Source organism: Sinohyriopsis cumingii, chromosome 1 (genome assembly GCF_028554795.1).
Source record: "Sinohyriopsis cumingii isolate HCF-2022 chromosome 1, ASM2855479v2, whole genome shotgun sequence".
In the NCBI taxonomy this organism is placed as follows: Eukaryota; Metazoa; Mollusca; class Bivalvia; order Unionida; family Unionidae; genus Sinohyriopsis; species Sinohyriopsis cumingii.
Window position 1 is genome coordinate 137,013,024 of NC_142961.1, and position 72,089 is coordinate 137,085,112.

General features: G+C 33.2%; 1 protein-coding gene across 1 annotated transcript; it reads left to right on the forward strand.

Moving 5' to 3' along the window:
- The first annotated feature begins 25,919 nt into the window (after positions 1 to 25,919).
- Positions 25,920 to 32,166, forward strand: LOC149807925 (doublesex- and mab-3-related transcription factor A2-like). Its single transcript, XM_089972082.1, has 2 exons — positions 25,920 to 26,681; positions 30,263 to 32,166. Exons 1-2 carry the CDS (start codon positions 26,255 to 26,257, stop codon positions 31,003 to 31,005), a joined length of 1,170 nt encoding a protein of 389 aa, XP_089828208.1. The 5' UTR covers positions 25,920 to 26,254; the 3' UTR covers positions 31,006 to 32,166.
- The last annotated feature ends 39,923 nt before the right edge of the window (positions 32,167 to 72,089 follow it).

Sequence of the window (72,089 nt, forward strand, 5' to 3'; positions counted from 1 at the left end):
ACCTTTGGAATAGATTAATCTATTTGCAATTTATCATATTTGTCTTTTAAATCCTGACACTTTCTTCCCGTGAGTGTTAACATTAATATCTTTATCGTAAGCACATTGCAACATTATGTTTCCAAACAAAAGCCCATTTGTATCGTTCTTTTCTTCAAATTAGATAGAATTATGTGACGAAACTTGACTGGATCAAAAAGAAATATATCTTCCCTATCGGAGGTCGATGACTTCTGTTTTAAATTTATCTGATACGTTCTGGAACTTTATATACATTTAATTGATGCATCCACACAAACTATATGTCACGGAATTGTATAAATCCCTTTGTTATTTTTGAAATACATGTAGTCGGGTTTCGTTTTTGTGTACAACGATACACGAAGGTGATTTATAAATATTGTACAATATTTCCAAACAGTGAGATCGGTTCATCATATGCCGCACGTGCAAATTGTTTTCGATGGGAAGAGCCGATATTCATCAAGCGCACAGACGATGTAGGGCTACATTGTCTGTGTATAAATGTCTCACCATAGGACGAAAACTTTATAATAGGGAACGTCTTGTCAGTGAGCAATCTGCTTCATGGCTTGCATCTTCAGCTCTAAAGGTATATGAGTTATTTACTGCTTGATTGACCAGTGTGACTGGAAGCCAGGTATGCGAGTGCGGTGCGTTTTTTGTAGCTCATACATGTAATCTTTAAGCCGTGGTCTAAATTTCGGGTTTGTTATACCCATGTTTTGGGACTGTAAAGATATTTTGCGTGGTATCTTTCCCATCGTTCCATCATTTTACTATTTGAGTAAAGTACCTCATTTTTCACTCTCTGAGTGAATACATCATTTTACCATATGAGTAATGTACATTTTTACTATGAGTAAAATACATTATTCTTTTCGTCATGTGAAATTAGAGTAAAACTTTTCAATAAAGTAATATACATAGATACTTATAGCTAGCTGTACATCGTGATTTGTCACGTGTCATTTTCATGGAGCTTTCCCAGATCTCAGGTCAATATTCATATTGTGTTCATATTAGCGTAGTCGAGCCCTACTTTTTAAGTAGGAAATCCCTTTCCACTTCATAGTTTGGCATAACGTCAGAGTTGGTATGACGTCATAGTTTGGGAGGCTTTAAATGCAACCGATTTTCATCCTCATTAGATCGAGCAAAAACCCAACGTTTAAACTTTTTCGACATTTCGAATCAAACAGAAAAAGAAGCAAAGCAAAATTTTAAAATTGAACTCAGTATATCCACTTTAATATTTGTCGCTCATTTATACACATATAGCATCTGAATTATTCAAAGCCATTACCGTTTAAATATTATTGTAAAAATTATTCCTACATTTCAGAAATCTTAAATAGTTCAAAAAAGGTATCGATTTCCTCAGATCAATAACGAGTCGTTATTGATTGAATAGTGCTGAATTTTCATCTGATTTGATAAATAAAGGACTTGTTTAGAACAGCTCACAAAGGAACAGCGGTAAACAAACTGTTTCTCATCAAAATACCCCTCCCCTCCCCCCCCCCCCAAAAAAAAGGCAAATTTCGTACGTACCTGGTTTCTTTCTAAACTTGATTCTTTGAGTTATGATAAATATAATCATCTACAATTATATCAGTGTTAGGCAAAGTCATTTTGTAAAAATCTGTACCACGATTACTAACATATATCTTCTAATACAAGTACTTAAGGAAAGGAAGGGTGGGTGTGCACAGGATAGCCATTCAAACATTACCGTTAAAGCATGGATACCCTACACTCAATGTCAGAAAAGTATGGATTGTATGAATAGTAATCAGTATGGATTGTATGAATATGAATCAGTATGGATTGTATGAATAGTAATCAATAAGGATAGTATGAATAGTAATCAGTATGGATTGTATGAATATTACTCAATATGGATTTTATGAATAGTAATCAATATGGATTGTATGAATATTAATCAATATGGATTGTACGAATATTAATCAGTACGGATTGTATGAATAGTAATCAGTATGCATTGTATGAATAGTAATCAGTATGGATTGTATGAATAGTAATCAGTATGGATTGTATGAATATTAATCAGTATCGATTGTATGAATATTACTCAATATGGATTGTATGAATAGTAATCAACATGGATTGCATGAATAGAAATCAGTATGGATTGTACGAATATTAATCAGTACGGATTGTATGAATGGTAATCAGTGTGGATTGTATGAATATTAATCAGTATGGATTGTATGAATAGTAATCAATAAGGATAGTATGAATAGTAATCAGTATGGATTGTATGAATATTACTCAATATGGATTTTATGAATAGTAATCAATATGGATTGTATGAATATTAATCAATATGGATTGTACGAATATTAATCAGTACGGATTGTATGAATAGTAATCAGTATGCATTGTATGAATAGTAATCAATATGGATTGTATGAATAGTAATCAGTATGGATTGTATGAATATTAATCAGTACGATTGTATGAATATTACTCAATATGGATTGTATGAATAGTAATCAACATGGATTGCATGAATAGAAATCAGTATGGATTGTACGAATATTAATCAGTACGGATTGTATGAATAGTAATCAGTATGGAGTGTATGAATAGAATCAGTATGGATTGTACGAATAGTAACCAGTATGGATCGTATGAATAGTAATCAGCATGGATTGCATGAAATATTATGGACATTTTCCACAGACAAACCAATCAGTTGTAAACATTTATTGCTATATATATTTAAGATACTTAAGATGCACATACAACAGACAGACAGACTACATACTGCTTGATGGGAGGGAGCCTCGTTTCCTTTGAAAGAAAAATGTATTTATTTCGTGGTATATCATTGATAAAATGTATATATGTATATATAGCATGCATATACAGACATGAGTCGGTGCAATATATCATTTGGACCTATGCGAATATATATCTATATATATCTATATATATATATATATATATATATATATATATATATATATATATATATATATATATATATATATATATATATATATATATATATATATATATATATATATGTCGACATTGGCAAATTGTACTCTTACACATACTGATTATATATATTATATATATATATATATATATATATATATATATATATATATATATATATATATATATATATATATATATATATATATATATATATATATATATATATATATATATATATATATATATATATATATTACAAGTCGATTCAGTAAGACTTACAGGTTGTAAATTAATTACGAATATAGTTATATCAATTTGACAAAATGTGAAGCAAATTAAACGATAAAATTAAAACCTGGAAATAATGGTATGAACTGTAACTACCCTATTACGTGAACGGCATAACCAAACACTTAAGTGTCACACATTGTAATCCGTATAATTTATACATTCAATTAAAAACGTCCTATGCCCATTGTCGCGTTTTTCAGACTAAGTTAAACGAAATAAAAATTTCACAGGGTGGCTGTACATCATTGTATACAGACGATTCGAAAAATGGGTCCTTCTGTATCACTGCATACAGACGATTCGAAAAACGGGCCCGGCTGTCAACCTTTTCTGATTTCTCCATACAGTAGCTATAGGCATTACATTATGTGAATACTGTATGTTTATGTGAATACTGTACGTTTATGTGAACACTGTATGCTTATGTGAATACTGTATGCATATGTGAATACTTTATGTTTATGTGAATATTGTATGTTTATGCGAATACTGTATGCTTATGTGAATACTGTATGTTTATGTGAATATTGTATGTTTATGTGAATACTGTATGCGTATGTGAATACTGTATGTTTATGTGAATATTGTATGCTTATGTGAATACTGTATGTTTATGTGAAAACTGATTGTTTATGAGAATACCGTATGCTATGTGAATACTGTGTGTTTATGTGAATACTGTATGTTTATGTGAATACTGTATGTTTATGCGAATACTGTATGCTTCTGTGAATACTGTACGTTTATGCGAATACTGTATGTTTATGTGAATACTGTATGTTTATGTGAATATTGTATGTTTATGTGAATACTGTATGCGTATGTGAATACTGTATGTTTATGTGAATATTGTATGCTTATGTGAATACTGTATGTTTATGTGAAAACTGTATGCTTATGTGAATACTGTATGCTATGTGAATACTGTATATTTATGTGAATACTGTATGTTTATGCGAATACTTCATCCTTATGTGAATATTGTATGCTTATGTGAATACTGTATGTTTATGTGAATACTGTATGTTTATGTGAATACTGTATGTTTATGCGAATACTGTATGCTTATGTGAATATTGTATGTTTATGTGAATACTGTGTGTTTATGTGAATACTGTGTGTTTATGTGAATACTGTAGGCTTATGTGATTACTGTATTTTTATGTGAATACTGTATGTTTATGCGAATACTGTATGTTTATGTGAATACTGTATGTTATGCGAATACTGTATGCTTATGTGAATACTGTATTTTTATATGAATACTGTATGCTTATGTGAATACTGTATGTTCAATAATAAAATCTGCGTGAAAACTGCACCAGCAGATGTGATGAGATCGAGATTGCAATCCTCTATATATAACAAAAAGGAGAGACGAGATGACATTTTGTCGCTGGAGTATATGGTAATACCTATCTTGTATTTACTTAGTTGTATAAACATTGATCAGACTAAATAAATTACTAGTGTATACTAACAATTGTATACATTATTGCTACGTGCATTGACGTCCACACTTTGAGACAAATTAATTCTAATGTAAACTCGATGAAGAACTTTTTCGATGGTGTGTTATCCAAAACAATCTTTGGTTTTCTTAAAAGTGCCATTTGATATCAAAATTTAAAAGATTTTATTTTCTTTCTACCTACATGTTTCAATTTTTACACCGTATAAAGGATGGTTGCCATACTACACTTTGTCTTTAATCTTTCAGTCTTACCTTATTCGAAAGGATTTATTTTCCTAAAGATTGTATTATTTTTCTGTTAACCTTAGAAGTGTTACAATCTGATATTTTTACTCGGAACCATACGGCTATAATTGCTCTGATAATCGTTAAACCAAAACCTTACATACATACATACACACACGCACGCACACACACGCATACATACATACATACATACATACATACATACATACATACATACATACATAACTACATACATACATACATACATACATACATACATACATACATACATACATACATGCATACATGCATACATATACTGTTTTCGGCAGAAAACTTACCCTACATTTAGTATTTTCGCGCGCTTTTTCCTTTTCAGTTGCATACTGCACTGGTTGACCATTTTACTTGAAATGTTAATATCCTCTCTTTACCTGCACCTGGTGACGTTTCATATTAATTAGGAATGTCGTGCTTTACATTTTTTGTATGCAAAATACGAATTTTAGGCAATATAGAGTCTATGTCATAATAAACCAGATGATGACCTCAGTGATATTAACATCCTAAAGATGGAATACCCCATTAATCAATCCCTGCATACATTATAACGTTAAACGCCGTCTTTGTGCCAAAAATCCTCTCTTGATGGGAAAAAAGACAGAGGCTTTGAATAAAGCATTAGTGCATCACTACGATCATGTTGTATTTGCTTTGCTGAACAATTCTAAAAATAAATAAACAGAGCATTTTAAATTTTTTTAAAAATGGTCGTTTTAGTTCAAACTAGAGTGGTTACCTCTTGCTCTATCCGCAAAAACAATTTGATGGATCTATATTTTAATCTTCAAACCAAACTATCATACTGGCTTCATGGAGCCGTAAAAAGATTGTACAAAAATTACATCATTATTTTTTCAAAAAAATCATAGCATATTTCGTGTGTATCCTAATGAGCAAATTTAAAAGAGGTCATAATTGAAACGTTACTTGCCTATTTTGCGTTTCTTGAGTAATGAATAGGGTTGAAAAGTATACGTTATTATGGAAAGCGACATGCAAAGGTTACAAGTTTTAGTTACAGCGAAAAAAGACATATCGATCATAGCATTATTAGTTGGTTAGATATTGTTGTTGTTGTCTGTACCTTGTATCACGGATAGAATACACTGACGACCTATCACGCGAATGTAAATAGAAACAGAGACGTAAAGAATGGTGTGAAAATTACAGTTATAGAAAACAAACTAGTTGCATATGATCAAATGGCCCATCTTTGTTAGCATATTTTCCAATATTATAACCCTATTTACACCTTAATTTTTCTCTTTTTTATCTAAATTTACTCTAATTCTGTTGCAAAGATTTTGCACTGATGATGCAAACCATTGATGAAATAGTAAAACGGTACAGTCAATAATACATTTATAACTTACGCAAAGAGAAGCGGTCTAACACGGGGGGGGGGGAGGGTAATCGGTTTTTATCGCACGCAACTTTTTATCAGAGACAACGGAGTGTATCCTTAACCATGTCTCTTATTTCCCTTCCGATTAATGAACTGCAGCTGTTTCTTTATTGTTATTATCGATGCAACTTTGTTATAAGTGATGGAGGTGTACAATTATTAACTCTAGCTATTCTATTTTAAAGCTTGTGTAAAATACTTGGACTGTTATGTGTTTAGGCTCTCATAAACAGTAACAAAACAAAAGTTAAGACTATAAACTTTGTAAAAGTTAACAAATAATTTATTTCCCTAGAATAGCGACGTAAAATGGGGAAAACAACTTACGGTTTTAAGAATCAAATCCAAAAATAGTCCAAGAGTAATCCAAGAATTAAAAATTAAAAGTCCAGGTAAAATAATTTTCTAAAGAATCTGAGTTCGAGTCCCGACGAAAATCGGAAATGAAAGGCACTGACGTATACTGTAGCAAGTATAGTATTGACGTGTCAACAGCTCTTTGTTGTACCACATAAAAAATACTCCAGTGTTTGAATTTCGAATAAAATTTCAATAAATGTCTTCGTCAAAAATTCTGTATGAGCCCTTAAATCAGTGCTGTCCAACCTTTTTGACACCATGAAGCACTGAAAAATGGTTTTCTTGAAGCCGAGGGCCGCAGCTGAAAACTGAAAAGCAACGACTATATAGCTGATCGAGTTCTGGTGGGCCATTTAAAGTCAGCCCGCGGGACGCATGCGGGTTGGACAGCACTGCCTTAAATATTCCCAGGGAAAATAAATAATCTCATAGAATCCAAATAATCTGATCAAGTGTCGAATGTTAGATGTATAATTGTTTTGGCCAGTTATGTTTGAATTTGGCATCCATCAATTCAAGTCAAAAGTGAAATCATGGTTTGACAGAACTACAATATAGAGAACTTTTGAGTCTGGTAGTAGGCTTCTGTCTCTCTTGCTCATTCATCATAATCTCTTCAGATTAAGTATTACGACCCTTAAGAAGTTAAGAAGAAAACGAATGAGTTATATTATAATGTTAGTAGACCCGGGATCTAAGTAATTTAACGGACTAACAGTATATTAAGAGAGATCGCCATATTAAATATGCGATTAAATTAGTCGTACATGTCCCACTCACTGAAGATTTTAGTAAAGGAATAACATCGGATTCTACTGGCTTTGGAGCAACAAATGTTTGAAATTCTGGACCAGAAACTTTCACATTTGCAACAACAAGAAAGTATTGAACTTGAACAGTTATTATTTGAATATGAGCACTTTTTTCCATATGTTCCTACAAGAACAAACACAATTTTCGATGACGTTGACATTGTAAATTCCCCACCTGTGAGACAGCATCCATACAGGATGAACCCTCTCAAACAGGAATATTTGAAATTTTTTTCACTATTTACTGGAAAAAGATTTCATAGAGCCCAGCACAAGTGACTGGAGTTCACAATGTATACTCGTTCCGAAACCAAATAAAAATTTCCGTATGTGTATCGATTAGAGGAAGGTGAACAGTGTGACCAAAACAGATTTTGTTCCATTACCAAGAATATATGACTGCATTGATAAATACAAAAATGCCAAGTATGTCAACAAACGTGACCTTCTGAAAAGATTTTGGCAAATTCCACTGACGGAAAAAGCAAAGGAAATTTCGGCTTTCGTGACTTTAAATGGAAGGGTTCACCAAGTACTTTTCAACGTCTAATAAACATGACCACCTCTGGTCTAGATAACTGTGGTGCCTACATCGATGATGTCATCATCGACAACGACATCTAAAAAAAAAACATTTTGCAAAAATTTGAAAATTCTTTGACAGACTCACTGATGCAAGTTTGACAATTAATTTGTCTAAAAGTGACTTGTGTCGTGCTTGTGTAACATATCCAGGACACATCAAGAGACATAGACAAGTCAAACCTATATATGCCAAGGTCAAGGCTAAATCTGAGTTCCCTGTGCCTATCAGTAACAAGCAACTGATGATTGTGATGCCTATATCGATGATGTCATCATCGACAACGACAACTGGAAAAAACATTTAGATACAATTCCGAAATATATTGACATACTCATTGATGCAATTTTGACAATTAATTTATCCAAAAGTGAGTTCTGTCGTGCTTGTGTAACATTTCTAGGACATATCGTGGGACACGAACACGTTAAACCTGTTTATGTTAAGACCAAGGCTATCTCTGAATTCCCTGGGCCTATATGTAAAAATCAACTGATGCGATTTTTAGGTATGGCTGTATACTATCAAAAATTTTGTTCCAGTTTTTCTATAAAGAAAAACAAGTTTCATTGGACTGAACAATGTAGGAGGCTTTTGACCATAAAGGCCATACTTAAGCGTGTACTAGTTCTTACAGCTCCAAATTTCCGTCAATCATTTGAACTGTTTGTTGATCCAAGTGGTGTTGTCGTTGGAGCAGTATTGATGCAAGAAGATGAAATAGCTGTTGATCATCCAGTATGCTATCTTTCTAATAACTTAAAAAAGTACCAAAGAAATTATTCAACAATCGAGAAGAAATATTTGGCTTTAATACTGGCATGGTAACATTTTGAAGTTTATATTAGTTCAATCCCTTTTTTGATTATTGTGTTTAGTGATCACAACAACCTTACTTTCATCGGCAAGATAAAAGAATAAACATTAAAGACTACTACTTTTTGTTGTTACAGGAATATAATATCGACATCAGGTACATCAAGGGAAATACAATTTAATAGCAGATGCACTTTCCCGTGTATAGAAATATTATTTTATGTACACTTTGCGTAATTTTCAGAGTTTTGCTCCTGTTATTTTTAAACCTTTTAAATCTTTATTTTTCTTTTAGGGGTGGTGGTGTTATGTATATTTGATTTAACATAATTGCTTGTTTGTTAGTTTTAATTTTTTATTCCATTGCATGCTATTGTAATGTAACTTTATTTACTGGAATAGAGTACAGTTCTGACTGATTTTTTCCCCATATATTTCGAAGTAAACAACTAATAATAGAAACTGTGTATCTAAAGCTGATCTAGTTCCTGACCTTGATTCAGAACCAGTAGGAGTTTTAGGAAACAACTTTTTATGTTTTTTTTTTATATTCCTTATCAGAGTAAGAGTCATTAAGTGGTTTCGAGGCCATACTTGGAGTACGTGAAATATCACATGTAGCAATTGTTACAAAGTTTGGTTTTCCCGGAGGATTGGCCCGAATCCAGGTATCTGTTTTGCGTTGTAGTTAGATTTATTGCTGATATTTTGAGAAATAATAGTTATTCCTGCCTTAACACTTGAGAAGTTAAAGTGCTTTATGTTTTGACCAGGTTTTGGCTAATTATTTTGTTTTTTCCAACTTAATTGGATTTCAAGTTTGTTTTCCCTGGAAATACCAGTTCTCTAAATTAATTCATGGACAAAGACATTTATCGAAATTTATACAGAATTAAAAATTGGAATATTATTTTCTGTGATTCATAAAAGAACTGTTGACACATCAGTACGACGCTGACCACAATGTATGTCATTGCGTTCCATTTTGGATTTCATCGAGACTCGAACTCAGTTTTATTAGGACATTTTAGTACTAGGATATATCTTTTTTGTTTAACTGTTGTATTATTTTTTGATTTTATTCGTAAAACCGTAGGTTCTTTTTCTCACTTTTGTCTTGTTTGTCTAGAAAAATAAATTATTTGTTAAATTTTACAAAGCTTTTTGTGTTCACTTTGTTCTTGTTACGTTTGTAAGAGCCTAAACACGTAACACATTGTTACAGACGATACACAGCATTAATACAGTCGCTACACATTATTGTTAAGACTTAATTTGCGGTAAATCGCGATGGCTATTTCGTTTGACAGAAAGCAGGGCAAATGTCACACAATACAATCAGTTCATTTTTTAGAATGATGCAATAATAATGTTCCATTTTCACTTTTGTTGCTTTTCATGGGGACAAAAGGTTAAAAGAATGTGTGATACATTGATCCACTGTTTCTTCTGTGCATTTTATGTCCTGCTTGAATGGCCAGGAAAATGAAGTTTCGAAACTTGAAGATGTAGCAAATTCATGTCAAAATAATAGGTAGCATTTTCTTCTCTTTATTAAAGCTGTTAATCCGTTTAATTCAAGAGCAAATAATGGAGATTATTTTGTTGCACTGTCATGTAATAAGCGACCAACGCTATGAAAAGTAATTAATAAATAATAGTACTAAACCAACATTAAACTTTGATTAAATGTTTACGGTCTTTTTCAAATTCATTCAGTATGTTAGGTTCAGGAAGATGACGATACCTACGAAGGGATGTCTTACATCACTGGGGTTGAAGCTGAGTTTAATTTTGCAAGTTTGGAGGTAGGTGTACACTCACTAAATATTAACGACATATAGTTGTTTCTCCTTAGAACACTTAACCATACATAGAGACAACTAAATTGGTTTGAATTGTTAGCTCGGAAACACTAACTAATCATTTTTACATTAACTATATTGTAAAATACAGCACACTGACTTAACTTCGGCATCGCTTTTGAATAAAACATTACGAACGTTAAACGGCTTCACTTTGTCGTTTCCTTTGCAGCATGAAGAGACGGACTATGACGTCACCAGCAGCCATATTTATGGTATGCTGGCAGATTACCTCTGAGTTTATATATGGTGCTTGGAAGTTGCAAAATATTCACTGAATCTCATGATACTGTTACAATAAATAAATAAATCAGGCTTTCTGTTTGTATATATATTTATAATTTATAAGTTATTTTTGTTTCAGTGTACCTTAATCAAAATGGTCAATTTTGGCGGTCGCATATAGGAGAACATGTCAGGTTGCCCATCGTCCAGGTAAAATGGGCAAAATATCGTCTGTTAATGACCTTATCGCGAAGCATCTATTTCAGTCAATTAGAGGGGTAAAATGTTTCTGAGTGAATGTTGTTTCCTTATTGAAAGAAAATGTCTCAATTTGAGACACAATGAAACCAACAATCATAGAAACATGATCTTCTTGAACTTGAGTTGATCCGGCAAAGCCATACCCTAACTTGAGTTGATCCGGCATAGCCATACCCTAACTTGAGTTGATCCGGCAAAGCCATACCCTAACTTGAGTTGATCCGGCAAAGCCATACCCTCAATTCATGTTTTAATTACAAAGTTTTGGTTAGAAGTCCTTTTCTCAACAGCAATCAAACTCATATAATTTATTATTTCCTCAATATAGGCAAAATTCGTGTTATATTTTGATTATCATTTATCGTACATATTTTGAACAGCCAGTCACTGTAAGTTATTATTCAACGATAACGAACAATAATTTAAACCATGCAGTGAAACGTGTGTTTGACACACAACGTAAAACGCTTGCAGTACAAGTTATCAGTAAAATGATTAGAAGTAATTTTGCTGGAAATGTCTGCCATTTCATCAAGGTAAAAACAAATTTTATTCCTTTGAATTAACATCATAAACCACATATGTTATTAATTAATTAGGAAAGTGATTCACAGATTAAATCATTGATAAATAGAACATTTATTGCATTATCATTGAATCTATGTAACCTCTTTAAGTTGCGATATACTTTAAATTGAAATATGTATCGTTAAACTGTTTGAATCGGCACAAAGAGATCGCCAGGCCTAATGAAGGTAACCCTAGATATTTACTCTCTAACTGACAATGTTAAAATTATAATTATCATCTGCCTCCCACTGGCACTAGAAACGTTTGCATTACGTTTTGAGAAGGAATTGGACATGGGTATGTATTAGCATATAGAGGTGATACAGGGGGAGAAAAACAAAACCTGCCGTTGAATGTATCTATGGAGTTTAGTTTAATTATTATAATATTTGTTTCATGTGCGGAATTGCATGCCATTGGCTTCAGTCGGTGTTTGGGGGTATCTAATATACATACATACATACATACATACATACATACATACATACATACATAAGTTGCGAAATTGAGATAAACTAAAGCATACATGAATGTTCAACACTCAATTTGTCATAAGCATTTATAACCAAATTAGGACATGGTGTAACTCATTTATGATCTGATATTTAACCAAGACCTCACGCTCTATCTCATGTACTACATTTAGTTATGAATTCACCTTCTATCTCATGCACAACATTTAGTTATGAATTCATGTTCTATATAATTTACTACATTTAGTAATGAATTCACTCTCTATCTCATATACTATATTTAGTTATGAATTCACAGTCTATTTTATATACTACATTTAGTTATTAATTAAGACTTTATCACATGTACTATATTTAGTTATGAATTCACAGTCTATTTTATATACTACATTTAGTTATTAATTAAGACTTTATCACATGTACTATATTTAGTTATGAATTCACAGTCTATTTTATATACTACATTTAGTTATTAATTAAGACTTTATCACATGTACTATATTTAGTTATGAATTCACAGTCTATTTTATATACTACATTTAGTTATTAATTAAGACTTTATCACATGTACTATATTTAGTTATGAATTCACAGTCTATTTTATATACTACATTTAGTTATTAATTAAGACTTTATCACATGTATTACATTTATTATGAATTCACGTTCTATCTCATATGCTATATTTATTAATGAAATCACACTCTATCTCATATAAAACATTTAGTTATGAATTCACACTCTACTTGATATACTAAATTTAGTTATGAATTCACACTCTATCTCATGTAATACATTTAGTTATAAATTAACACTATATAACATGTGCTATATTTGGTTATGAATTAATACTCTATCTCATAAACTACATTTAGTTACGAATTTACACTCTTTTTAATATACTACATTTCGTTATGAATTAACACTCTATCACATTTACTTCATTTGGTTATGAATTCACACTCTATCTCATATACTGTATTAAGTTATGAATTCACAGTCTGTTTAATATATTACATGTAGTTATGAATTCATGTTCTATCTAATATGTTACATTTAGTAATGAATTCACACTCTGTCTCATGTACTACATTTAGTTATAAATTTACACTCTATTTAATATACTCCATTTAGCTATGAATTCACACTCTATTTAATATACTATATTTAGTTATGAATTCACACACTATCTCGTGCACTACATTTAGTTGGGAATTCACACTCTATCTCATGTACTACATTTAGTTATGAATTTACACTCTATCAAATGTACTACATTTAGTTCTGAAATAACACTATATCACATGTAGTATATTTAGTTATCAAATAACACTCTATTTAATATACTATATTTAGTTATGAATTCACACACTATCTCATGTACTACATTTAGTTATGAATTCACACACTATCTCGTGTACTACATTTAGTTTTGAATTCATGTTCTATCTAATATACTACATTTAGTTATGAATTTACACTCTATCAAATGTACTACATTTAGTTATGAAATAACACTATATCACATGTAGCATATTTAGTTATCAAATAACACTCTATCACATATACTAGATTTAGTTATGAATTCACACTCTATCTCGTGTACTACCTCTGGTTATGAATTCACATTATATCTCATGTATTACATTTAGTTATGAATTCACATTCTATTTAATATACTGTTTTTAATTATGAATCCACACTCTATCTCATGTACTACATTTGGTTATGAATTTACACTCCATTTAATATTCTACAGTTAGTAATGAATTCACACTCTATCTCATGTACTACACTTGGTTATGAATTCACACTATATCTCATATACTACATTTAGTTATGAATTCACACTCTATTTAATACACTACATTTAGTTATGAATTCATGTTCTATCTAATATACTACATTTAGTAATGAATTGAACACTCTATCTCATGTAGTACAATTGGTTGGGAATTCACACTCTAGTTAATATGCTACATTTAGTTATGAATTAAGACTATATCACATGTATTACATTTAGTAATGAATTCACACTCTATCTCATGTACTACATTTAGTTATGAATTCACGTTCTATCTCATGTACAACATTTGGTTATGAATTCACACTCTATCTCATGTACTACATTTGGTTATGAATTCACACTCTATCTCATGTACTACATTTGGTTATGAATTCACACTCTATCTCATGTACTACATTTGGTTATGAATTCACACTCTATTTAATATACTATTTTTAGTTATGAATTCACACTCTGTCTCATGTACTATATTTGGTTATGAATTCACACTGCATCTTATATACTAAATTTAGTTATGAATTTACACTCCATTTAATATTCTACAGTTAGTGATGAATTCATACTCGATCTCATGTACTACATTTAGCTATCAATTCATGTTCTATCTAATATACTATATTTAGTAATGAATTCACACTCTATCTCATGTAGTACAATTAGTTATGAATTCACACTCTATCACATGTATTACATTTAGTTATGAATTCACACTATATCGCATGTACTACATTTGGTTATGAATTCACACTCTATTTAATATACTATTTTTAGTTATGAATTCACACTCTGTCTCATGTACTATATTTGGTTATGAATTCACACTGCATCTTATATACTAAATTTAGTTATGAATTTACACTCCATTTAATATTCTACAGTTAGTGATGAATTCATACTCGATCTCATGTACTACATTTAGCTATCAATTCATTATCTATCTAATATACTATATTTAGTAATGAATTCACACTCTATCTCATGTAGTACATTTCGTTATGAAATCACACTATATCGCATGTACTACATTTAGTTACAGATTTACACTATTTAATATACTACATTTGGTTATGAATTCACACGCTATTTCATGTATTACATTTAGTTATGAATTCACACGCTATCACATGTACTACATTTGGTTATGAATTCACACGCTATTTCATGTATTACATTTAGTTATGAATTCACACTCTATCTCATGTACTACATTTAGTTATGAAATCACACTCTATTTAATATACTATATTTAGCTATGAATTTACTCTATTTAATATAGTACATTTAGTTATAAATTCATGTTCTATCTAATATACTACATTTAGTAATGAATTCACACTCTATAGCATGTAGTACATTTAGTTGGGAATTCACACTCTATTTAATATACTACATTTAGTTATGAATTCACAGTCTATTTAATATACTACATTTAGTTATAAATTCATTTTCTATCTAATATACTTCATTTAGTAATGAATTGAACACTCTATCTCATATACTACATTTAGTTGTGAATTCACAGTCTATTTAATATACTACATTTAGTTATGAATTCATGTTCTATCTAATATACTTCATTTAGTAATGAATTCACACTCTATCTCATATGCTATATTTAGTTATCAATTCACACTCTATTTAATATCTATATTTAGTTATGATTTCACACTCTATCTCATGTACTACATTTGGTTAGTAATTCACACTCTATCTCATACATTATATTTTTATGAATTCACATTCTATCTCACATATTACTTTCGGCTATGAATTCACACTCTATCTCATATTTTACATTTAGTTATGAATTCACATGTAGTACATTAGTTTTGAACTCATACTTTATCTCATACTTCATTTAGTTATAAATTAACACTCTATCTCATGTACTACGTTTAGTGATAAATTCACACGCTATCTCATCTACTACATTTATCTGTAGCAATTAGCTTACATCTGCTTCACGGAAACTCAACAAGCAGGAAACAACGTTTAGAAAGTTGACAAAAGTGTAAGAATTTGACATTGTCAAAACTGTACAAAAACTATGCAGCTGAGCATAAACAAGTTACACTACGTCTTAATTGGGTTAAGATGTCTATCTATCCCCACTTAGGAATACATGACTTTGCCAAAATAGTTGCAAGAATACGTAGTTAGAAACTAGTCAAATATTAAGTATTAGGTACCTATCATGTTTCCTACAGCAAAGGCTTCTGCTGGAGGTAAACAGGTAAAATTGAAATAAATTACAAAGATTATAATTCATTATTTATCTTTTTATGATAAAATATTACTGTATTTGTTGACCCGCTTTGAAATCGATCTGAATATCAAATAAATCAGTATTTTTCCCTCTGATTTTGATAGTTTCGGTATAATGTGCACATTAGGTGTCGAAATGGGCATGCTAATGTTTGCCTCACTTACTTTGAAATCATCCCAGCCATATTTTATTTATTGTCATGTAGGCATACAGTATTGTCATTATTTATTAACCCAACGCATGCTGTCAATATCTCTGAACCGAGGCTCGTTAATCGTGTTCACCAACGTTTATTATTGAAATTATGAAAAGGGTGATACATAAAGGGCATCGTCCATACGTCAGAAAGACACTTACAATACAGAAAATGATTTAAATTGTGTGTTATTGCAATGACCGTGATTTTTGTGCGATACTAATGTTCCGCTTGACATCCACTTGCCGCACCTAGATTTATAATGCTAATAGTCGAACGTACGCTTAGATCTCCTTCGTCAGAGAGAAAATGTTTTTAATAAATCCAGTTAAATTATCATCCAAAGAAACATCAGATGAGATTATAGATTTTGACAATCTGTGTTTCTTAACATAATGCAGGCATAAGCTATTTTTTTCCAACATGATATACTCCTGGAATAATTTATCATACTTGAGCGAAAAAAGTTTTTACAATACCTGGTTACTGGTGGTACAACATTAAAGCCGATTAATTAACAACTCCTATGCCGGAGTGAAACGCGATGGTCACTAACATGCAAGACAAAATATGCTTTCCATGTCTTTTCCACAACGTATTAATAATAAACAGTGTACTAGCGGGCAGTCGGAATGACAATGCATAGGTAAGCCTGTTCATCAGTCTATTAGCGGGCAGTCTGGGTGACAATGATCAACATCGTGTTCAATATTTCAACGTTACTGCTTTAGATGGAAATATCAATTTTTAAACATGATAGTTTGTGAAATGTAGTATTTTTGAATATACAAGCAATCCCAAAGAAGCATTACAAATTTGTAGATTGGTGTGCAGTTTCATGCACTATTGACTGTTTGAACGCTTATTTTAACATGTGTGTCGAATAAAAGGTAATTAAATAGAAAAGTATGTGAAAAGTACCAAATCACTAATTTTTAATAAAGTAATAGCTCAAGGAGTATTTTAAAATTCACCAAATTTTCACCGTCTGATGACCATAGATCCTTTATATTAAATATTCAGAGAAAAATGTGAATGAGAATTCAAAATTTCATTATGTAACACTTATGGAGATCACGTCGGCTTTTTGCAAAAATGAGTCTGCGACTCATTTATGGTAAGTCGTAAATCGCTTCAAATTTCACAGATCTTTTATAGCATTTGTTGACCAAATTATTTCGTTTTATGGGACTATTATTTTTAAAAAAATAGTATTAGTATTTTTTTCTTTTCAATTATTTAATATAAAACAAAGGTCTCATTTACATCATTAAGCGTTCTATCTGTACCAAAGTTCGTAATTCTACGATGCATATGTGTAACAAGTGACAAAATATCGATGACGATGTGTTATAATTTCATCCTTTGCGACCTGCGCTGAAAGCATTGAATTTATAGAAAGAGACCTCCATAATTATGTGCGTTTACCTGTGGCGCTGGCTTTCCAAATAGACCTATTTTTTGTTGTTGTTGTAGAATATTGAATTTCACCCGTTCATCACAATGGCTTGGTAGCGTTATGTATATTTAATTTAATTGTTTACCTTCCAGATTTAATTTTTTTTTCCAATCAGAAGATAAATAAGGTTCATCAGCAACCCATTCCTGCATTTGACGAACCATTTAGCAGAATGATGGTAGACTGTGTTTGTCCCTTACCCAAGACCAAATCAGGTAACCAATACTGTTGACCATATGTGTGCGTCAACAAGATTCCCAGAGGCAATTCCTTCGAGGAATAGTAAAACTAAACAACAGTAAAAGCTTGATAAAGTTTTTTTTAAAACTCAATTTGGCCTTCCCAAATCTGTCCAATCTGATCAAGGATCAAATTTTAAGTCAGGAATTTTTTTAGCCAGTTATTGGCATTAAGCAATTCAAGTCTAAAGTGTTATTATGCTTTGACAGAACTACAATGGAGAGAACCTTTGGCCTGGTTATGGAGTTCCGTATCTCTTGCTCATTCGTCAAACTTTTCTTCAGATTAAGTATTACGGCCCTTAAAAAGCTAAGAAGAAAATGAATGGGTTATGTTATAATAATAGTACTCCTGGGACCTAAATAATTTAAAGGAGTACAAGTATGTTGAGAGAGATTGCAAGTTTAATCATGCAATTCAGTCAGTTGCACCTGTCACATTCAGTGAGGATTTAAGCGAAGGAATGCAATTGAACTCTATTGATTTTGGAGTAAAAACGATTCGAAAATCAGTAAATATGAATAATCTGGACCAGAAACTTTCACATTTGCAACAACAAGAAAGGAATGCACTTGAAAAATTATTACTTGAATATGAGCATTTGATTCCAGATGTTACTACAAGAACAAGCAAAATATTTCATGACTTTGAAATTGTAAATTCCACACATGTGAAACAACACCCGTACAGAATGAACCCTCTCAAACAGGAATACGTGAAACAAGAAATTCAGTATTTGCTGGAAAATGATTTTATAGCGCCCAGTAAAAGTGACTGGAGTTCACCATGTATAGTTGTTCAGAAACCAGATAAAACTTTTGGCATTTGAACTGATTATAAAAGGGTGAACAGTGTGAATAACACAGCTACATTTTCATTACCAAGAATCGATGACTACATTGATAAAATCGGAAATGCAAAGTATGTCTACAAATACGACCTTCTGAAATAATTTTGGCAAATTCCACTGATGGAAAGGGCAAACTAAATTGCGGCATTGAACATGATTACCTCTGGTCTAGATAATTGTGATGCTTACAGCGATGATGTTGTCATGTACAACGGCACCTAGAAAGAACAATTAGCGACAATTCGGAAATTGTTTAGCAGACTCACTGATACAAGTTTGACAATTAATTTATCCAAAAGTGAGCTTTGCCGTTCTTGTGTAACATTTCAAGGACATATCGTGGGACACGGACAAGTTAAACCTATAAATGCTGAGGTCAAGGCTATCTCTGAATTCCCTGTGCCTATCAGTAAAAAGCAACTGGTGCGATTTTTTGGTATGGCTGGATACTATCGGAAATTTTGTTCCAATGTTTCTATAACTGCTAAACCTGTGACAAATTTATTGAGCAAGGAAACCAAGTTTCATCGGACTGAAAAATGTCAGGAGGGATTTAATAAGTTAAGGGCTATACTTAAGAGTGCACCAGTTCTTATAGCTCCAAATTTCAGACACTCATTTAAACTGTCTGTTAATGCAAGTGATGCTGAGGTTGGAGCAGTATTGATTCAAGAAGAAAACTATTGTGTTGATCATCCAGTGTGCTTTTTTTCTAAGAAATTAAATAAGCACCAGAGAAATTATTTAAAAATCTAGAAGGAATGTTTGGCTTTGATATTGGCATTACAACATTTTGAAGTTTACATTAGTGCAGGGCCTTCTTCGATGACTATGTTTAATGATCGCAGCCAGATTGCTTTCATCGGCAAGATGAAAAACAAAACTCATTGACTATTAAGGTGCAGTTTGTTTTTACATCAATATAATATTGACATCAGGCATATCAAGTAAAAAGACAATTTAATAGCGGATGCACTTTCACGTTTTCAAATGTATAGTTTCATGTATGCTATGTATCATTTATACGATTTATTCTTGTTATTTTTTATAAACCACATGTTGAGCTATTGTAAAAAGAAAGCTGTATTATATAAATCATTGGGGGGATGTGTTATGTATATTTAATTTAATTGTTTGTATGTTAGTTTTAAGTTTTCGTATTCCATAAGATGCTGTTTTAATGTAACATTTTGACTGGACCTGACATTGTCTAGAATTGATTTGTTATTTTAGTGATATTCTATGTTGCGTAATTAAGCAATGGATCTTGTTGCTGAGCTAGTTCCAATATCAGTGACAATTTTGGTAAACAACTTTTGCATTTTTTTTATATCTTTCTCTGAATAAGAATCATTAAGGTGAATCAATGTCACACATGGACTACGTGATGTATTTCATGCAACAAACTTCTATTTTTTTCCAAAAGGATAAACTCTTGACCCCAATCCGGGAATCTGTTTTGCGTTTTACTTAGTCTTATAACTGATGATATGATAAAGGATTGCCAGTTGGGCTTAAAACATCTGACATGTGAGTTGTATTATGTTGTGACCAGTTTCGGCTAAATTTTAGTTTTCTTCAAATTTTTTATTCAAGCGATTGTTCTTAATGGAAATAAAATAGTGCTCTATAGATTGATTGGGTCGACCATAAGAATAAAACGAGTTGTACAAACTTTTTCCAGGAGGATATTCCAAATGCTTAGATTTGACCTTGTACACGCTAATTATTTTACATTTCAAAAGAAAGACCCCACGGTATTGCGAATTAAATCCAAAAATAATCTAAGGATTAAAGACACAAGTCCTAATAATAAAAGGTCCTGAATGAAGCTCAGTTCAAATCCCAAAGAGATCAAATATTGAAGGCGATGACATGTGTGTTATAGCCTACGAAGTACTGATGTGTCAACAGTATCTTGTTGAATCACATAAATATTATTCCAGACTTGAATTCAGTATAAATTCCAGTGAATGTCTTTATCCAAGAATTTTATCAGAGCACTCTTGTATTTTGCAGAGAAAAAAACTAAATTGAATTCACTAGTTTCAATAAAATAAAATTCAGCCCGAACTGGGCACAACATAATGCAACTTATAGTGCTAGATGGTAAAGCACAACTGGTAAAATCCTCACAGTTACAAGATAACATAGTTCTTTGCTTGACCTCACGCCACAATTGCCATTTTTCTAAAAACAGCCGTTACGTAATGGAAAAAACAACAACAATATTATAGAATGATCTAATGAGCCTTGTTTATTTACAACACAATATCCTACAAAATTTACTTTGGGATCTACAAAACCCTATCCCTGATGAACATATTTACTCTTCTTTGTTTACCTGAATAATAATCCTGATAACAAGTTCATACACATAGAGAACAATGAAGCTGTTATTTAGTTGTTTACATAAAATAAAAAAAAAACAAAAAAAAACAATAATGTCAAGCAGAAATGAACTTAATTTTGGACAAGGTCAAGTCCAGCTTTCAATGTTACATTACAATAGCATGTAATGAAATAAAAATTTCAAACTAACAAACAAACAATTAAGTTAAATATAAATAACACAAGGCACGCTTGGGTTTCTATTTACTTAAGTGTTATGCGGCCTCTAGGTAATCGAATAGTTCAAAAGAAGATTCCCGTCACCAAATACTAGAATTAAAAATCTGAACTCAGTATTATAAAGTGCTTATGGGACTTTGGCAATATGAGGTTCATGTTACAAAAGTCCACATAAAAATTGATGGCCCCTCTATTGGCTACGTACGATGACGGCACAAAGGGTGATGTGTAAGGCTGATTACGATGAAAATACAAACACGCAATGTGATACAATAATGCAAACTTGTTTATGTCCGATGATATATGCACCGTCACCCTAGCAACGATCTTCTATTTATTTAATTATACAGAAGGTTTAGCCTCAAGTGAACCGGTGATTTTGAATAGCGGGCGTAAAATAGTCTACAAAAAGGGAGAACATTACAGATATCCGGTATCCACTTTTACATAGCTGTCCACTGTTTCTAAAAACTTTTAATAGATACTTGTACTTTCATAGTGACAGCTTTCAAGAATTCATCAACAGACGTTACTTACAATATGACGTTAAGGTTAAGACGTCCAAGTAAAATCGTTATTTACGTCATGACGTGTAAGTTTTAATTACATACCCATTTACTCTTACATGGATCATAGGGCGTTCAATACAAATGTTCAAATCTGTGATTCTGTATCCGTATCGCACACCTAAATTTCTGTATCTTACTTTTACAATTTGAAATCTTCAAGAATAGTTTATTTATAACATATCGGGAATTATTTGTTGCAATGCAGTTTAAATTACTCAAAACCGAATGGCTTATACTTTTAAGAAATGCAGTCATATTGTGTAAAAATGGCCGCTTTCGCCGCTGGGAATGATGATCGAGTACAGTAAATAGCGACGAGCAGTTTATGTACATTTCACTGTATGCAGGCGGATAAATAGAATTAGCTGAGGTGGACAACACTATCTTGAACAGAATGTTTCACAGTGAGCTCTCATATGAAGTTGGTGCTCAAAGTCATATCAAACATAGGGCGGGGGGGGGTACTTTGCCGCTGAAATCTTGCATTGATATTATTTAAATCCACACAATGTAAGAAAGACTCAGGGTGTAATGTAAAGAATAAAGACATTGTTAGAAATGCATCACGTTTGCAGGAACCTTTACTCCACAGTTACCATAGAGACATTCCACAATGTAAATCATCTTTAATATGGTCTCCAGGATTCTTTTAGGAGCAAGTATAAGTTGAGGGGATTAACTGTCTGTTAAAATTACCGCGGAATCAAAATTGTTTTGAAAATCTGGGGATAAAACTGACAAACATATGCAAAATAAAAGTAGATGAATCACTCCGAGCAGCAGCTGTTGGTGATGCAAATTGAGAAACATTACACCGTGTTACAATGTTGCTGAGATTTTGTCAACACTGGAACAGAAGGAGGGAATTGTATGTTTATATTTTTAATTCTTGCAACTGTTCAAGCATAAAAAAGAGAAGAAAACAGAACAATATTGTAATATTGTTTAGAGTTTCTTGTTAAAAGTATCCAAATGAATATTAAAAGTCTAGTTTGAAGGAGACCGAATCTTCGATTTCGTAAAAAAATATATGCTTAAAGTATCACAGTATGTTCAATGAATCAATAATTTCTGGAATTAAATGAAAATATACAAATAGAGAGTTTGAAAGCATTGTAAATGAATGAGCTTTCTGGATAAAATTGAATTATTGAATTATTGTTATTCTATGAAATTTGTCCTGAAATTTGCTCAGAAGTAGAGTGTCTATTCAGTGATTGCAAGAGGAAGAGTCACTTACCGGTCCAAAACCTGTTTCATTTGAAAACTAAAATAAAATACACTTGCCGATGATTAAATCTATTCATATGTCCAATACAACACTTTTAAAACTTCAAAACTAAAGAGTAAATCCATATCTACAATGCCGACACGAATGCACAGTGTATTAGGGTCAAGCTCCAGTTACGTACATCAGGGATCTATCATTAAACGCCAAATGCCTAATTCGCTTTTTTCTCTCAGTATGCATTAAAAAATAAAAGAACGTGTGATTAAAAAGTGTATGTATGTATGTGTGTGTGTGTGTGTGTGTGTGTGTGTGTGTGTGTGTGATCTACACGTATAACTGCGTGTATATATGTGTGTCGTCAATTGCGGAAGATCATACTTTAAGTTAAAAATTACTGAAACTAATTTTCCCTCAAATTCCTCTTCTCCATCGTTTGTGTCATCGTATATGATTATAAATGTTGGAAAACGGAAATTTGCCGGAAAAATAACAGTTCCATTACGTACATACATACATACATACAGACAGACAGACAGACAGACAGAAATACAGACAGACATGTCGTAGCAGTTGTACCTGTCATAGTAGTAGTAGTAGTAGTTGTTGTTGTTGTTGTTCTTGTTGTAGTAATAGTAGCTATTATATAGTTGGTTATATCTTGATTTGTCGCATAGTTATTTTTCATTAATTCTGTGCCAGCTCTTAACAGACTATGTAATCTTCATTTCTAAAGATTTGTATTCGAGGCAGATACATTTGTCACAATACAGATATGATATATTTTGTAGACCTGCAAGCTTTAGTCACAGAAATGTTCTGATATTTCTCATGCATGGTTTAAAAAAAAAATCAACGCTTTTCTAAACCTTGCAAATCTTATTTGTTTATCAAGTAATTTGAGTATTTATAATAATCATTCAATAACAGGTTGTGCATATTTTTACGACAAATATGATGAGAAAATAAAAAATCACTATATTTTATCTTACTTAACGTTGTCAAATACACATTAGAAAGAAAATAACATGTTTTAACTCCATGGTTACAGTACCAAGGTGGCACATAAATCATCCGGGCCTTACCGTTCTACTATCCTTAGATTGGTTATCACTTAGCGTGAATTAGATAGAACGAAACATTTAACCATCCAGGGTGTGTTCCTTCCCTTCCTCTTCCCTCCTTCTCTATGAATACCATTGTATGTTCTTGTTTATTGGCGGTGAACAAGAGCTCACATTTCAAGCTAGTCGTATAATCCGATTCCGTTACCATTGATAAATGTTCCGTATGTATGTCCGCTACATGCCTCCAGTTACTGAAAGATGTAGCTCTTGATGGTGACAGCCCCTAAGCAGATATCAGCTTATGTTAGTGGTTGTCGTCAAAATTTGTTCCACGGAATCAACATGGACGATAAGAAAAAGTAAAATAGTAAACGTACTATTGTAGCCATTATGTTTATTTGAAATATATATGACCAATGTTCACTTTCTTAATTATTGTCTAGCTGTTGTCTATTAATTCGAGGGCTTTTTTGTTTGAAAAGTAGAAAAAGTATACATTAAAAAATCAAAAATCCATTCCGACTTCAAAACAACAAGCACACATCTTTGATTTGGGTCGGTGGGTGGGTAGTTTGATCTCTTTTTTATGTGTGACTGAGATACAACATCAATTGAAATTGAATGTCATTCATTTCCAAAAGTAATTTTTAGAAAACCTTTGCCCATGCTATTGAGGAATGAGAGAGAAGAAATATTTCGATATAATAAAATCTGTTTCGTCTTTTTTCTTTTGCATTAGATGAAGCTACTGGATAAACGTCTCTGAAATGTGCCGCTTTCGACAGGTTTACACGTGAAAATGTTTTAATGAAAGAAAGAATCAATTTACATTTTTCTTTTCAAACCTGAATATGTAAATCACTTTCACGATAAGCCTTATCTGGGAAAGAGGTTTTTGTCCTTTATCTAAAATTCCATATTGCTTTCATCTGTGGCAACGCCAGGCGTGTCCTTACCAACGTGTTATCAATCATGACTCTATCTCTGCCTACTGCTGGGTTCCAGTAAATGTTTTAATCTGCGGTTAGCGTAAGGTATGAGAGTATAAAGCGGTACTCCCTTTTTGTGTCGTTCATTGGCTATAATGGGCAGGTGACAAACCCCTTCTGATAATTGACAAATAATACGCCCATTCACGTGAACAAATATACTGTAGAGAAAGGACACGGCATGAAGAGCTTTTACTATATGAATAGAATGGGTGGTTTCGCCACACTTCTTTTGTTTTCTTATTGTTGAAATACGCGCTGAGGGATCGATTGAAAGTGATAAAGAACCAGTGTATGCTTAGAAAAGATTGGTGGCTGCCCCCACTAATCCGACATAACGCACTAGCAACTCACCAATCTATCACTTTAATTTACCTACTGGTCTGGTTCATTGATTTTAGTAGGTTCTAAACAGCTTAGTCGAAATAGTGCAAATTCCGATTTATTGGATTACTTTCCAAACTTCCTTAGACCTTACTCTGTCAGTATTGTGCAGTCACAAATGTTCTAAATTTGATAAATCCAGAACTTCATTCCACAAGCAAAAGACTTTATATAACAACTATAAAACTCGCTAAAAGCGGAAAATAGTATAATGACAGGATCAGCAGATGAAGATAAGACAGGTTCCGACACACCGGAAGATGCAGGACGAAGCTCTTCTTTCATGAAATCTGCATCGGAGAGGTATCCGAGGACACCCAAATGTGCACGCTGCCGAAACCATGGCGTTGTATCTGCTTTAAAGGGGCATAAAAGGTACTGCCACTGGAAAGACTGTCTGTGTTCCAAATGTGTCCTTATTGCGGAAAGACAACGAGTGATGGCCGCACAGGTTGCACTGAGAAGGCAACAGGCTCAAGAGGAAAACGAGGCACGGGAAATGGGGCTTCTGTATGGACCCAACGGACTTCTTCGAGTGAACCCAGATAGCGTCTCAGTATTCCCCGTGGTAAATTCCTACCTTTCGCGGTCTGAAAGCGATGGAGATGAAGTTGTTGATGACAAGTCAAATCCACCAGGTATGATATTTAATCGTTTAAACTTATAGTCAGTAGGACTAATTAAAATTAATTTTTGTGCCAAAATAATAACAATCATGACAATCACCTTTTTGTAATGTGATGTATGTTGATGTGTTTTATTTCCTTTCGTGCCATAAAATTTAATATGTAGTACAAATATTACTTACTGAACTGAAACCCTAAACCACTCTTATCATTGTCAAAGCTATTTATTTCGGGGCTGGTGTTCAATTTTTTTCGATAAATATTTATGTTTTCAATTGATCACTCCCTTTATGTGTATATTCAAACGGTCCATGATATAGAAACGTGTAAGAATCTGATGAAGTTAGAAATGACAAATACAACCTCATTCTTGTTCTCAATACAAAAAACATCGATGGAAATAATACATGCCTACAGCGCATTCACTCTGCAGGTTTTTCCACGTGAAATAGAATTACGAATTTCCTCGAGGACATGTAACTTCATTTATTTACAGCTCTATCTAATTACAATTCATTTAATTAAATCTATGTCAAAATACATATTCATAGTCATTTTATTAAATATGTGTCCGAATGCATATTTGTAGTCATTTTAATAAATTGTTGTTGTAGGGCTTAACGCCATTTTTCAGCACGCGATTGGCTATACATGGCGGCCAGTATTAATGGTGGAGGAAGAACCCGGGAAAACCCCGGAAAGAACCACCGACCCACGAGAAGCTACTGGCAGGCTTTCTCACATACCCACATTAGCCGAATCCGAGACTCGAACCCACGCAGACAGAGGTGAGATGGCAGTGATCCGTAACGGAGAGCGCTTTAGACCACTCGGCCACTCGGGGCCCCTTTAATAAATCAGTGTCCAAATACTTATTCGTAGTCATTTTATTAAATCTGTGTCCAAAGACATATTCGTAGTCATTTTATTAAATCTCTGTCCAAATACATATTCGTCGTAATTTTTTTTCTAAATATGTGTCCAACTACATATTCGTAGACATTTTATTAAATCTGTGTCCAAATACGCATTCGTAGTCATATTAAATCTCTGTCTAAATACATATTCGTAGACATTCTATTAAATCTGTGTCCAACAACATCTTCGTAGATATTAAATATGTGTCCGAATACATATTCGTAGTCATTTTATTAAATCGGTGTCCAAATATATATTCATAGATATTTTATTAAATCTGTGTCCAACTGCATATTGTAGACAATTGTTTAAATCTGTGTCCAAATACATCTTCGTAGATATTAAATCTGTCTCCAAATACATATTCGTAGACATTTTATTAAACCTGTGTCGAACTACATATTCGTAGACATTTTGTAAAATCTGTATCCAACTACATATTCGTGGTCATCTTTTAAATTTGTGTCCAAATGCATATTCGCAGTCATTTTATTAACTCTGTGTCTAAATACATATTCGTAGACATTTTATTAAATCCGTGTCCAACTACATATTCGTACATATTAAATATGTGTCCAACTACATATAGTAGACATTTTATTAAATCTGTCTCCAAATACATATTCGTAGATTTTAAATCTGTGTCCAACTACATATAGTAGACATTTTATTAAATCTGTGTCCAACTACATATAGTAGACATTTTATTAAATCTGTGTCTAACTACATATTCGTAGACATTTTGTAAAATCTGTATCCAACTACATATTCGATGTAATGTTTTAAATTTGTGTCCAAATACATATTCGCAGTCATTTTATTAACTCTGTGTCCAAATACATATTCGTAGACATTTTATTAAATCTGTGTCCAACTACATATTCGTAGATATTAAATCTGTGTCCAACTACATATAATAGACATTTTATTAAATCTGTCTCCAAATACATATTCGTAGATTTTAAATCTGTGTCCAACTACATATAGTAGACATTTTATTAAACCTGTGCCTAACTACATATTCGTAGACATTTTGTAAAATCTGTATCCAACTACATATTCGATGTAATGTTTTAAATTTGTGTCCAAATACATATTCGCAGTCATTTTATTAACTCTGTGTCCAAATACATATTCGTATACATTTTATTAAATCTGTGTCCAACTACATATAGTAGACATTTTATTAAATCTGTCTCCAACTACATATTCGTAGATATTAAATCTGTGTCCAACTACATATAATAGACATTTTATTAAATCTGTCTCCAAATACATATTCGTAGATTTTAAATCTGTGTCCAACTACATATAGTAGACATTTTATTAAATCTGTGTCCAACTACATATTGGTATACATTTTATTAAATCTGTGTCCAACCACATATTTGTAGTTAATAAGCATTCTGATTGATAAAACGTCAGTAATGAACTTTATAAGTGTCAAAACGTCAGTAATGAACTTTATAAGTGTCGAAACGTCAGTAATGAACTTTATAAGTGTCAAAACGTCAGTAATGAACTTTATAAGTGTCAAAACGTCAGTAATAAACTTTCTGCTTTTTCACACATCAGTAATGATCTTTCTAATTAGGAAAATGGCAATTATCAAGCTTTTGACTGGTAAACCATCAGTGACGGTCTTTCTTAATGGTAAAACGACATTAATCAGCTTTAAAGTTGTTTAAACGTCACTAATGAACATTGTGATTGGTTAAACGTCTGCAATGAGCTTTCTGATTGGTTAAACGTCTGTAATGAGTTTTCTCATTGGTAAAGGTTTAGTGAAGTACTTTCTAGGTGATGAAACTTCAGAATTTACTGCAGTTACATCTTTATACACTGCCTGAATTTCCACCTATTGTAGCGTCGCTACTCTCACCCTGCGATGTATACTCGTAGATAATCACGTTGTCCTAGGTGTTTAGATGTGAAACAGACTTGTTTTAGCGATGAAAAACGGGTGACACTGTTGGCATGTTAAGGTTTTTTTTACGACAGTTAAACTATCTTTAACGTACTTCGATCCTGAAAGACTAGACAGTTAACTGCTAATCAGTAACATAAATCTGTTTCTACAAATATTTTAACCGTCATCGATATGATCATGATATGCACACAAATTCCACAGGGGCATTGCTGCACTAATATCTGACGAACAAGCCAGCTAACGTTATTCGGTCCCTCTCCCACTTACAACAAGCTGTTGGTACATGACGATTTCCATTGAATTACATTTACCTAATGAAGAGTACAAAGGCTATCCAAAAGTAGACGTAAATTGGTTTACATTTACCTCATAAAAAGTACAAAAGCTCTCCAAAATTTTAAACTTGAATACTCCAGTCCAAAGACACAGAATTGCATCAGGAATACATTGTGGTGAATAAAATTTAGACATTCAAATCGTTACATTTTCTTTCATGTTACATTAGTTTCCAGGTACTAAGCTGACACGTTTTCGTGCCTTTTTGTAATAAAAGTTATAAAAGTAGATACAAAGAGGAGCTAAACTGCAATTGTAAGTAAGTGTAAGGTTAGATGTTTCATGTGTTAATAAGTCTTCAATATACAAAAATGTTTATACTAAGATTCAATAGTTCACGTGCGAAAATATAAATTTAAGATTCAAAAGTGTAAATATACTATAAATATGCTTTTCGTGTTTCTTTTAGCACCGAAAAGACCTCGAAAAGACTTAAAATGTGACGAACAACGAGATTCAACATCACCTGAATGCTCGCAGTCAGTGTCGTCTACTTTGTCAGATAAAGCGCACTCAATCGAAGATGGGCCACACGTATCATCTGGCACATTGTCTGAATCCCCTTGCACAACCCCTAATGGCGTTGACGATGATTTAAAACCATCTCAGAATGAATGTTGTTCAGAAAATTATGTATTGAATTTGGCGACTAATTCTTGTAAACGACAGTCCATAGATCGTATGTGCAGGATATTTCCTCACATGAAAAGAAACATGCTGGAGTTAATTTTACAAGCATGTGGAGGAGATACCATTCGGGCAATTGAGCAGATTTTACACACCAAGAACGAAGAAGAGAGAACAACAAGCAATAGAGCACTGTACGCTTCCACTAGTTACAGTGATCAACAACTGTCAGATTTGAACTTTTCAATACTAAAATCAGCATTTTCTCCGGTACCGTCACCAGGAGCTGTTGGCGCTTTGAACTCAGGAGGCTATACCTGGGGCGGATACGTGGGTCGTAGTTTAGCCTTGGCAATGCCCTACTTACCACTTACGCATCGTATATCAATGTCTTCAGTGTCAGGCTTCAATGGAATCTCTTCGTCGAGCAATAAACTCACTCCACACAATATGTATCCATTCTGGACAGGGCAGTCGTATGTCGGCAAAGACGGTGAAAAGCCAGTAAGCAATATCGGAGAATGATTTTCTATGGAACAATTAGGCCTTATTGCTGTGTGGCTCTTTTAGATGATGAGAACATGCCATGTGGCCTTTAAAACAATTCATATTTCCAACATTTGTTTCAAGTACCGTCTATTCTTATTTACACGAGAAAATCATCTATTGCGAAAATAAAATATGTAAAAAAAAAATATTTAGAAGTAAGCTAACCTTCACATTTGACACATTTCCAGTTGATACATTGTGAGTTTTCAAAGCTAAATATTACTATTTGTTTTCTACTTTAAATTAATGTTTGTGGGAATATTACTACAGCTTTTCCGCTGGTACATGAGTTGTATTTATAATCAACACATTATCATGGATTCACATTTTCTTTCAATGCCACTTGGCTCGGGATATTGTTTTTTGTTTCTAATTTAAAAATGCCATACCATTAAGTGTGTGTGTGTGTGTGTGTGTATGTGAGAGAGAGAGAGAGAGAGAGAGAAGAGAGAGAGAGAGAACATCTTTTCAACTTTTAATTGAAGTTGTTTTAAAAATGTTAATACGTTTTCGACTTCGTACCAGTGCTCCAGAACCAGTAGTCCTAAAAGCTGTCCTGTGGTTGTAACATTATATGATGATTTAAACCAGGTATCAACCGGTAGCCGTGCTATTTCTCACAATAAATGAGACACGTCGATGCAAGCTAAAGTTGATTGTCATGGTTCAACGCTTACGAGATCGAAACAATAATTCATTTCCCACAGAACAGATGTTCTGAGATATATTTTTCAGCCTCGTGCTGTTAAACACGAAAATTCTCTGATGTACACCTAATGATATAGACAGGAGTTCGAATGCGATTATTTTTAGTAGGAAATTGTATAAAGCGCATGGAAAGTAAGTAACTATACTCCTGTCAACTATAGTACATGCATATTGGCTTATAAAATTAACAGTGGAACGCATTTAATCCATTAACTAGCCAATGGGTGTACCTACAAATATTTACGACTTAATATTTACCCACAAGTATAGTGGTTATCTGGTTGTCAAATAAGTAGTGGTCCGATACTTGAATTGTAGGTAAATTGAACACAGATGTCTGTAAGGTAGCTTTACACTGATTGGACCAATCAGCATCCTTGTAACATCTTTGTAATCCTAAAGATAATCAATAAATAATGTTATCCCTTACTTTTCTTTTTGAGATTTTCTAACTTGTTCAGAACGTCACCTGCATTAAAAAGAAAGTACCATTGTAGTTTAAACAACAAACAAAATGTGGATGGAGTCAACCTCGTGGCTTTTGGGTACAATGACAAATCAAACGTGTGATTCGCCGTCGACCTTCAAATATTCTTGATGCGTCTATTTTACAGAATGTCCAAACAAATGTATATAAATAAAGCAAAATTATAAGGAACTGAACTAATTTATTAATAACTGTAATGAAGCATATAAGAAATACATCGCAAACATATTTATGTCGTCTTTCTGTTAATATAAATGTCTTTGAGAAGCTAAAATTGTAGGAATTGTCTTCACTGGCTGATTTTTTTTTTAAAGTAGAGGTTAGCTCTATAACTGACACAGTGTTATTTGTAACACTAAAACCGTGAACATCATGTTGAAAAGGTTTAACATTATGTAGGCAATGTTTCCCATACTTCAAATGAATTAACACAATTGCTTATTCTCATATTGCGAACGTAATGACGACGAGTTGTATAATAATTGAAAAAGTGATAACAGTATGAAACAAATGGAAAAATACACTTAGTGATCTAAATCATGAAGCACACGTTGTCTATTATAATCAGTAATAAATAGGGTAAGCAAATAAAAGGAACAAAACAATGATCAAAATATAATCATTTGGATTATAATAGGAAAATAGAGAAAACATTTTCCCTAAAATAAAGCATGCGATTGAGATTGTTACGACAAATATTAAAATCAAGGACGATGACGAAAAAGTAGTCAAGGAAGATGGCAACAAATGTTGTCAAGGAAGACAATAAAGTGATCAAGGAGGATGAAAACAAAGTAATCAAGGAAGATGACTACAGAGTGTTTAATTTTATTATATAAAATACACAACAGAAACTATATATAATGTGCAATTAATAGAAACTTCACTTGGTAGACACATCATGTAATAGATATTTTACTTCGTAGACACATCACTTAGTAGACACTTCACTTGGTAGACACATCACTTAGTAGATACTTCACTTCGTAGACATATCACTTAGTAGACTCATCTCTTCACTTAGTAGACACTTCACTTAGCAGAAACATAGCTTACTAGACACATCACTTCACTTAGTAGACACCTTCACTTAGTAGACACATCACTTGCTAGACACATCACCTGACTTCGTAGACACATCACTTACTAGACACATCACTTCACTTAGTAGAAACATCACTTACTAGACACGCTAATTCACTTAATATACACGTCACGTTACTTCGTATACACTTCATTTAGTAGAGACATCACTTAGAAGACACTTCGCTTGGTAGACACATCACTTAGTGGACTCATCACTTACTAGACACGCTAATTCACTTGATATACACGTCACTTTATTTAGTAGACACTTCATTTAGTAGACACATCACGTTACTTAGTAGACACATCGCTTCACTTAGAAGACACTTCACTTAATAGTAACATAACAAACGCTTCACTTAGTAGACACTTCACTTGGTAGACACTTAGTAGACTCATCTCTTAGTACTCATCTCTTAGTAGGCTATCACTTCACTTTGAAGACACTTCATTCAATAGACAAATCACTTTACTTAGTAGACACATCACATAGTAGGCATAGCTTCACTTAGTAGACACATAAATTTGCAGATACTTCACTTAGTAGAAATTTCACTTAGAATAGACTTCACTTACTAGACTGATCTCTTAGTGGAGAAATCACATCACTTAGTAGACCCTTCAGTTAGTAAACATTTCAGTTTACGTAGTAGACACATCACTTAGTAGTAACATTGCTTCACTTCGTAGACACCTCACTTAGTAGAAACACAACTTAGCAGACACTTCACTTAGTAGTCTCATATATTAGTAAAGATATCACTTCACTTAATAGACACTTCACTTAGTAGACACATCGCTGCGGATAATTAGCACATCACTTATAAGTCAAATAACTACACTTAGTAGACACTTTACTTAGTAGATACATCACTTTCTAGACACATCACTTCATTTAGTAGACACATCCCTTGCTAGAGGCATCACTTGACTTAGTAGACACATCACTAAACTTAGTAGACACTTCACATAGCAGACACTCTACTTAGTAGACACATCACTTCTATTAGTAGACAATTCATTTAGTAGAAACATTACTTAGTAGACACATCACTTGACTTAGTAGACACATCACTCCTTAGAAACATCACTTCATTTAGTAGACACAACTTAGTAGACACATCACGTACTAGAGACATCACTTGACTTAGTACAGACATCACTTACTAGACACATTACTTCACTCAGTAGACAAAACACTTACTAGTCACCTCACTTAACATAGTGCTTGCTTTACTTAGAAGACACACCACTTCATTTGGTAGACACATCAAATATTCAACTCATCTCTTAGTACACACAACTCATTCAAATTCACTTAGAAGACACTTCACTTAGTAGACATCACATAGTAGACTCATCACTTTAATTAGAAGACGCTTCACTTAGTAGTTTTATCACTTGTTTGACAAATCACTTCACTTAGCAGACACGTCACTTCATTTAGTAGACCTTTCACTTAGCAGACTCATCTCTTAGCAGACAACACATCACTTAGTAGACACTTCACTTGGTAAACATATCACTTCACTTAGCAGATACGTCACATCGCTTAGTAGATGATTTACTTAGGATACACATAACTTATTACACGAATCACTTCAATAGAAGACACTTAAATTAGTAGACACATCACTTACTAGACACGTCAACTAACTTAGTATACATATAACTGACTAGACATATCACTTCACTTAGTAGATACATCACTTACTAGACACATCACATTACTTAGTAGACACATCACTTTCTAGACACATCACTTCACTTAGTACATACTTCACGTAGTAGACACATCAAGTATTAGATGCATCACTTCATTACACTTAACTTAGTAGACACATCACTTACTAGAGACAACACTTGGCTTAGTAGACACATCACTTACTAGAGACAACACTTGGCTTAGTAGACACATCACTTACTAGAGACAACACTTGGCTTAGTAGACACATCACTTACTAGAGACAACACTTGGCTTAGTAGACACATCACTTACTAGAGACAACACTTGGCTTAGTAGACACATCACTTACTAGAGACAACACTTCGCTTAGTAGACACATCACTTACTAGAGACAACACTTCGCTTAGGAGACACAACATTTACTAGACACATCACTTGGCTTAGTAGACACATCACTTACTAGAGACAACACTTGGCTTAGTAGACACATCACTTACTAGAGACAACACTTGGCTTAGTAGACACATCACTTACTAGAGACAACACTTGGCTTAGTAGACACATCACTTACTAGAGACAACACTTGGCTTAGTAGACACATCAGTTGCTAAATACATCACTTCACTTAGCAGACACAACATTTACTAGTCACATCACTTCACTTAGTAGATACATCACTTACTAGACACATCACATTACTTAGTAGACATATCACTTTCTAGACACATCACTTCACTTATTACATACTTCACGTAGTAGACACATCAAGCATTAGATGCATCACTTCATTACACTTAACTAAGTAGACACATCACTTACTAGAGACAACACTTCGCTTAGCAGACACAACATTTACTAGACACATCACTTCACTTAGTAGATACATCACTTGGTAGACACTTCATTTATTAGATTTTTCCCTTAGTAGACTCATCTCTTAGTAGAGATATCACTTAGCTTAGTAGACAGTTCACTTAGTAGACACATCACTACAATTAATTGACACATCACTTAGTAGTCACATCACTTCACTTAATAGACACTTTACTTAGTAGATACATGACTTAGAAGACACTTCACGTAGTAGACACATCACTTATTAGACACTTCACTTCATTTAGTAGACACTTAACTTAGTAGAAATTCACTTGCTAGAGCCATCACTTGACTTAGTAGTCACATACCTTCACTTAGTAGACACTTCACATAGTAGACACATCACTGTACTTAGTAGAAACATCACTTACTAGACACATCACTGTACTTAGTAGACATCTCACTTAGTAGACACATCACTTCGCTAGCAGACAGTACACTTAATAGAAACAACTTACTAGACACTTCACTTAGTAGACTCATCTCTTAATAGAGACATCACTTCACTTGGTAGACACATCACTTAATAAACACATCACTTAGTAGACACTTTCGTTACTAGACACATCAATTAGTAGACACTTTACTTAGTAGACACATCACTTACTAGACACTTCACGTAGTAGATACTTCACTTAGTAGACACATCTCTCATTAGATACGTCACTTTCTAGACACATCACTTCACCTAGTAAACGCTTTACTTAGAAGACACACCACTTCATTCTGTATGCATCACTTAGTGGACACTTTACTTGGGAGACACACCACTTCATTCTGTATACATCACTTAGTGGACACTTTACTTGGGAGACACACCACTTCATTCTGTATACATCACTTAGTGGACACTTTACTTGGGAGACACACCACTTCATTCTGTATACATCACTTAGTGGACACTTTACTTGGGAGACACACCACTTCATTCTGTATACATCACTTAGTGGACACTTTACTTGGGAGACACACCACTTCATTCTGTATACATCACTTAGTGGACACTTTACTTGGGAGACACACCACTTCATTCTGTATATATCACTTAGTGGACACTTTACTTGGGAGACATATCACTTGACACATCATTTCACTAAGTAGACACTTCACAAGTAGATAGATCACATATTAGACAATTCACTTCATTCAGAAGACACTTAAATTAGTAGATACATCACGCACTAGACACATCATTTAACTTAGCAGACATATAACCTACTAGACACATCATTTCACACTTAATAGACACATCACTTACTAGACACATCACGTTTTTGACACATCACTTAGTAGACTTATTGCTTAGCTGACACATCGCTTCATTTAGTTGACACTTCACATTGAATACACATTATTTCACTTAGTAAACATATCACTTTACTTAGTAAGCACTTAACTTAGTAGATACATCACTTAGTAGACTCATCTCTCAGTAGACACATCCCTTGACTCAGTACACACTTCATTTAAGAGACTCATCACTTCAATTAGTAAACACTTCACTTCACTTAGTAGTCACATCACTTCACTTTGTAGACACTTCACTTGGTATATACATTATTAATTGACACTTTCCTTGGTGACAAATCTTTTAGTAGACTCATCTCTCAGTAGACAACATCACTTCACTTAGCAGATACATCAATTACCAAACACACCATTTCAGGTAGTAGTCACTTCAATTAGTGGACTAATCACTTACTAGACACACCACTTCCCTTAGTAGACACTTCACCTATTAGTCACATCACCTATTAGACACAACACTCATTTAGTAGACACTTAACTTAGTAGACACATCAATTGACGTAGTAGACACATCATTTACTAGACATATCACTTCACATAGTAGACACATCACATCACTTAGTAGACACATAACTTACCAGACATATCACTTCACTTCGTAGACACTTCACTTTAGATACACGTTACTAAGTAGGTACTTTATTTGGTTGACATATCACTTAGTAGACTCGTTTCTCAGTAGACACATCACTGCACTTAGTAGACATCACTTAGTAGACACTTCACTTCACTTAGTAGACACATCCCATAGTCGACAATTTCTTCAGTTAGTAGACACTTCACTTAGTGGACACTTTACTTACTAGACACATCACGTAGACGACATGTCAATTGGTAGACACATTATTTAGTAGACTCATTTCTTAGTAGACACATCACTTCATTTAGTAGACACATCACTTCACTTAGTAGACACCACGTAGTAAACAAATTATATAGTAGACACATCACTTAGCAGACATATCAATTACTAAACAAACCACTTCACTTAGCAGATACTTCACTTAGTACATACATTACATTTTAGACACATACGTTCATTTAGTAGACACTTAACTTAGTAGACACATCCAGTGTCTCACCAATTGTACGCTGATGACACCAAAATATACAAATCTAGCCACCCAAGTGAAGTGATGCTACCATCCCAGGTGTAGAGAGGTGCATTACTGATGTGAAATCATGGATGACATGTAACAAGCTGCATATGAATGATGATAAAACTGAGGCCATTATGATCACAACACAAAGATGTTCTCATTCACATCCTTTACCTTAAACAATAAATATCACAAACACCAACATTAAATTCACACAATCAGTACGAAACCTAGGTGTTACTCTGGACAGTACACTCACATTGCACTAACATGTCATGAACATATGCAAGGCTGCATATATTAAGCTGAGACGCATCAGCTCAATTCGCAGATATCTTTCAACTGATGCTACTAAAACACTTGTGTTGACTCATCTATTAATAGACACATCATTTCATTTAGTAGACGCTTCAATTCGTAGATACATCACTTCACTTAGTATTCACGTCACGTAGTAGACACATCACTCAGTAGACACTTCACTTATCAGACACATCAATTACTAAACAAACCCTTTTACTTAGTAGGCACTTCATTTAGTAGACACAACAGTTACTAGACACATCACTTTATTTAGTAGATACTTCACGTACTATACACATCACTTACATGACACATCACTTAGTAGACAAATTACTTACCAGATACATCATTTCACTTTTTAGACTCATATCTCAATAGACACATCACATCACTTAGTAGACACTTGACTTGTTAGAAAATCACTTACTTGACACACAAATTAGTAGACACATCACTTCACTAGGTGACACATAACTTAGTAGACACATCACTTGCTAGACACGTCAGTTCACTTAGTTGGCATCACTTACTAGACATATCACTTACTAGACTCATCATTTCACTTGGTGACACATAATTTAGTATGCACATCACTTACAAGACACGATACTTCACTTGGTGGCACATCACTTAGTAGACCCATCACTTCACTTGGTCATGCATCGCTTAGAAGACACATCACTTCACTTAGTAGAAACATCACATAGTCGACACATCACATACCTTCGTGACCCATCATCGTTCGGCAAATAATTTCACTTAGTAGACACATCACTTAGTAGACACATTACTTAGTAGACGTATCACTTATTAGATATATTACGAAGCAGACATATCACTTAGCAGACACATCATTTCACTTCGTGGCATATCACTTAGTATACACATTACTTGTAGACATATTACTTATTAAACACAACACTTGTTAGACACATCACTTACTAGACACTTCACTTAGTAGTCTCATCACTTAGTAAACACACTTCACCCCCTTTCGATTTCACTTCCAAACATGTTTTGCCCTAAATCCATAAAACATATATCTGACCACTACATGTTTCCCACCCACCCCCCTTAAAGTAAGTTTGCAAGCACACATGGCTTTCACTGCTTTGGACGCTCTTTTCGTGATAGACATTTTTGGTATCTGTAACCTGGAGAACAAACTATACACCACTTTCAAAATACTTCAACCTTTAATAGCACAAGTAAGAAACATGTTACCAGAGAAAGTGTCTGAATTATTAAAATAAGAAAAAGACGAGAGAAATTGCTCTCTATACCCCCTCTCTCTCTCTCTCTCTCTCTCTCCTGCCATACCCTTAAGTGTTTGTGTGTGTGTGTGCGAGAGGGAGAAATAGAGAATAAAAACAAGGTTATGACCAGAAACAATGGGAAGAAAAGTATAACAATGTCTTTGGTCATTTGTAGGTAATTTGATGCTTGAATTACCCATTTTAGTTCGTCATTTTGTTTAGACTATTCCTTAACTCCTTTCGATGTCTCGGCGGCGATCGAAAAGCCGCGCTAAAACAATAGGCACCCGCATACCGTAGCACTTACCCCCTCCTCTCCAATTTCCCCTCTAAACACTCTTTGGCCTACATACACCCGTAAAATGTAATAGCTGACCACTACATGTTTGTCCCCCCCACCCAGTTATTTGCGGGCACACATGGCTTTCACTGCTGTAGAGGCTAGTCATGCAATGTTTCTAGTTCTATACGTTCTCGATATAAACCCACTTTCACATGTCAATCATAATCGTCTCTATTATATATTTAATATAATATGACTGAATTGTTTAAGAGATATAGGTGTAATTAACCAACAAAAGATTGTTCTGTGAATACACAGCCTATATTAGAGCAACGCTTTATGTTTTATCGGAATAAAATATTGTAACCAAAGATACTTTAAAAATAAAGTGTATCCTGCCAGGCAAAAAGTTTCATTTATCAAGAATGATTTTGCTAACGTTACGTTTTCAACTAGGCTATTTCATAAAATGTAATACAAATCTTGGCAAATTAAATTGTATTACTTCAGCAAAGAACGTTTTCTAGCAATAACAAAAATACAACAACTTAAGTGTTTTGCAAGACAAGTCTGATTTTCCTATGCAATCCCTATGCGATTCATATGCAATACATCCACTTTGAATGGCACTTTATATACTTGAGAATTGGAACATACAGGCTGCTTTTCCTATGCAATCCTTATGCAATTCATTTGCAATATGTCCTCTTTGCCTGGAACATCATATTCTTGATAACTGGAACTTATAGGTTGCGATTCCTATGCAACCGCTTTGCAATCGTATTCTTGATGATTGAGAACTAAATGGTTACCATGACGATACATTCCATGTCTATGAGCGATATTCAAAGGTAGAATATGTTGTCCTTTCTTCCAGAAATAGAGTCAATTGCCGATGACACGGAAATATGATAGAAAATGTTAATGCACATTAATACTGAGAAAGTTTCTATAAGATTACGTTGCCATTGGCAACAGCTGCAGATGTAGCATAATAGCATTGCACCGAAAATGACAAATTCAATTTCCATGTTGCATATAACCAGTGTTTATTTTTTAGCAAACATCAAATACCTGACGTCAATGTTGCAAGCTGTTACATTTTCCTTAAAGGTAATAATAGCACACAATGTAGCTCTTTCTTGTTGTAAAACAATATACGAAATAAGATAGCCTTGATGGCATTAAGGTATTGGATACGTCTCGATTACTGTATTCATAAGCAATTTGCAATGTATTGACAAACATAATTGTCTGTATCTTGCAAGCAATACAGTGATTGATGTTACATAATTTGTTATTGTGTGGCAGATTGTTTTTGCCTTTTTATGCACATTTTTGTCTCTTTGTCTTGAAAAATATTTTTTTTTTAAAAATGAGACGAAATATTACAAATGCTGGATTGATAATTCTGATCGTTAAACGGCTTTTGCTGTAACATTTATTTGCTCAGATAATCACTGCGAAATAATATACAGTCTTATTTACTTTATTTAGAGGAGATAAGCTCTGTTCGTTTGAGAAAAATAATATTCCTAATAAATATATTGCAGTTCTTAAGGGCACTGAATGGTCTAAGGACATGTTGGCTATTCAAACTGTTTTCTTCACAATGAGAGGTACAAATACTAAAGTTTGCTCAATAATAGGAACAGACATGCTTTAATTAAGAATGCATTTTTTAAAGAATTTATTTTAACGAAGAATTCATTTAAATGAAGTATTTATTTTATTGAATTATCTTTTTTTCATCTGTTACAACTATATGGTCTTAAACTTTGTAACAAAAAGAAGCAAAAGAAACAATTTTAGTAAGGTCAAAAATCATTTTAATTCTGAGCGTTACAAATTGAAAATATTGGAGGAACTTACAATGTTATGAATTAATAGTATGAATTAAATCTCAAAATAATCCTAAATGTTTTGTTACAAGTCCATATTTATAGAAAGTTATGAATGATTTCCAATCATATTGAATGTGATGATGTACCAATAGTCTTGATGGATCAGAATGATATAATGCAGAATGTCAATGAATGAGTCTCACTAATCCAGAAGCAGTATTTGAGTCCTAAACGTCAACGAGCGCTATATAATTCCTATGAATAATTTAAATAAATGATTCTTCTCAAAAAAACAGCTGAGCAGAACTAAACGTGATTCCACATAATGATATTTATTAAAATAGGAATAAATAATTATGTTTACCAAAACTTAAAATGAAAACTTAAGACACAATAAATGACCAAAAGTTCCATTCCAGAACAGTCTAAGCTTATAAATTGGGCAAATTCTTTAAGTCACACATCAGTAAGCAGCTTCTTTATAGCTTAAAAACATGACATAAATCAGGTAGACCGAAACGCCACACTCAGTCACGGATAAAGGTAACGCAATATAAATTAAATTATACATAAGACATGAAATAAATAGATATATCAGCTTAGTTTCTGCCGTCCGTATTCTGATAAATTAATATAAACTATCTTCAAAGATGAAGTCACTGTGAAGTTCTTGTCATACGTTAACCGGCATTGATTGAGTTTCTGATCAGAAACAAAACAACGTGCCATAGGTCACAAATTTCCTAATAGCTCCCTTTGCTATATAGCATAAACACATAGAGAATCACACCATAACCCTCATATTCTAAAGAATAAACAATTTCATTTAAGTCAGTACCAACACTACATAAATAAAAAAATAGGACCAACAGGGTAGGGTGCGCTCTACAGATATTATGAACTTCTGAGAGATTCAGTGGTGTAAGGTTACTTTGCTTGCATTTGCAACATGCACAATGGAGAGACTGTTGCCATAGTTCATGTTCTGGGGATGAAATTACTTTTGGTATTGTACTTGCAGAAATTGTATGTGATCTATGCATGCCGCTAACCAAAATGACTACTCTCATGTGCTCCAAAGATCACCTTGAATTAGTCTAAAGTACACTATCATTAGCAGCTATTAAGAGAGGGAAATGAAATTTTGCCAGAATAGACAATCCAGCTTCTGAAAATGCAATGGATGAGTTATCAGATATGCTTGTACTTTTTACCTCTGAAACGTCACACGCAGTGATATCAGTTTCTAAAAATAGCCAATCGGACAAGGCGAACCGGCGTAATTACGTTCAGTGTTCTTTTCCGTGTTATTGTTTTTATTATTGTTCTTACTGAAAACCATGTATCAGGCGTTAAATTTGTTCATCGGAATATAGATTTGCATCCCAATATTTAGTTACAATGGTGTTTAAGCTTGCAGATTGTATAAATCATATAATCAAATTTTATGATCGTTCTAGAACACAAATTACTGCATTTCATCACTGATAGATATACTCTGAATAATTTGAAATGAAAATTCCAAGGGAACTGCCAGCCACCCCACCATCCCCACCCCCAATTAAATAATGTCGATGAAGTATTCGTATATGTGATTCGTGTTTTAGCATATAAAGAGCGAGGGATGTATGTAGGAAACTGACTATTTCTTATATTTTGCTTAGCGCATAAAATTACACTCTGCTTAGTTGATGTGATTCTATGCATGTAGAATATAGAAATGTTGCATATATATATATATATATATATATATATATATATATATATATATATATATATATATATATATATATATTCCATAAGTTTAAAAACAATGTATCAATGTTTGTTTTGTTTTTTGTTTGTTGGTTGGTTGGTTGTTTTGTTTTTATTTTGTATAATGCATTAGTGATTTTATTAATCTTTTCTGATTCTGATGTGTTAATCGGTAACAAAATTAAGATAAGATGAGAGAAATTTTTTATGTCTATTTCAATATCTGTTTTTACAAACAAAGCGAAATTTTGAATGACAGTTTAGAAAATATAAGATCGCATTATGTCCATTACAGTTATGGTGTTGAAAAGAGCAGCATAGATTCATTAAATTTATACTACGTGGATAATACATTTCCTTAATTAAATAACATATACAATTACATTTTGTCGGGAAGCATGATTGTATGCATGTACTGATGGAAATAGCAATACAAAAACTGCTGTCCCTAATGACGACAGCCACTCTTAAAATGATACACAATTTACACACAAAAACTCATTGAAAAGGAAGCAAAGTAGACATAAATGAACATTACTGGTTTCAACACATTCATTATGGACACACACACACACACATATAATTTGATTATATATATATATATATATATATATATATATATATATATATATATATATATATATATATATATATATATATATATATATATATATATATATATATATATATATATATATATATATATATATATATATATATATATATATATATATATATATATATATATATATATATATATATATATATATATTCCTTTAATGTGTACTTACAAGAGCTTTACTCAACGTAGATTTGAAAACAATACAAAAGTATGACAAAGAAATAAAATGCACAAAATTATTACTGTACATACTCATGTGTTTTAGTAGAATATATCAAAACATTACATAGTGAGGGAAGTGCAAATAAAAAGAACTTTATTTTGGCCTATATGTCTTGAGTTACTACATGTACTAAGCGTCTAAGTAGAATTAGGTACAAGCGCCATTTACGTAAGACGTCAAAGAAGTAAAACTAAGCAAGCGGAGCTAGCAGTTTTTGAAACATGTATTTTGAAGTGAGCCCAAGCTGTAAAATCTATAATCCAAAATACACATATATTCATACACCGCAATAAAGAGAATTAAAAGTTCTTTTAACAATACCTGAGACGTAATAGCTCTTTTTAAAAAAAATTAAAAACTGCTGAGCATCACCTTAAAACAAATATGAAAATGTGTGTAATTATTATTCTTATTTTCATATCACTGTGCATGATATCCTCAAGAAAACGGTCCATTAACATTGACGCTATGTATGAAAACAAACTACGTATGCTTATTTTCTCTCGCTTACCTCATATGTATCGTGGTGGCATTGTGTCTGAAATGACCTTAATTATGGGGAAATTAAAAATAGTATAACTCAGTAGTTAAGTCAACTTAAATTTAAAACCGGTGCATTAAGTGAAAGACATATATAATGGAAATGGCTTTTTTGCATTCATTTGTAATGAAATTAACAAATAAATTAAAGAAAAACATATTCACCTTCTTCCATACTATAATGTTAGAAGAAAAAGCAAACATTGTAACCTTTAACCTTTGACCTCCATCAACCTCACCAGTTCCAGCCCTTTTCAAACTGTCAAATTTATTAATGACATCTCACGAATAGTTCTGGCCGATTTAATGTTCTTGTCTTTCAGCCCAATTCCTACCCTCAGTTACGGATAACGGTTAATCCAAAGATACCAATTAAATATACATAATATAATCATGGACAAAAATCAACACACGATACAAATTACATATACATAACATAATCATGGACAAAAGTCAACACATAATAAAACTTAAATATACGTAACATAATCATGGACCAAAGTCAAAACAGAATACAAATTTAATATACATAACATAATCATGGGCAAAGGTCAATCACACGATACAAATGAAATATACATAACATAATCATGAACAAAAGTCAGCACACAATACAAATTATATAAACATAACATAATCATGGACAAAAGTAAACCCACAATACATATTAAATACACATAATATAATCATGGACAAAAGCGAGCACACAATAAAAATTAAATATACATAACATAATCATGGAGGAAAGCAAACACACAATACAAATTATATAAACATAACATAATCATAGACAAATGAAACCAATATACAAATTAAATATACATAGCATAAGCATGGACGAAAGCAAACACACAATACAAATTAAACAGACATAATATAATAATGGACAAAAGCAAATCCACAATACAAATTAAATAATCATAACACTATAATTTTATATCGTCTCAATAAGTTCAATGATAATAAAACAATTTTCTGAAACCAGACAATGTCCAGTCTGGCTTGTTTTGTTACTTACCTTTCAGCCAGGTATACATATAGATCCATGTAGTATGTTACCTCTATATATCTACTAAATTACATTCTGTACATATATCTAAGACAACTTCTCTTGCTCTTGGAGTATTTAAATTATTAAAATTAACAGTATAGATTTATATGTGTATCCATCACAAGATTAAAATCTCCGCCAAGTATAACATAATTAGTTTCAAAATGCAATTTATTTTTGTCTCTGCCTTGTACCATAAGTAACAATCTTTAAGAATCAATGGTTTCCATTGGTTATGTCCATGCTTTGTTGGTTTTATTTTACTTGTATCGACAATTTTATTCCATGCAAGATGAACTGGAACTTATTATTCAAAAATGAGGCTACACCTCTTGAATTAGTGAAGTAGTAACTAAAAAGAGCCATTCATATCCCCAAGTAGACCGTGTGAAATATTATCCCATTTCAATGAAGTGTGTACCTTGGTGAAAGTGTACTTTTTCGCATTCTTTACAAAATTAATCACGTCTTTTCCTTTTTGAAGTCCCCCTCCCCCATCTCTGGAATTCAATGTTGCAATATTTTTTACTCAGATATAAATTTTAAAGAAGTAAATTGCTACTCTTTATTTGTAGTGGGCACATTGTTTGTAAATTATTTCGTTAATGTATCATTATATATATCATGAAGTTTGAAACCTAAACTTGATAGAAAATCATAACAACCTTTTTTCACTCTTGTAAAACTTATTTTGGTGTAGAGATTATCTGGGATACATACACCCAATATGCAAAGGATGGAATAGAAGAGATACAAGCTGGAGCAGGCAGCATCATTTCCAAGGCAACAAGATCCACGTCATATCTTATAATGTTGGAGACGATGACGTGGGAAAAACTTTCAGCAAGGTACTGTAAACAAAGAATGCCATTTAAAAAGTGTGTCATCCTATGACTCCAGGACACAAGCGGTTTTTGATTCCTTCAAGTGTACAGCAGGTATTAATGGACAACTTTGTGATGGAATAAATCCCCATACGCCCTTCTCCATTACAAATTTGTAAACAGTTAATTTTAACTGAAATCTGTTGCAGAATGGAACCTTCACTCTGAGGAAATTTGACATGAGCGCTCGTTGTGCTCTTTTAAATCACACCTAAATATGAATCTAGGAAGAGACCCCATATATTCCTATACAAAAGAAAGAATATCACAAATTCCGCAAACCAGACTTCGACTTGGTTGTAATTACTTAAACGACACATTTTTCAAAAAACTAATTGATATTTAGTTACAGATGTTCATGCGGTGAAACAGAAACCCAAAGTATTTTTCTTAGACTGTACAAATAATGCTACTCCGAGAAACCCAACAATTGGGATATTGCCTTATATTACCGAGTTATAAACGGGTAATACCTTGCAATCGGTTGAAGTTAGCGAGATCTGCAAGGCGGTCCATAAATATGTAACTAAGTGGTTTGCTTGATCACTACTTATGTCTCCTTTTTATGATGTTAAATCTCCGGTATCTGTTTTTTTATTCTAAATATATACCATCGGAAGTGAAGTTAAAAGTCAATTATCTACCCAATCTAACTCCCACAGCAAGTCCAAACCCGCACAAAAAGTCCATCCATCATCATGCTTTTCATGTATCATTGGCTGCCTTGCAAGGGTACAGTAACATATTGCTGATGTAAAAGCTTTTAAGTTACAATCTGATAGTAGTGCAATAGTTTACATACAATGCTCCAACGATACTTCATTAGGATGGGAACGTTTGTAATATTATCCATTCATTTAGAAGTTCATAAAAGGAAATAGTATTGTTATAGATGCGAGAGCCCGAACTACGCTTAGGTTTGTTGCTCAATCTTCTCTTGCTCAAATTTATTTACTTTCCATAATGACTTGCGTAAATAAATGTTGTTTCAATCAAAATACGTTGACTGTACTTTTATAGTCTTAGCAATAACGTAATGGTCACATGTCAATATGCATATATATCTTACCAAGTCCTGAACCAAACGCACCAGTTTCAAAACGATGGAACTGAATGCGTTCTTATCCATGATTTTTATATAACGTTTTCATCGTTCTAGTTTTTGTATCCAGGTTGTAGCTCTAAAGTTGTTAAAGATATTAGGAAGAGAGTATGTATGCAAAGAATGTATTATATAAAAGGAGTGTATATATCCAAAGAGTGTATGTATCCAAAAGGTGTATGTATACAAAAAGTGAATGTATCCGAAGGGTGTATGTATATTAAGAGTGAATGTATCCAAAGAGTGTATTTATCCAAAGAATATATGCATCCTCAGAGTGTATGTATACAAAGAATGTATGTGTACAAAGAGTGTATGTTTCCAAAGAGTGTATGTATCCAAAGAGTATATTTATCCAAAGAGTGTATGTATAGAAAGAATGTATGTATCCAAAAAGTGTATGTATTCAAAGAGTGTGTGTTTCCAACGAGTGTATGTATACATAGAGTGCATGTTTCCAAAGAGTGAATTTATCAAAAGAGTGTATGTATACAGAGGGTATGTGTTAAAAGAGTGTATGTATCCAACGAGTGTATAAATCCAAATAGTGTATCTAAAAGTGCATGTCTCTAAAGAGTGTATTTATCCAAAGAACGCACGCATCCAAAGAATATATTTATCAAAAGAGTGTATGTATATAAATAGTGCAGGTATACAAAGAGTGTTTGTTACCAAAGTGTACGTATCAAAGAATATATTCATCCATAGAATGTATACAAAGAATGTAGTTTCCAAAGGATGTATTTATCCAGAAAGTGTAAGTATCCAAAGAGTGCATGTATCCATAGAATATATTTAACCAAAGAGTGTATGTATACAAACTATGCGTATTCTAAGAATATATATATATATATATATATATATATATATATATATATATATATATATATATATATATATATATATATATATATATATATATATGCAAAGAACGTATGTATCCAAAGAGTGTATGTATCTAAAAAGAACATATTTATCCAAAGAGCGAATGTATACAAAGAATGTTGTTGTTTTTGTTGTAGGGTTTAACGTCACATGTCAGCACAAGATAGGCTATACATGACGGCCTGTATAACTGGTGGAGGAAGATCCCAAGGAAACCCTGGGAAGAACCATCGACCCACGAGAATCTACTGACAAGCTTTCTCACATACCCACGTCAGCCGAGCCTGAGACTCGAACCCACGCAGACAGAGGTGATATGGCGGTGATCGAAAACGAGGAGTGCTTTAAACCACTCGGCCACTCGGGGCCCCTACAAAGAATGTATGCATACAAAGAGTATATATTTCCAAAGAGTGCATGTATCTAAAGAATATATTTATCCAAAGAGTGTATGTATACAAAGAGTGTATATAGCCAAAGAGTGTGTGTATCCAAATGGTATGTATACAAAGAGTGTTATGTATGAAAATGGTGTATCGGACTGTATCACTATTTTGGAATTATTGGGAATTCACCCATGGGCAATTTTTATTATATCATTGTAAAATATCAAAACTGTATGCATATCAAATTATTTCAGCCTATTTGCACATCAGCACATTCATGATTGAATCGATTCGGAAAAAGTCATTTGGAACACTCTATACTTTTGGATTTGTGATATAACTTTTTGGACTATTGGGGATTTAACTCACAATACTGTAAGCCTTTCTAAATTTTCACTTTGCATTATAAGGAAATAACCGATTTGTTGAATGTCTTGAAAAAATGTTACTGGATTTCGTTCTTTTCTGTTACTTAGTTTAGGAGCATATAGTGGTTCTATTTTATTGCATCAAAATAATTAATTCATTTCACCTAATATAATAATTTAAAAAGATTTTATCCATAGATCAGGTTGGGATTTTCTAAAGCTATTTGGGCTGGAAATATTTAGTTTCGGAGTAATATATTCCAACCAGCCAAGAGTTTAATGCGACAAAGAGAAAAATGTCTCAATTCAGTTTGACCTGTTTCATTTTGTTCGTCTATGTGAGTGGGTTTATCTGTCTTCCATACCCATTCTAAAACACCTAAACAGCTTTATTTATTAACTTTAAATTTGACGGTGGGTGGTCCTGGCATTAGTGTGTAATTAATATTTGGATAACTGAAAGAGGGTTTACCCTTTTACTGCTTTATTTAAAGAGAGCGACAGAGAGTCAGAGACAGAGAGACACATATTTTATAACGTAAACTTTCAATTTTTACATTTTGAGATGACCCGAGGATCCAGTACACAACAAATTACTTTATTACTGGGTATAACAATAGTTTACTTTAAACAAGAGTACATTACTAGTATTCAAATTATTTCTTTCTATTGCCCACAGCAGTAGACAGTCTTCTAATGTCACATAAGCTAATTTGTAGGCATCAACATGCATTCACTTCCGAATCACTTGATTTATCACGTGGCCATATTGCGCACTGTCAAAATGTATTTTCCCACGAGGAAAGCTCTAAGTATGTTGAAGTTTGGCCCTTCATTAAGACAATTTTCAGACGTTTTCATCTCTTTTCGGTGCGATTTAAATAACTTCGACTTCTCAGAGGCACTTGGAAGTTCCCAGATGGTAACGTTTTAGGCAGATGAAGGTTCGGCTTGATGTTAACAGTCCTATGACATCCCCGGCCTTGAAATAACGATCGACAACTTTTAAAAAAACTAACAAATACCTGAGCATTTAAATTGTAATGCTATTCCTGCAACCCTGAAATGAAAAACAAACAATTCGATATAATTCAGCTGTTAGCAACTATTGCTCGCAATTATGTTAGTGATATCTATTGTATTCATTCAGAATGCCCTCGGCCTTTTCCATTGCATTCTAGAAAAATCGAATGTAAATAATAGCCATTTTGATTTCCCCCAACGAATACGCTTTCTTTACGTCACAATAACTTGATACGGTGACAAGGAAAAGATGACGTGGCATCAATTACAGCAATCCTAGCAGAAGTTGCAGACAATTTAATGAGAATGGTTACAAAGTTGCAGAAATATCATTAAACTTAAATTTGCAGGTGTTTAATCGATTGTTCAAACATGATAGAGTGTTATTTTCATGGTGAATCTGCTATAAGACTGTTCATCAAGCCAAATGATCGTGCGCCAGGCGGATAACAACTTGGAAGGTATCGATACGATCACCTCCGAGTTCCTTTCTGAGACTCGAAGTTATTAGACACGTATCCGAAAGAGACGAGAATATTCCGAATAATATTTATTGTGACGCTATAATGTTAACATGAGGTGATAGCAGCTGCAGGTTTGATGGCAGTTCAAAATCGAGATTATTTACATCCGAGTTTATATGTTATCATGCAGTGGAAAAGGCCTTGATTGTTCCTACTGAACCTAACTTTTGCACTGAGTTAACTCTTTCTGAAGAAATGTTCAAAGGTAGCAAAAATGCAAGAAATATTCTTTCAACTATTAACAAAGAAATATTCTTGGAAATATTAACCAAGTCGTTTTCATAAATAATTGTTATTGAATGTCTACGAAGCACTTTCCAAGATTTGAATTACTTGAATATATTTAGCACGAACTCTACAATGCAAATGAATATCTGAACATAATTTTCGCCTTGCAGATAATATCTATTTGCCCAGGTAATTTTTTTTTAAAATACTTGCAGTGGTATATATTGATACTTGCCATGGTATATATTAATATGTGCCATGGTATCTATTACTATTTGCCATGGTATATATTACTATTTGCAATGATATCTATTAATAATTGTCATTTTATTTATTAATATTTGCCATGGTATCAATACTTTCCCATGGTATCTAATAATATTTGCCACGGTTTCTATTAACATTTACCATGGTATCTAGTAATATTTGCCATGGTATCTATTTGTATTTGCCACGGTATATATTAATAATTGCCATGATTTCTATTAATATTTGCCATAGTATTTATTTGCTGTGGCGTATATTAATTCTTGCCATGGTATCTATTAAAATTTGCCATGGTATATATTAATACTTGCCATGGTATATATTAATACTTGCCATAGTTTCTATAAATGCTTGTCATGGTATTTATTAATACTTGCCATGGTATCTATTAATACTTGCAATGGTATATATTAATAATTGCCATGGTATCTATTAATACTTGCCATAGTATATATTAATGCTTGTCATGGTATCTATTAATGCTTGCCATGGTAACAATTAATACTTGCCATGGCATCTATTAATACTTGACAAGGTATCTATTAATGCTTGCCATGGTATATATGTATGCTTGCCATGGTATCTGTTAATACTTGCCATGGTATGTATTAATGCTTGCCATGGTATCTATTAATACTTGCCATGGTATCTATTAATACTTGCCATGGTATCTATTAATGCTTGTCATGGTATATATTAATACTTGCCATAGTATATATTAATACTTGACATGGTATCTATTAATACTTGACAAGGTATCTATTAATGCTTGCCATGGTATATATGTATGCTTGCCATGGTATCTGTTAATACTTGCCATGGTATGTATTAATGCTTGCCATGGTATCTATTAATACTTGCCATGGTATCTATTAATACTTGCCATGGTATCTATTAATGCTTGCCATGGCATCTATTAATACTTTCATGGTATATATTAATGCTTGCCATGATATCTATTAATACTTGCCATGGTATAGATTAAAATTTGCCTTGTTATCATTAAGATTTGCCAGGGTAAGATCTTAACTAATGAAGTTCAGCCAATAAGTAGTGATATCTAAAGTTTGGAAGTTCATGCCAATGATGTGCTACATCTGAAATTTGTAAATTTATCAAAACCTTCATGATCATCATAGAAATTGTAATTAAACTGTTTTCAAACAAATTCATAGTTCTCATAGTTATTATTATATGTACACGTAACTAGTCAAGAAGTTTCTTTTATTTTCTGAAACAATTTTTTGCTGACCGCATGTAGCGTAGCAATTTGTACATTCTGTTCGAAAACAACGTAAAAACAAACAAAATAGGTTGCAATAGGAATCCATTGGACTTGATCATTAGTATACGCCTCATATTTATCAATAGGCTTCCAGATGTACACTATCATATGTATATTTTCAAACGCGGCCCTATTTATTGTAATCGTCAAATGTTAGTGAAGGATATGTACCACCACCACCGAAAAACAAACTTTCTGATTTATTTCTATATTAATGCTGAAATCTTGACTGCCTTGCTTTGAAAAAGTTCTTATCCTCCTTTGTTTTGAGAACAGTCAATTGTTTATTGATCACTGCCAGAATTGAAAACTATCTCCAAGCATCACCACATCAGACCATGATCGAAACCTTTCGATTATTCATATTCGTTCTCGAAAAAAAAATTTTAAATAATTTCATTAAAATGATGCAGTACATCTACATATCTCTACGCTTATCTGAGATTTGTATGGTTCTTTTCTCTAACACTTGTGGATATTGCCGTACATATAAATATCTTATATGCTTAGAAAATATTATATTGTTATGGAATGATTATCTGGACAGTTTGTTTAAAGATTTGAGTCGACAGTCAACATTTCTCATAGTATGTTATACGGAACTACAACTAAGCAGATACAGATGGACTTTAAATTTTTAAAAATACTTTGGACACTACCTCCAAAAAGGGCCAACTTTTCAAACATTCTGTCTGAAACAACTTAGAAAGAGTTAGCAAACAAACAAGCGCACGACCACACACAGGTATGGCTGAGTATTATAGAATTCCCGCCTTCTTCGAAAAGAAGCTGGCTATATCATATGAAAAAAAATGATTTCCTGGGTTCCTTATTATCATCCGTTGCATAAGCCAGCTTAAACATCTTGTTCTTTTGGCTCTCGTATTCTAGTGTTGAATTCATTATATTTTTCATCATCTGTTAAAATATCACCGTTCCACCTGCCTCTATGTAATGAACAGGTACAAGTATCATGATAACATCTGACCTCCAGAATACTGAAGTATCATGACTTGGCACTAGAGCGCTAAAGCGACAAAAATTACACGTGACAAAGGAGCTCGAATTAAGGGCTTGAATGCTTGGTATTGAATTTCAAGGTTTTACATTTGGAAAAGAAACATTGTAAATTCCAACTGATTTCAGCAGATTAGCGTCTCGACACGGCGACAATATTTATTTGAGAGAAAGGGGGAAATGCGTTGATTTTACTCCTCTTTCCACAGACGCCAGTGAGAGTGTCTTGTTTTTCAGGAGCAACGATAAAATCGGAAGCACCTATTGACAGTCACCTGGGTTTATATTTTTTGGGTTGTATTTTTGATTTTTTTAAGTGTTGACTATTGTGCCATTGAACAAAAATGTTTTCAAAATGTCCGAAGAACATACGTTTCTGTACAATATCAAGGCTATTATCTTTGCCGATAAATCTATTTATTTTTTCACGACATTATCAATTGTAAAGGGTAATAAAATATGCATAATTTATTCAATGCAGAAGGCTTTAAAAAAGTTTGAAAACCTAAAATGTAGAACAGAATGATTAAGAAATTTAAGCGCACAAGTTTTTTAAAAATGTTTTAATTATAATATGGGAATCATAAAGTAATTCCTTTATGATTCCCATGATTCCCAGACGGTCTCTTTTTCAGAACAAAGATGCACAGATAATGTTATTCCTTACATATTGCCGCATTTTGCAATGAGCAGTATGCACAGATCTCAAATATAAGAGAACAAAAATGATCTAACTTCCTGTATGAGTTAGTTTTGCGGCTTCAAAACTATTTTGCGGGGTAGCTTTTTTATCTCAAAAGCTGTAATTTAATACCTTTTTGTGGCTAGACCTGTTTAGACAGAGTTTCTACACTGAAACAGGATTTTATGCAACATAAATATATTGAAATTTCATAACAAAATTCCACCGTGATTTTATGCGAATAATGATAGTTACACATTTATTTGTTACTTTGTTTAAACAGTTAAACTCAATCATCAAGATCACTAAACAACATAACCTAGGCTTTAACGACATGTACCTCATTACATCTGGGTCTAATTTCCCTGACATTCTGTCCTACAGACACACTCTTAGTTCAAGTAAAGGATCATAAATAATTTTAAGTATTTTAGTAGAACAAATAGCTGCAAAAGCAGCAATTTGGAGAAGCAATGGAAGCAGTTCTAGTAATAGCAGTAGTTCTAGTAATAGCAGTAGTTGTAGTAATAGCAGTAGTTGTAGTAATAGCAGTAGTTGTAGTAATAGCAGCAGTTCTAGTAATAGCAGTAGTTCTAGTAATAGCAGTAGTTGTAGTAATAGCAGTAGTTCTAGTAATAGCAGTAGTTGTAGTAATAACAGTAGTTGTAGTAATAGCAGTAGTTCTAGTAATAGCAGTAGTTCTAGTAATAGCAGTAGTTGTAGTAATAGCAGTAGTTTTAGTAATAGCAGTAGTTGTAGTAATAGCAGTAGTTCTAGTAATAGCATTAGTTCTAGTAATAGCAGTAGTTCTAGTAATAGCAGTAGTTCTAGTAATAGCAGTAGTTGTAGCAATAGCAGTAGTTGTAGTAATAGCAGTAGTTGTAGTAATATCAGTAGTAAGGTGTAGTGCAAGTAGCAGCAAAACATGTGGCACTTATCGGTAGTAGCACAAGTAACAACGTCATTAGTATTAATACAAATATTTGCAGCAGCAGTTTTAGTAGTGGTAGTAATAGTAGTAGTAGTAGTAATAAGTGGTGGTAAAAGTAGCCGCGACGATAGTAGCAGTACAAATAGTAGTAGTAGTAGTAATAGTAGTAATGGTAGTATTAGTAACAGTGGAAGTAGTAGTAGTAGTAATTAGTGGTGGTACAAGTAGCAGCAACAGTAGTAGTAGTAGTAGTAATTAGTGGTGGTACAAGTAGCAGTATTACAAATTGTAGAAGCAGTAGTAGTAGTAGCAGCAGCAGTATTAGTAGTAGTAGTAGTAGTGCTTTAATAGTAGCACAAGTAACAGCTGTATTAGAAGTAGTAGTAGTAGTAGCAATTCAAACAGTAATAGTATTAGTTCTACAAGTAGTTGCAATAGTAGCAGTCGTAGAAGTAAACGTATTAACAGCAGTAATAGTATTATCAGCAATGGTAGTAGTAGTAGTAGCAGTTATTGTTTTTCGCTGATGTTATTGTTGTTTTTATAATACTACAATTCTCGTCTTCCCAGAACGAAATCGGGTGAAATTTTTTCTTATGAAATATAAATCCGGCGTTACGTAGATTAATATTTACAACGAGTTGTGTTAATAAAGGCTTATCCAATGTTACTGAAAGATTATTTGATGTAAAATTGTATCAAATAGAATCATCAAATTCAAGCTGACGCATCTAATGGGATTAAGTCCTGTCTATGGGCATTTAAATTCCGTCATGGGTATTTTCCGATGTGGAAAAAGAATGGAGTTTAATGTGCCTATAGTGACATTGATAAAAATGTACGCGGTGCGGATATTATTTTGACATAATGAACTTAGATGCTTAGCTTTAATGAAGGATAAAATTCATCCTATGACGGCTAGAATGCTGTCAGGGCATGTTTGATACCCTTCATGAATACGTTGTACGGAAAATGCTGTCACGGCCATCTTCATACCTTTCATGAATAAGTTGTGATGAGAACGCTGCCACGGCATAAGTCATACCCTTCATGAATGTGTTGTACGGAGAACGCTGCCACGGCATACGTCATACCCTTCTTGAATGTGTTGTACGGAGAATGCTGCCACGGCATACGTCATACACTTCTTGAATGTGTTGTACGGAGAACGCTGCCACGGCATACGTCATACACTTCTTGAATGTGTTGTACGGAGAATGCTGCCACGGCATACGTCATACCCTTCATGAATGTGTTGTACGGAGAACGCTGCCACGGCATACGTCATACACTTCTTGAATGTGTTGTACGGAGAACGCTGCCACGGCATACGTCATACGCTTCTTGAATAAGTTGTCATGAAAGATTTAATTATAATCAATATAAATTTAAAATGTGCATGGGCTACTGAAAATCTGCAACTTTACCATGAGTATGATCTACTAAAAAGTTAAAATTTTTCCATGAGTATGGTCAAGTGAACATGTGCAAATTTACCATGAGTATGGTCAAGTGAACATGTGCAAATTTACCATGAGTATGGTCAAGTGAAAACGTGCAAATTTTCCGTGAGTATGGTCTCGTGAACATATGCAAATTTACTATGAGTATGGTCAAGTGAACATGTGCAAATTTACCATGAGTATGGTCAAGTGAACATGTGCAAATTTATCATGAGTATGGTCAAGTGAACATGTGCAAATTTACCATGAGTATGGTCAAGTGAAAACGTGCAAATTTACTTTGAGTATGGTCAAGTGAACATGTGCAAATTTGCCATGAGTATGATCTACGGAAAAGTGAAAAATTACCATGTGTATGGTCTAGCGCAAAGGTGCAAATTTACATGAGTATCATCTAGTGAAAAAGTGCAAATTTACCATGTGTATGGTCTAGTGAAAATGTGTAAATTTACCATGTGTATGGTCTAGCGCAAATGTTCAAATTTACCATGAGTATGATCTAGTGAAAATGTATACAATTTACCATGAGTATGTTCTAGTGAAAATGTATACAATTTACCATGAGTATGGTCTAATGAAAATGTATACAATTTACTATGAGTATGTTCTAGTGAAAATGTATACAATTTGCTATGAGTATGGTCTAGTGAAAATGTATACAATTTACTGTGAGTATGGTCTAGTGAAATTGTCCAAATTTCTTGAGCAGATGAATGTTTCAGAGGACTAAGACGGTTTTGCATAGCGACTGTTTATATTTCATAATTCATCTGTGTCTAGGATCAAGGAACAAAGCAAGCGAACGAGTTTGTCATGATTTGGCTGACGACTATTGAAACTCAGAAATATTCGATTATGTATCAATACAAGTGTCTATCTCTACTTTTACTGTTGTAACTTTATTCCCTGTTAATTAACATGCCATTTTAATCTGCCTGGGAAATAGACAATTCTGAGTTATATATATATATATATATATATATATATATATATATATATATATATATATATATATATATATATATATATATATATATATATATATATATATATATATATGCATGTATGTATGTATGTATGTATGCATGTATGTATGTATGTATGTATGTGTGGATTGTATTCATATTTATGCTGACCATATTCGAGATTAAATCTAATTATAAATATATCATCATTTTAAAACAACGTAACTGTAGATGCTGCGTCTGATGATGATGATCATCATCATCATTATCATCATTATCATGATCACCTTCATCATAAACACTCGTGAGCTACTAAACATGGTCGCTATGCTACCCTACATAAAATATATTTTCGTTTCTTGCGTTAATAATACTTGATATATTTCATCGTGAGGTACAACAAAATCGTGATATCTTAGCCAATGGTGAACCAAGAGCTAAAACATATGGGGCTTATTTTTGTACAAGATGAAATATATCTGGTATTATTCATTAAAAGAAAATTTTCTTTTTATTATATTATATAGTCCCTCCTTAATTAAAGCTAGAAGATTTAACTCATTCTTCAGCGCAACTACCCCACCCCCTTTCTGGATATTCGACAACACCCGTCACAATTCCATAAATTCACGTCCCTTTCAATCGTGTTCATAGGCTGATAACATAAGTATCATGTACTTAATAGAGAAGTAGAATTGGGATGACATAATACTTCACAGTAATTTACATTTTTGGAAATTTTTAAACTTTATTTTTTAATCAAATCTGGCGACAAAGCAAGTCCGTTGCACACCATAGCGACTTTATCATTATGCCCAATGTAACAAGGGGAAATAACTTCAAAGACAATCGAATGTCGTCGAGTCCAATTTCTTCAGAAAAGATAATTTCATTCTCTGATAGAAACTGCAGTTCTATTTGCTTGGTGTAACATCTGAAGGCACACCGATCAAACTTGGTATAGCTTGATGGAAAGTCATGAATTTTCACATGTAGAGAGATAGAAATAAAAAAAAAAAACTTACTTTGTCAATAATTTACATTGATTTCACACGTTATTACAGATTCTTATATTTATTATGTACCTGATAATATATAATAATCAACACGTCTTTCGTGGTCAAGAAAATAAAATAATTCTTTTTATTGTTTCCACATAGAGCAGATGAAAACACCATAAAAGAAAAAATTATAACAGACAATTTTAACAAATCGTGGGGCCCTGAGTGGCCGAGTGGTCTAAAACGTTCTCCTTTACGGATCACTGCCATCTCACCTCTGTTTGCGTCAGTTCGAGTCTCGGATTCGGCTAATGTGCGTATGTGAGAAAGCTTGCCAGTAGCTTCTCGTGGGTCGGTGGTTATTTCCGGGGTTTTCCCGGGTTCTTCCTCCACCATTAATACTGGCCGCCATGTATAGCCTATCGTGTGCTGACAAATGGCGTTAAACCCCACAACAACAACAACAGCATGTTAACTAATCATGTCACGATCATCATTATGAAGAAGCGTCATAGCGATGGCGATGTGGCTTCATGCGATACGGATCTAACACTGGCGACGTACGTAAATATATGTAACAGACACATAGGTTTCCATTTCAGCCGTTGTGTGACCGATAATTTACACAGGTCAATTATTTTCGTGATTCACTGGGTGAAATTATGAGGCATAACGGTGAGAAAATTTCCATTAAATGGGCTTCAGGTATATAATTAAGGGTCACGCTACATACTATATTACCGATACTAACTGGCAGTGTTTAGACTCAATTGCTACATACTTATCATATCAAATTTTACTCCATTATTGCCATCAACAAAGTTAAAGTTAAAACTAATATCATAAGTAGGATAATTCTTATTCAAAAGCAGACAATTTGGCCGAAGTGTTCTCCTACTCTGTCCTCGTACAGGTTAGTTTATCTTTTCTTGAAATATCATTCCCTCTTAACAAGGGTCGTTTGAATCGTTCGATTTACTAATTGAAGTATTGAATGTCATTGATAAATTAATAACATTTGAAGGTAATGAAAAGAAACACTTATTTATTTTAAAAGGTAAGTTTATTCGCTTGTATCGAACTGCATCTGACCATTAATGTAATCATGGATAATTTGCTCTTGGGTCTACGCTTGAATGTAATCCTGGATACTTTGCACGTGTTTTTGCTATCACGGTCTTATGAGTCCCAAAGATGGGTCGGTGATAAGGAAAATATACAAGAAGGCAACTTACTGCGACACGTCAATAAGGAATATATATTTTAACTACCAATGTGAAAAGAGGTTAACTTCTTTAGAAATGATTTCATTGAACCCATGCAAGCATTCTAAGAGAGATTTTGCACCGTCATGAGCCACATTTCTTAATATAATGGTCAATCAGGTCATTTACATTATGTTGATGTGAAAGGTGGTTAAATCTATGGAATTTCTTTTTCGTTTCAAAATTATGATCGGAAATGTTATCACGTACCACTTGAATCTGACTGAGCTTAAAACCCGAGGTGTTAAAATGTGTTACAGAAAATATTCAATAAAAGAATTTTAACTGTCAAATTAGGATATAGCGATATATAGAGACATAAAACATGCTGTTATTTTATACTCAAAAGATGTTAAGCAATGTCTCAAAAAGAACACTCACAATGCTGTATGTGCTGATGGTTGAACAATATAAAACATTTTCAGAAATAAAAGTCCTTGAGATTTTAACTCAGAGGACAAGACACTCTAATTTTTAATTTGTGATACAAATCGTCCGTGAACACTTTTGGCCGAAAACTGCCTTGTGTTAACATTGAATTCTTTTTTAATTTCTTTTCTATATACTTAAATAAAAGTTAAACAATGTCTTAAATGTAACAAGATCGACAGGAAGTCCTCGGCGCATGCCAAACGTTGGAACTGTTAAGCTAACAAGTAGGAAAGACGAAAATGTACTGTAAATATTCGACATTTGACAACAACGTTTTAGATGCCAAACTACAAATTTGGACAATATTTGAAAAGCTGAATTTCTTCACTTGCTCATGTATTGAGGAGTCAGAATCGTCTTGTCGACCTCGGAACAATTATCAAAGCGACTCGAATGTTTATTATCAGAAAGATTTCTCATTTGCAGCTGAATGGCGTATATTTCACCCTCCCCAAAATAATTATAATGTCTCTGTTGTAGTCCCTGGGGCGATTATAACGTCTTTTGTACGCCCCTGAGCGACTGATTATGTAGAATCCTGCCTTTTTAAACGTCACTAGGACTTTTTATATGTAAATGTAATTTAATTATTTGCTAGTAAGGTTTAATTTTTAATTACATGCTATTGTAATGTACTATTGTTTACTGGATTTGACATTGTCCAGAAATTCAGTTCAGTTCGGATGAATTTGTTAGTTCTTTTAATTCATTGATAAATACCTAATGATATAAATACTGTATCTAGTTTCTGACCTTGATTCAGAGCCAGTGACAATTTTGGTGAACAATTTTGTTTCATTCTTTCTCAGAGTAAGAATTATTAATTTAAGTCAAGGCCATACCTTGACGACGTGATAATTATCATGTGACAAACTTCTATTCCATCTGGAAAGATGACCTATTGACCCCCTCCACCGTACATCTGTTTTGCGTTTTGTTAGTCTTCTAACTGATCTTATAATAAGAATTCAGTCAGTCATACATTAACACTTGAAAAGACAAGTTGTTTTATGTTGTGTCCAGTTTGGACTAGTTGTTCTATTTTTTTTTTCAAATTATTTATATTTCAAGTGATTTTTCTCCCCCTGAAAATACATAAGTGCTCCTACAAAATTCTTGGACAAAGACATTCACTGAAATTTATATGGAATTCAAAACTGGAATAATATTTTCTGTGATTCAAAGAAACACTGTTGAGATGACAGCACTTTGCAGGTTACAACAGACGTCATCGTCTTCCATTTTGGATTTCATCGGGATTAGAAATCATTTTCATTCAGGACCTTTTTATTACTAGGACTTCTAGATTATTTTTGGTTTTGATTCGTAAAACCATAAGTGGGAAATGAATTATTGGTTAAATTTTACAAAGTATGCTGTCGTCCCTGTTTTCTGTAACTTTTTATAAGAATCTAGACTCGTAACACTTTGTTATACATCCTGTACCAGTAGAACAGCAAAAGACTGTCTCACTGGTCTAGATAATATTCTTTCATCAGATGTAAAATACGATGCATTATTGAAGGTGTTCCATTTCTGGCAAATAACTCAGGTGTGAGCTACACAATCATGACAGTGACGCGGTAGTCGGTTCATTTCACCCCATCCAATAATAAGACATTTTCGTTTTAGTACTAAAATAAACAGTCATTGTTAAACTGCAGATCCAGCATTGACTGCGATAAATGACAAAAATATATTTGTATATATTTCTAACGTGATTTGGTACCATCTAATGCACAAATTTAAGATTTTCAGGTTCTTCTTCATCTCTGTAAACCTATCGTCATATATAATATTTTACTTGTACAGTCATATGAAACAATTAAAATAACTTTTAATCATCTGGGTTGTCTCGATATAAACTAAATGTATATTCGGCATTCAGACAAATGGCATCATACGTGAGAGCTTGATTCATTTTCATACCTTGTTTAAGATCGGAAGACATGGAGTTTCTTCATGTTATCCCGACGGATAATGAAAATATTAATATTTGCTTTGGAGTCATGGTGACTCAGGGGCTTCCGTGCCTGATTTGCTACCATCAGAGGGACGCAGTTTCGAATCACACACTGAATCAAGCATACATCTGAGTGCCTATTTAAAAAACATTTCCTTCATTGAAAAAAAGATGGGTTTCGAAGGTGCACATATTTTAATTCATAGAACACATTTTATTCAACTCATCGTTGTTTTAAAAATTATGATTTTTCCGAACAATATTTGTGACAAGAGGTATTAAGAAAAATGTTTAATACTAACTATGTAAATAAGCATACCTAACTTTCCGTTTAATACTGCGTATATATATATATATATATATATATATATATATATATATATATATATATATATATATATATATATATATATATATATATATATATATTCTTTCCATGTATTACTAACTACGTATATAAATATACCTTAGTTTCCATTCAATACTAACTATATATAACAATTTACTTTAGCTTCTATGGGAATTAACGCGGGAGTAATAGTTGTGGTTACATTTGTTTCTCTCACTGATACTCTTGTTCTGATCTTCCTGTGTAATTAATGCAATGTGTCCTTTCAATGCAATTGTTTGATTTAAATGTTTTAAAATTGTATTGAAAACACACATGGAGAGTAATTTTCGTTCCGCTTAAGTTAAAGTTCCGGTTTCAAAAGTAAGCGGAGTTGGTGACGCCATCTAGTGTCTTAGATTTTGGTAAAGTGATCCCGCACTGTGACTTAGGTCACAATTAATTTTGTCTACATCTTCTCTACATCTGTTTCTCAGTACCAAACTTTCGATTGCGCCCAAATTATAATAAATCATATCTTATTCTAAAGTACCTTCAAAGATGAACTCAAGGTGAAGTTCTAGTGATAGTTATCTAGCATTTTACTGTGAGGCTGGACTATAAACAAAGCACCCTGTATTGGGTCAAACATTGCATTAATATGTCATCATCAAAGCTTGATTTACTCAGTGTGCACTGTCGCCAAAATACACACAGAAAACCACATCGTAATGCTCAATTTCTAAAGATAAATAATTACATATTAACTTAATGCTAATAATATCTAATTTTAACTCTTGCATCACCTCCAAAAGGAGAGATGAAACTAAATTCTAAATATAGACAGTGAGTACATTTGAAGGAACTGAACAGAAAATAATAATTGTAACCCGATCCCATAGGTATCAACTGTGGTTGCGATGGTGGCATGATGTTAAGGACTACATATCCCAAAGAACCCCAGAAGGCCAGACTTGAGGTTGCGTAGCCGAATGATCTCCGCTACAATGTATAATCAGCTGGCAGGCACATATTCAGAAATCCTATGCCAAGAACCACAACCAATCATGCCGAGTGTAAAAAATGCACTTCAGATAGATATGAACTACATCATGCGCACTAACCCTGAAAGTAAAATGTTTAATCCTGCCAGGCCAATTGTTTTGTGATTAAGTTTAGTCAAACTGTCATTTTTGCGTGCCACAACTTTCTAAACTGTAGTCACGCATCAGAATAATTTTAATGGTGAACTATTTGTCAGATATTGTGTAGTGTTAGTGTTCGGCGAAGATGCATGTGGAATAGATGTTTTCAAGACCCCAAAACCACATTAGCCATATCTTTCCTACCTACATGAATTTTTCAAAAGCAGCAAAGCAGTATTTATTACACAAAAATAAGTTTTATTTGAAACTCTGCTTAAAAAGTAAAATCTTAATTAGATTTAATATTAAATATACATTGTAGAAAGCTATTTAAAAATGCACAATATTTTTATACAAATTTTAACGCTGAACTACCATAACTTCATAACCTTGACAATGAAATTATTCAGTTGATGGCATTGAAGGCAGAAGTGGTCTGGGTTGTGAGCAATTATATTTATAATAAATAGTGGTAGTGACTCGTGATAGTTCAAGGTGATTACTGGGGTAAAATAAACTAAACCTGTCACAAAAATGTGCTGTGCTCTAAAATGAATTTTCAAATTTTGTCAGGATAAGTCATAACACGTTCATGTTCCACAGCGATCAGAATGGTACCATGTTCTTGTAGCCATTATGGCAAGGATTGCAATGTTAGGAACCATACAATATTGCCCGCCATTTGGATCATATAGCTCCGAAGAGGCTCTGCCTCGCTGAATAACGGTATCGATGTACCTGACGAAGACTAAAGCAATATTGTTCAGGTATTATATCCCACTGTGGTAATATGAACTAATAATGGAAACTTTTGCCGTGTACAGTGTATATGTCCTAATGAGACATTCGTATCACCACCTGAATTCCAGGTAGTAGTCAAACCTTTTCCGCCCATGTTCCGAACAGCAGGTCATACATGAAACTATTTTGCATGTGTTTATTTAATCTCATAGATAGCAAACTGGAAGGTAAATGAAACGAAAATGTGTCAGTATGTGAACAACTATGAGCACAAGAAAAACTTCACACTTTGCATAGTGACACTCATACATTTGAAGCAATGAATGCGTATTAAATATGGATTAATGTTTATGCATTATACACCCCCAAAATATATGATCTTTTTAGAAGCATGTGTCTCAGACTTTGTCCAGCCGTTTACAGGTTAAATAAGTATTGAGGAACACTAGCTATCATAAACTTTTAAGGCAACTGGGAACAGTTAGTACATAACAGTATACAGGGAAGTATGAATGCCGTGTACTAAATAAAAGATATGACCATAAGTAAACTACTTTTATACGAAAATACATAAATGGGTCTTTAAAGCGCAAACAGATGCTTATGTGCCTGGCTGAGAAGGTATTTGTAGAGTTAGATTAACTGTCCTCAACTATATATGTACAATGAGGTCAACTGTCCTCATCTATTTTTACAATGAGATCATATGTGCTCAACTATAGGTTCCATGACATTATGTCCTCAGCTATATGTGCCATTCTGATCCCCAAATATTCCTTCCAAAGACGAGAATTTATTTCATGTGGGACATGTAACAATGTACTTATTGAGATTAACTGCACTGCTATTTATCTCATGAAAGGCTTCGAAACGTCCTCAGCTAGGTGCGAATTTGATTGATTTTCAGTGAACTAAAAAATGTAATATTTTATATCACGGATGCCCACATATGCTGAAGCCACGCAAATGTTACTATATCCGTTGCTTACTGGGTTGCTTCATTAAAGATGCATTTGAGGCATTCGACAGAAACTAAGAAATAAACAAAGAAATCCAACGAATACTCATGTCTGTATGAGAACATTGTTTCTCAATACAAGAAGTTTCGCAAAGGAGATATCGAAGATTTCGTATTGGCCTGATTGTGTATCGCGGATATAAATCTAAAAGTGTAATAAGAATGTTATATACATATTAACCTTGTTTAGGCCATGATGAATGTATACACTGTTATAGCATATAATGAGCTTGCGGAAATCCGTCTTGCTATTGATGACCATTCTGAGATAGTGGCATTTACAATGGATTACCATGTAACATGGAAGGGGGTAATTTTATACTGGTACGTTTCATTCCACAGTTGGAGCTGTTTATTTCAGAGCTGTAGCTGTTTCAAGAGTCTCTATGTAATCTGAAAGGTATTATAGTGAGCGCTTCGAAGGAAACGACTTTGTCAGTGACTTTGACCACAATGATTTCATATCAAATGCTGTCGAGGAACCAATCTTTGCCCCAAATTTGACCATTAAATGATCATATTAAAGTATGCCAAGGAAACAACTTCATCATTGACACAAAGTTATCATATTACACGCTGGCGAGGAAACAGCCTTGGCTCCATCTTTGACCATTAAATGATTATATTAAGGTATGCCAAGGAAACATCTGTGTTAACGATTTGACCAAAAATCTACCTCGGGAATGCCTTTCCTTAAATAAAGCCCATACGCATCCGGAACAACCCCATTTTCATGACGGAATTACTAGATCAAGTTTCGCGAAAACTCTCAGTTTGATCTATCCAACATCTCTTGTGCATTTATTACAATGCTCTATCGAAAACGTTTGCCTCTTCCATATTATTATGACTTTCACAAATACCAAACCGTTCCATTTTGGACACGTTTTATTGCTTAATTTCAGATTTTAGGAATATTTGCTCATCTGTTACGTATGCGCTAACGGTTAATTCTAAAAGTCATTTGAGAAATCCATGCTTGAATTTAAAATCATTGGAAACATGCATGTTAGATTTAAAATCATTTCAGACATGTATTCTTGGATTTAAAATCATCTGACGTCAAACACTTGGAACACCTAAATTTATAATCAGGGAATCGGTATTTTATAGTAAAAAGCAACTTTTGAAAAAGACTTACTTCTTAATTAATGGGAGGAAATAGTTAAAATCACACAAGCAATTATAAGTTATCAAGTTCTCCACAAGCAGGAATATTAGAAGCGATCATAGAGGTCACGATTTACCTACAATAGTGACATATGTATGATCTGAAAGATGATATATATAAACCGGGTAAAAGTTTAAAAACCTAAAACAAAAACAGCTTAACATATCAAGTTTTTGTTAGGAACAAGTTTTACCTTTTTACGAGCAAGAGTTATCTTTTTACAACAAGCAAGTTGACATAAACAAAGTGGAAAATGGTCTTGAAAGTCAAAGGAACGAACAACAGTTCTGTACTTCTTAAACCGTCTCACAGCTGGGAACCATACACATATATTATGCAGACAAAAATCATATGGTGTGTCAAAGAATCTGTTCTCAACCACAGATGAAGCAAGGATGATACATCTCTATTGTGGAGTCGAAAGAAGCACAATACACATTTTTCATTGCAATTATAGAAATGAAACTAAATAAATAAACATTACAATATATATATATATATATATATATATATATATATATATATATATATAAGACACGCTCAGTTGCAAGCCGTTACAAATGCAATATCGAAAGCTAATGCAGAATTGTTAAAAGATAACAATTTTGAAATATCAGTTGGGGAGATTGTGCAACAGTTCAACTCAGTCAACGATTAAAAAGATAATCAACGTTTTCTGTTTGCATTTTTATAGCAAAAATAACATGTTATGACTCTGTTCATGTTATTCTGGACAGATCTGAATCGAAATTGGTGATACACTAAAACATAAAAATAGAAACACATCTATATTGAGACTTCAGTTTTCTTTTTAATACAGTTTGCTTACGTGTCCATAAGGTAATGCATGAGTTTACATCAGCTTGTCATCAGCCACATCCACTGCTGTGTTTTTTAATTTGATGATATAAATGCAACAATTGTATTATCCGATGAAATTCGTTATATGCTTTAAATTTAACAACTGTATTATCTCATTAAATTCATTATTTGCTATAAATGCAACAATTGTATTATCCGATGAAATTCATTATATGCTTTAAATTTAACAACTGTATTATCTCATTAAATTCATTATTTGCTATAAATGCAACAATTGTATTATCCGATGAAATTCATTATATGCTTTAAATTTAACAATTGTATTATCTCATTAAATTCATTATTTGTCATAAATGTAACAATTGTATTATCTGATTAAATACATTATGTCTTAAGTTTCAATTTGTTTAAATTAAGAACGTAATTACATTTCAAATTTAAAGATCTCTTTGATCATGTATTGTTTTATTCTCATTGAATGGCACTTCATTCATCTCATCTTGACATGGTTAAATAACTATTGTTTTAATCATTAGTGGAGTGGAAAATATTTTATCATTGTCATATCCACAAACGTCATGGAACGTTTATTCCTTTGTAATGTTTTCTGTCCAACATGGATGCAGTACCAGACAAGACTGATCCAATTTTATTACCCTATTTCAGTGCTGCCCAGCCTTTTTGATACCATGGGCCACTGAAAAATGTTTTTATTAAAGCCGAGGGCCGCAGCAGAAAACTGAAAAGCATCGACTATATAGCTGCTCGAGCTTTGGCGGGCCATTTAAAATCAGCCCGCGGGCCGCATGCCGCGGGTTGGACAGCACTGTCCTATTTGCTTCTTTTTTAACGTCTTGTGGTAAACTATTCATGAACAATTTGAATTTGTCTATCACTTGTAATGAATAATATTTTGAGAAAGGATTAACACGTCACTCTCTCTTTATCTCGCCTGTCAGTTATTCTAACATGTCTAATGTAGTATTGTTCAACTATTTCATAGGCATTTAAAGATTTATCAACCTCTCTGGTGACTTAGTGGTTAGAGCATCCACCTCGGATGCAGGAGGTCGTGAGTTCGAACCCCGGCCGAGTCATACCACAGACTTAAAAAATTGTACCAGCAGCAACCTCGCTAGACGGTTAGCATTAAAAGGTTAGTGTTAGGACTGGTCGATCGTAGCGATATGAGGGGCCGTCTATTTGGTACGTTCGCATGTGGGGGGTTAACTCAAATGCATACGTTTGCGTAGGAAGGGGGTCTAATGATAATGTACGTACGCATAGGAAACCGGTGGGTGGGTGGGGTGAAACCTCGATAATAATTTATCTAATACGTAACCTGTTTGACTGGGTTCAATCGACGTTTGAATTTTAGCGGACATCAGACACATTTTTTAAAGTTACGCAGCTTATTCCTTTGATGCAGCCAGACATTCAACGTCCGTGGACCATCTGTTTGATTAAACACGTTATTATTACTAATCCTTGATCGTTTCTGCGTGAATTCAATAAAGGTCGTTCTATAGGATTCGAGGGGTGGGGGTGGATGTTAAAGAGTACGCATGTATACAAGGAGGTGGGAGGGGTCATCCTTTACCAGATTTTAGCGTACGTACTATATGGATGGCCCCTGACTGAAAAATTATTAACGCTACGTTAAAAATCTAAATCAAACACACACACACACACACACACACACACACACACACACACACATTTATCAAGTTCATTTTTAATTATCATAATATAATCAGTTTTACCTGATGTTTATCAAAGCAAAGTCTGTATTAATACCAAGTACATTCAGATGTCTTAGCTACACGATCACTTGGTGTGTTTATCATAGATTTTAAACCATTCAAGAAATACCCGCTAACTAATACAATAGTTATGTTCATTACCCGTTCAGGTTAATTTATATATCATTTTCCACTGCGCAGGTCATACCTATATATACGTGCAATTGTTATTAGTCAACCCTGCAAATATACATTTTCTCCTTTGCAAACATCGTAGACTCTAGTGTCTATTTTTAGGACACTGTCATGTAGTAAGAATTGCCAAAGGATATTGGTGAAGATCTATGAGAGAATCAAGGCTGAGCTGTGTGAAATCTAGATTTGCACGCTATTTGTTAGTGAAGAAGTAAAATTTAATATCGAAACACGTATGTACAAGAAGGACAAAACATAATAGCATGTTTTTGGATTTATCGGCACTCTTAGCGCACTCTTGTGTATTTCATAGAATGCTGTTCTCTTTGATTTATCGGCACTCTTAACGCACTGTTGTGTATTTCATAGAATGCTGTTCTCTTTGATTTATCGGCACTCTTAACGCACTGTTGTGTATTTCATAGAATGCTGTTCTCTTTGATTTATCGGCACTCTTAACGCACTGTTGTGTATTTCATAGAATGCTGTTCTCTTTCATTTAACGGCACTCTTAACGCACTGTTGTGTATTTCATAGAATGCTGTTCTCTTTCATTTATCGGCACTCTTAACGCACTGTTGTGTATTTCATAGAATGCTGTTCTCTTTGATTTATCGGCACTCTTAACGCACTGTTGTGTATTTCATAGAATGCTGTTCTCTTTGATTTATCGGCACTCTTAACGCACTGTTGTGTATTTCATAGAATGCTGTTCTCTTTGATTTAACGGCACTCTTAACGCACTGTTGTGTATTTCATAGAATGCTGTTCTCTTTGATTTATCGGCACTCTTAACGCACTGTTGTGTATTTCATAGAATGCTGTTCTCTTTCATTTATCGGCACTCTTAACGCACTGTTGTGTATTTCATAGAATGCTGTTCTCTTTCATTTATCGGCACTCTTAACGCACTGTTGTGTATTTCATAGAATGCTGTTCTCTTTGATTTAACGGCACTCTTAACGCACTGTTGTGTATTTCATAGAATGCTGTTCTCTTTGATTTAACGGCACTTTTAATGCATTTGTTGTCACTTTCATTCTGAGGAAATAGGAGTTAAGTGCGTTTCCATGAACGATTTTAATTAATCGATTATATTTTGTTAATTAAATGCACTTCGTCATGATTGTTTTGAAAATTTATTTGAAGAAAATGTAGGCATTATACTCGTCAATATGCACCATCTCCTAGTTGTATTAAAAGTGATAAATGCTGTTATCAGATTGCAAATAAGAGAGGAAATACAAAGGCCCGTAATTGCCCGTTTGATCTATATCAATAAACAATGATGTGTAAAACACATCATCTCCACAGATACACATTTCGATAGCATTTCTTTTACCCTGATAGATACACAATTCGATATCATTTCCTTTACTCTGTTTGACACACAATTCGATAGCATTTCCTTCACCCTGATTGATACACAATTCGATAGCATTTCCTTCACCCTGATTGATACACAATTCTATAGCATTTCCTTTACCCTGATTGATACACAATTCGATCGCATTTAATTTACCCTGACTGATGCACAATTCGATAGCATTTCCTTTACCCTGATCGATACAAAATCAATATAATTGTTTGATAAGTAATGTATTCATCTATGTATCAGCTTCTTTTGACGCCAACTATATGGCGCCAACTAAACGTAAGTTCAAAATCTGTAAACTATATGGGCTGATGGCAGTAACAAAACTGTGTGCGAGGGGATTTGCTTGTGTGCAAATTCCTATCATATTATAACTGAATACAGAAATGTCAGAACTTATCTTCGATTAAAGGGTTTAAGATACACAATTTCCTAAAGGAAATAATTATTTTTGATTTCTACAAATCAGATACCTATCTTCACAATGTAATTTTCCCAAACATTACAAAATCCGAAGGGAAATGACTACCTTTGATGAGACTTGATAAAACATATTACAGTGAATTTATCATTAGAAGATAATCGATGAATAGAAAATGAAGAAATACAATTTTAGAAAGACATGATGACAAACACAGCGTACTGAATACTCTCTGAATAAAGGAAATAAAAGAAACAAGTCTGCCGTAACGTCACATTTTGAAGTTTGACGAGTTCAGTTGA

What these genes read in the sequence shown, in the direction of transcription:
- LOC149807925 (XM_089972082.1), top strand. Translation starts at nt 26,255, where the DNA reads ATGACAGGATCAGCAGATGAAGATAAGACAGGTTCCGACACACCGGAA. An exon ending in TGACAAGTCAAATCCACCAG is followed by an intron (nt 26,682 to 30,262) that starts GTATGATATTTA and finishes TGTTTCTTTTAG; the next exon opens with CACCGAAAAGACCTCGAAAA.